Source organism: Macrosteles quadrilineatus, unplaced genomic scaffold (genome assembly GCF_028750875.1).
Source record: "Macrosteles quadrilineatus isolate MER2022 unplaced genomic scaffold, UCM_ALF_1.0 Scaffold_5__1_contigs__length_97177068, whole genome shotgun sequence".
NCBI lineage: Eukaryota > Metazoa > Arthropoda > Insecta > Hemiptera > Cicadellidae > Macrosteles > Macrosteles quadrilineatus.
In genome coordinates, this window is record NW_026542598.1 from 77167491 (window position 1) to 77239579 (window position 72089).

Genomic DNA, 72089 nt, shown 5'->3' on the forward strand with positions numbered 1-72089 from the left:
TAAAAAAGTACAAAAAAAACTACATATACTTAAATTAAATAATCCTTAACTCCTCGGCCTTTGGTATTTTATGGTAGGGTACAGACTCAAAAGATGACAATTTGTTATAATAATAATAAAAAAATATACGATTTAGCCGGAACCATGACAATACTCAATACCTTTAGATATATATTTTATCTTTATAAAAATTCAATTTTCAGATTATCAGTCCTGTTGTAAAAGGGTCTGAAGGATATAGAGTGAAATATTTACTAACAACAATGATTGAAATCTAAAAGTTCTTGTGTTTTATGAATGTATTGTACTTTTTAACGCGTTAGAAAAGTATAATTTTATTTTAATACCCTTGAATGAGCGGAATTTGTCAAATGGTTTGTAGGAAGAATATCTTGATGAGTAGCTTCATCGTACATTATGCAAACAAACTAAAGTTAAAATAGAAGAGTACAGTAAAATTTAGCGATATACTAGGATTTTATATCTTTAAAAAATAATGATGAACAACTTCCCCGGTGTTGATTTGAAAGTAATTCTTACATAGACCTAAAAGCGACAAAAAAAAAATAAAACAATAACAATATTACTATCTCACTAGTTTTAAGTATGCTGTACTTTTCTTTGTGTGAAAAAAGAACAGCTGATCGACCAGGCTCTCGAGTTGACGTTCAATACAGAGCAACAAACCTTGAGAAAGACTATCAATCATGAACCGAGCTGTGACGTCATCCTACATTTGTAACAAACTTTCAGTATCTCTTTAATTTTTTCAAAAGATTTGGACGTTTGTCAATTTGATTGTTTTGGTGCCGAGTCCTCTGTATATAGACTGCACCGATTTTTCAACATAGGGTAAGTTTATATGTATTGGACGGTTTGCTTTTAATTTGATTGTTTACACAATATCAAAAGCATGACTGAAAACTCTTTAGTTCCTAGGGATTCCATCACCATTTTAAATTTGTAGCCAGCTTTTTTTATCGTCGTATTTGATGAGAGCCACCTACTGGCTGATCTTAATTACTAAATTCTGCCAAATACCGTACACAATCTTTTTAACCAAGTCAAGCATGGGAAATGACTTATGATGACTTATAGCAACTGTTATGACCCATCAATCTGGTCAGCAAAAAATAAAAGGTATATAAAAGAGTTTTAGACACTAGTGCATTATGTGACTTACTCCCACAACTACATTCTTTTTTAATAAGAAATTGGCCACCGCTGGTCCATATGGATGGGAAGTCTACTTCAGTATCCAATAGTCAATGGTTTTACCATAGAAACAAATAATTATTGTCGGGACCACGTAAGTTTGCAGTTGAGGGAGGAGCCTATTTACCATATGGTTTTGAATGAACCAATGAGAACCGTGCGGTGTTGCCAAATCTAATAATACCAGCTGATTTGAACATATTACTTAGTATGTTTTAATTATAATTATTAGTGTTGTCAACCAGTGATGTGGCAACGTCGCACTAGCCTTGTCTTGTGATTGGCTGCCACCAACTGCAAACTTACGTGGTCTCGACTCTAAATATAGACTGTCAGCTGTGCTGCGGTTACCATAGGTTCTGGCGCATACCGCTGTGAGGGCCGTGTACTTACGTAGCGCGTTTGCCGAAACTGCATGGCGCACCCAGCGGTGTGGTTTTACTTAAAATAATCCTAAGGTCAAAGCGTTATTTTTACCAAGATTCAAATTGATTTCCCGTAGCAATTTACGAAAATAAATTGTTTGTACAATTTCTGTGGATGGTATTTGTCAGTTTAGAAAGCTAAAAAGTTTCTATTTGAATTTCTTTTTTTTAGTTTCTCGGAGATATATTTCTAAATAGTCATGTGTGAAGAATATGAGTGTAAAAATCCCTAAGAGCCCCAAAGGGGTATCCTGCTTCTCACGTAAGGGTAAAAACTCTTTAAGTACTTTTATAACATTTCAATATTTAAAATAATTTAGATGTATAATTAAATGTTGTTAAAATGATTTAAGTAAGTAGGCTTTTAAGTAATGAGGTGACGAAGGACTTGAGAGGAATGGGAGCAGACTTGGAGCTGGCAGAGGATAGAAGAGCTTGGAGGTACATGGTTGGCGAGGCCAAAAACCACCTAGGTTTCCAATGGCCACAGGAGTAAGAGTAAGTAAGTAGGCTTTTACTCTATCTTAGTAAAGTGGCTGGAATAAATTGACTCAAAGCGCTTATGAAAGTTACTTAAATAGGTTTATGTAACATTGTTATGTGCTTTAATGCCTTTCATCAGTGACAGGTAATGTTTCGTAGCTTTTAGGCAAGTGTAGTTTGGTCTTTTATGTTTCCAATTTAGTTATTTGATTTACAGATGATTTTAATTTAGACCAGAGCATTTTGCTCTTTTTAAAAAACACTATCAGTAGAGTCATAACCGATGATTTATGTTCTAAAAGTACTTAAAGAGTATGAACGATATAAATAAAAAATAAAGCTATGATCAATGTTAGTCTTAGATATTAATTGCCACTTCCCTGCAGGTGGTTCGAAATAGTGAATAATTTATTATACTGTCCATATTATTTTTTCCTGCTAACCAAATAATATAAGCCAATCTGAATAATATAGGTAATAAATACAATTGTTTCGTATTTTATTCGTTTAATATCATACTGACGTAGAGAAAAATCTGAATATAGAACAGTAATAAAATATTTACAGTACATTACTTGTACGAATTTCAAGATTGATTCTTAGTAGTTTGATTATTAATTTTACAAATTATTTAGATAACATGTAGAAATGGTAGTTTGGAAGAGGCAATTCCCGCAACAGCGATCACAGTGATATCATGCAGGCCTCCGATAACATCTTAATGCCTATGCTTTATGCCTACCTGCTTAGAATATACACTGGGTCATATATTTAAGTTTGAAACTAGAATTATATTAGAAAATCAAAGTAGGTAACTCAATGTTTCAAAAGAAAAGTGGCATGTTTTTAACTATTTTTAGTAATAACTAAACAATATACCAATAAAACATATAAGTTTGTTTCATATTCTTATATAAATATGCAATCTATCAATAGGCAAAAAAAAGTTTACACATTTTTCTCAGATTGTGTACATAGCAGGGAAAATCTACGGAAATTGGTAGAAGGATATTTTCCTGTAGATGTGTAGAATCCTTTTATAAATTAAAATACGCTCAAAAATAAGCACAAACAAAATTCCATCACATTTATTTTATTTACAGTGTGAGGTTAAAATAGAGAAGTTTGTACGTTACATATTTTTGGCGAGTTTTCGAGCACTTTACGACCTCTAGTTGTAATAAATTTGGACTAGGTATTTTATGAGACTTATGGTTTAACTAAGTAAAATTAGTCTTTAACAAAGTCCTTAGCTTCAACAAAATATTTGATGTGAAATCTGCTAAGGGGTAGGCTTGAAATATTTTAATCCTTGTTTTCTATATATATATATATATATATATATATATATATATATATATAAAATAATATCACCACATTTAATTTCTACCTACATACAGTATTTATTTTATTTATAGGTACTATAGGTTGCTTCTAAAAAATAGAAAATTGTATCAGTTTGTGAAATTCAGATTAAAATTTTTTAACCATTTCACATATAAAGAGTTTTAAGAGTTTAAAAGCGAGAGTGGAATGTTCCACAAGCACCGAGTAATTGGACATACGATTCGTGAAGGCAGTGTCACCTTAAATCCAAAGGTCACTGATTCAATCCAAGCAAGATCGTTACTAGAACCAGATGCCATTTGTCATTGGGCTGTCTAACGTGATAGAACGATATGCCACCCAACAAACAGATCGATGTTAGTAACACGACCAGGGTTTGGAGCAATTTTATACAAAAACTTAAAAAATTCCACCAGCGTTGGAACGCAAATTGTAAAATAAAAAAAAATTCAATTGACATGGCTTTCATTATTATGACATTCAATATCGGAAATTTGTAAATGCGTAAAATAAAATACAGTGAATTGGCCAATATAAAACAACTGCGTAAAAATGCAAACAAGAAAGGCGATTGAGTTTGCGGAAAACGATATCATAACTGAACAAACATTGGCTATAGCTGACCTGATCTCTTTGTTAGCTCAGACTCAAATTGTCCTCCTACAATATATCCAATAACATTCTTTTTACGACAGTTCTTTAAACAAAAATATAGATAGGTCTGCATTTGTTGTGCCTTATCGAAAGTATATCATATGTATTTCTTCCTCTACCACAATATTATATATTTATAACAGGTTTGTAAAATTTATGTTCCAAAAATATCCATTGTAAGATAGGATAGAAATATGTTATTCTATTTAGTTTCAATTTTGTAAATTTTGATGGCTTGTAAGACAAGTAGTCTCATAATAAGGACGAAATCAATAGCGTTGCTTTTTCCAAACTGTTTTCCTGAAGAATTTTACCTGTACCAATAGACAATAGTATGATGTTAATTGCTTTCTTACATCTCGTAATATTTATGACGATTTACAAAAAATTTACAAAAGAAAGAAAAATCTATATTCTCCGTTTTATTCTGTAATAGATAATTATTCTAAATCATTAAGGAATTGGATAACTGATCTAGTTTCATTATCTCCCTCGCCACTTTGCCAATCGAGGAGAGATGACAAATAGTTGACTTGTCTGTAAGTCACGTCTTGGGTCCATTCATCTCTATGACGAATCTCTCTTTTTCACATAGTGACTCTCCCGGTAACAAGTTTTTTGTTATTGGAGTTATATTTTCAAAGAAACGCATTGTTTACCTTACGTATTCATCTATCCTACATTGAAATATTCGTATTCTTTAATTAAGAGACTAAGGAAACAAAAAACACCATATTTCTCGTGCAACTATTATCAGGAATGAAACGAAAAAAATTTTATACATCTTTTACAGTGGTAAATGTTGCTTGATCCTCCTATTCTATACATAAGTAAACTGTTTTTTTCCTATTTAAGGTTATTTATATTGCATATCATGATCTGGGTGTGTAAAACTAAATGTTGAGTGATATGTGTTGTAGAATACATAGTCCTTTAGTAGGTGTATTGGTCGTTTTGCTTTTTAAAACGACTATTTGGTTATCATAAACAAAACAAAAACTCATTGTTCACTCGAATTGTTCCTAAGATAATAGCGTTGTTTTGGTAACATCCAAATTTATTTCCAGGGATAATCGGGAGTGGCAAAAAGATCTGACGGTTTTAAAATGTAAACAACTACAACAATATTTAATACGATTTCATCCTATCCGAAAAATTTTATCTTCATGTCATATGTGCGAACAGATTGGTTGGCTGTGAATAGTATCGCAGTGTTATGATATCATGGGTCATTAACGTTTAAAGGTCTACATTTAATTGATGTGAACCGAGTGAGATACAATGATCGTTATGAAAATTCAGAACATTAAATCAAATTTGATTGCTCATTGAAATGAAATTGAGCAGTTTTTAGTTCAAATGGAACATTTAAAGTCCTGTCCATAGCGTGCACAATTAGTTCTTTATCTGAAGCCACCTTGTGTAGAATACTCAAATGAAACAAAAGTTTTAGAATCAAAGCCACCATACGAAATGGTTACTGTCATAGGTAAGACTCATCATTTTGTATAAATATTTTTTGTGCTTTTCTAATAATACTTTTGCATCGGGGTTTTTAATTGTTTTGATTTTACATCAAAGAAACGTTCAGTGACTTTAGTACATCCAATGGTAGCAAGGTAGTTCATTAAAAACATTCGGTTAGTCAAGTCAAACCTATAAAAAAACTTAGTCCAGAACGCTTTAATGTGTTTGGACTACCAGACTCAAAGATCTTGTGATTTTAAACAAATTGCATTTAATGAACGTTAAGTTACACATGGTTACAGTTATCTTAGAAATGTCTAGTTTAATACAAACACATTCTTTTATATTTGTATAGTTAGTTTTAGAAATATATGTACATATGTATTACGGGGAAATCATATAATCATGCATTCAATAATTATCAATTTTTAGAGATTGAAACGCCAGCTAGGTGCGTATTTTAACTTGTGTCTTGTGTGTGTAGAATGGTGTGAGATGATCTGTTGTTACTGACTAAGTTCAGCTGTTTCATCAATCAAATAATGATGATCAGGAACAGCTGGGCCGGTTTCGAACCATCAAAAAGCTACTGACTTTTTTCAGGATCGAACCGGTGACCTTGTTATTGTTAGGTGAGCATTATATTTACTGAACTACGTGTCCCCTATTTTGTAACAGTCTAGTTCAGTCTAGTAATCCTACATTGTATAGGATTACTAGTCTAAAATACACTGGGCAAAGTATAAGGTAATTTTTAATACTTTCATATCTCTCTATATGACGCACCTTAGAACTACAGGTAAAGTCCTAAATACGCTGCTGAAAGACGCGTTTAGACTGTTTTTTCATCTTTGGAGTTAAGTATTTAAATAAAAACAAACTAACTTAACCTTCTCATGTAGAAAAAAAAGAAATAAAATAAACATATTTATTTCATAAATTACTTACATTCACTATAGCATTTAACATACTTATAATACTGGCAGGACTATTAATTTTATAGTAGCACATCTATATACATAAAAGGCAAAGCCCTCACTGACTGACTGACTGACTGACTGACTGACTCACTCACTCACTCATCACTAATTCTCCCACTTCTCACTTACCTAAGAGGCTGAAATTTGGTACACTGATTCTTTAGGCATTAAATAGGAAAACTGAGTGGTTTTTATTCTGATCGGACTCTCGGGCTCCGCCCCAGTGGCTCTGGAGTTTCCCATGGTAACTTAATGAGTACTCATATTTAAATGGAATTAATGAATTATAACAGCTGTTTCAATTAAACAAGTTGGTTCTGTTCTATGATGTTCAATAGCATTAAAGTTACAAGGATTACCAACAGAGTGCAGCACTATTATTTTTAAACGAACTTCAACCTGGAGGCGAGGTAGCGTAGCGAACGAGCTAACCTGAAGGCAATTTAGCGCAGCGAACGAGCTCCAACCGTAAAGGTGAGTGAGCGTAGCGAACGAACTTCAACCAGGACGTGTGAGCGCAGCGAACGAGCTCCAACCTAAAGGTGAGTGAGCGTAGCGAACGAACTTCAACCAGGACGTGATTGAGCAATGCGAACGAGCTCACATATGAAGTTAAACGGGGCAAAGCCCTCGGGTACAGCTAGTAATTGATAAATGATAACTTTATTTACTAAACAATCAGACATTTAAATAACAGTATTAATTAAAATTTACTTTGTCCCACCTTAGTCGTCTACAACAAGCTTTTGCCTTATGGGAAAAGAAGTCAGCAGTGACGAAGGTAGAATTTCTCACACTCAAAATACTCCTGTCTTAGTTGCAGTTGCATACTGTCTGCTCCATTGCTCCTTCACCGTGTTGGCTGAGGATCATGGTGGTGCATGGTGGTGGATGGGAGGTCGCAAGCCCGTCCCTGGAAAGTGGAAAATGAAATGGATCAACCCTTGCGGACTCAAACATAAATACATGTACCAGTCCATCTGGTATGAGGACAGTTATAGGCCGACCGGGGAGCAGTGGAGAACAATGCTTCATGTCACTCAAATGTGGTTAGGAAAAGCTAAACAAAGCTTTGAAGAGTTTAGAGAGAGATATGTAAGTATCTTCTTAGTTCATCCCTTAATGTACGGTGTTCACTAAGAGATGTAGTATATATTTCTAAATAAAAAAAAGTAATTGCTGTATTGTATTTACAGTTAAGGCTAACTGTGTATTCTTTTTGTTCATGTACAGTAATCCATGTTTTGGAAGCTTATAACAAAGCAGGCCCTCTTCTATGTACGGGATCTTGTCAGCTGAAACCTTTATGTATGGCAATTTGTATTCATATAAAGTTTGCATTTTTCCATGCAGATCATTATAAACATAACTCTTGTAAACAAAAATCTGTAGATCAGTTTTAACAAAGGGTTTTGCAAATACATTTAATTCGGCTATCTATTTGTTGATAGTTGCTTTCTGCACTAGTTGAAAATAGTTGAATGCCCCACCGTAGCACACTACACGGGTTAGGAATTTCATTAGGAACGGTGCTATTGTCTTCCTAAAGAACCGCTGATAAATAAAGGTTCTCACAAGTTTAAAAGGTGGTTTACAATAAATCAGAAATATTGTACCAAAAATTTGAAAATCTTTTTGGTTAATTTAAGTTTGAAGTTTTTAGTATTTGTTTTGAATCCTACCATAAACATAAAAATCCGTAATGTGCAGGTACAAGAGACCTTTCAAGTCAATTTCTTCCAACATAATCGCGAATGGGCGAACCACGACTACGAATGGCTTCCAAAATTACCCAAGAAACTTGGAGAGAAAACTCCAAAGGAACACCTCAAAACTCTATATGTAAGGCCAGCAAATTAAAATTGTACTAAGAGATAAACATTTTGTAACCATACCATAAGTTTTTTGGACATTTCAATTTTCGTTTAACTTGGATGTTTCATGCATAACTCATGATTGTTCCACTCTTTCAGGTTTAGTATGGTAAAGAGGTACGCAAATTTCGTAAATTTATGTCATAAAAAATCAAGAGTAAGGAATAATTAAATTAACTTTTCCTACAGTTTACCTGGCAAAGCAGGTTTCCTTGCACAGATTATAGTACAAAAAGCCCTACTTTGGCACACCGATTTTACTTTGGTACACACCAATATTCCAACCAAACAACATAAAACAGCGTGCTTTTATTATACATCTGTGTTTGTTTAAAAATAAGTTGGCAGCTTAAATATATTACAACTACGATCAGCTGGTGCAGCTTTTCCCATTTTGTTCAACGTTGGGATTTAACCTAACCTAAAACCGTGCTGTACAGTGTTTAAAATACTGATATAGTAACTGTAGGAAAAATGTGTAACACGAGTGCAAAGTGACTTTGCTGCACTCGACGGACTTTCAACACTCGCCTGCGGCTCGTGCGAAAATATTTCTCTCATGTGTAGCAAAGTGCCACTTCGCACACTAGATGCACAAATAACTATTGACTTTCCGAATATTAATATTTTGTTGAGTATTATAAAAAAACCATGTTACAGCTTGACCGATGGGCGGGGCAGTGTACATATTGGTTACAAATAGTCGATGTTGCTTTAGAACAAGTTCTGTGGGACTGGCATCTAGAGGCAGACCAAGGCCATCCTAAATACAAAGAAGCGTTTGAGGATATATGGGACACAAATAATCTAGTAAGTACTATTCATTTATCTATTTTTATAACTTTCGAGACATTTAGAACAACAAAGACAATGGGGTAATATAAAGTAGCTCAAGGGACATAACCAAGCGTAATTAAAGATTTGTCGGGAAGAAGAACTGGGATTAACTTAAATTAAGTCGTATCATACTGAACGTGACTAAAGATTGGGGTTTCAGCTAACGATGCTAACTAACAGTTAAAACCAAATGTATTTTACTTTTATTTCATTAAATTGCCACCATACGAATGTGGGTATTTTAAGCTAAGTATGAACGGAGATGAGTGTAGGATGAGTGGCGCGATCTTGTAGTCTTGCTAGTGACTAAGGCCGAATTATTCCTTAGACACAGCTGTTAATTTTGAGCCCATACAGTCAATGGCAAATAAGGGATCTACAGTTTATACCACATTTTTCCATTGTAATTACGAATTTGTCTAATTATCAGTATAGTACTGAGGTTAGTTGTAGGATTAAAATTAAACGTGAAAACAAAAAGTTTTCGTCCGTCAAGTTGCAGCCGCTCTCACCAAGGTATCGTACAAAATTACGAAAGAAACCTTACATTTACAAAATGAAATATTTGTAACACGAATTGTTTTTTTTCTCGATAGACCAAAACTCTAAACCTTTCAAATTTGACCCACCAATTATTAAGTGTACTGCTGTATCGGATTTCAGGTATTGTGTGATGTCTGGAACTATGTGAGATACCTCGGTCTGCAGCCAATGCCCGACGTGGGTAGAGAAGTCATGCCTAACGAGTTCCGTGACATTCAAGACGAGACAACCAGAAATATCAGGGACTGGATAATATTTAGGTGCTACATGAACATCCTTGAATATATGTATGACGTTTTGAACTACTGGTTAGACTTTGGTTATATAGGTCCTTGGTTCTCTTCACTCCATACAGAACACTGGAAAACATTCAAGAAAAAATCGTAAGAATTTATAATTGCAAGAAGTTAACGTTACTTTTATCAAATTTCATTGTTTGTTTTCTTATTTTCAAATATGTTTGGTAAAAGCTATCTCAATCATTACATTGGTTTTCATTTATATTTATTTATTTACTTATTCCTACGGAAAATGCCATTAAACAATACATATCAAAACAAGATGGTTTGCAAAAAAATACAAGGGCAGTTACACATGACACAATATACATACAAAAGACTAGAAAAGGTTTCAGATTGCATTGAATGATCTGAATCATTACAAAATAATACGTGCATGAACAAGCAGAATAAATAGTTACGGACCAACATTACAAGAGACATCATACCATAAACCAGATTAATGTTTTATCAAGACACAAAATCGACAAATATGAATTGCATAGTGACTAAAGCCTCGCGCGCACTGGGTCGGGGCGGCACGGACGGACGGTACGGACGTTCCGCACTTTTTTAGAGGTGCTGCGCGCACTGGATCGGTCGGTACGTTACGGACGTTCGGCAGTTTTGGTAGTTACCAACACAGTCACTTCATAGCTTTTGTGATGCATGTGTAGTGAAGAGAACGCTATGTTAAGTGAAGAAGAGATCGTTGTTAGGCTAATGGTGGTGGCAGAAGAATAAAAGAAGTCAAGAAGTGTAACAAAACGCAGATTTTGGGTTCACAACATAAATCGCAAGAGATTAGAACTTGGAGGGTTTCACGCTCTATTTTCAGACTTAAAAAAAGATGACTGCAAGTTCTTTCAATACTTTCGGATGACACATCAAAAGTTTGAAGAATTGCTACATGTAGTGAGTCCTAAGGAGAGACTAGCAGCATTGACTTTATCAGTCTGTTTAAGTTAATGTCGGAACGTCCGTACCGACCGTACCGAACGTGCTCTGCAGACGGCGGATGCGTCATCAATACGGGACGTCGGGATGTCCTAGAAATCTTTCCTTCGGAATTTTGGCCGACTGCGGAAGGTGCGGTACCGACCGTGACGACCCAGTGCGCAAACCAATCAGTATGTAGCACAACGGCTTCTACCCAGGATCTACTGTATTATCCTTATATATGGGGATACAAATGGTATGACGGGTTACATAAACGTCGTTTTATAAACTTGCATTGTCTACAAAACTCCTTAACATTACCTGATTTGAAATTAATTTTTTCAGGAAATCATTAATTCATTGCTTCAGATTTTTGTCGAAATACCAAACAAAAATTTACAATTTGACAACCGCAAGTGTAACAATAAAAAAAAAATAACGATTGAATGCTTAAAAAAAAAATACTAATTAGGAATAGGAAATGATTTTAATTTCGAAAATAATTTTATAGTTAACACAAAAAATTTTAAGAAAAGACTAACCTCTTTAAGTTAACAATTTTCGTTTTAAAATGTGTAACTGTTGACTACATTTTATTATCACTGAATATATAAACCTTAGTGAGTCAAAATCATTCTGGGTCTTATCTGAATAACAATAGTTTTTTGCGAGGATTCGGTGATAAACCCATATCAGGAGACGTTTGTTCAGTGCCACTACCAAGTAACCTCAAGTTTAATCAACTAATATGTTAAGTGCAGGAATTTCAATACGTCAGTGGGTAGGTGGGTGGCCCAAAGATCTTGCTAGTGAACCATGCCCTCGCGCCTGCACCCAGACTAACGAAAAGGAAGCGTGAACCATGCGCAGGCCCGAGGAGCGGCTCACAAAACTTTACATAACAAAATGAGAACCATGGATGGAGGCTCAAGAACAACACGCCATTTGAGAGAAACGAGCTGTAATTAACCATTTTAAAAAAAATAACACAACAATAACATCAACAACAATAATTAACAATAATACATGAATTAAATACTCTCAATTAAACTTTAAACAATTTTGATACCCGTTTACCCTACTAACTTACAATTATTTCATTAATCATTTTCAAATAGGCTAAATTTCAAAAAATAAATCTTACTAGCTTTTACCTTTCAAAAAACTTTAAATTAACAAATTACAACATGATATATATAATGACTCTTTTAATAAATTCATTTCATCTGGTAACTATAGAAACTTTAGGGGCCCCAAATTAGAATTCAATAGAATATTTAATAAAATTATAAAATTTAAAAAAAAAGATCAACAAGTAGCCTAGGCTAAAGAATTTAAAATTTAAAAAGAAAAACAATTAATAAATCTCTGTGCACAAATTAACAAATAGGTAACGAAATCTCCAAGTCCAGGACGGTGGTTAGCAATAATTAATTAGGCCTAAAACTTGCGGAATTTGCGGTACTAGTTCATGTTTCTGGGCGAGCAGCACCGGAGGGGAAGCAGGCATGACGGAAGAGGGGGGCCAAGATCCAGGGGTGGCCAAGAGTTGTAATTCCCACTCCGCCAAGGCTGATGCAGACTACCGGTACTCCATGTTCCTCCTCACGGGCCCTGAGTGACAAAACCCAGGAAACACAGTAGTAAGAGTAATAGACTGAGTCCATATCCGCAAGGTTCACTGTCACATCTTTCACCATTTACATTTAGTTCCAATATTTCACTGCTTTAGGCCTAACATATCATTTTCAAGTTTCTAAATTTTTTAAAAGGTTTGTCTCTCTATCACAGCTCTCTATCAATATAAAACATTTCAAACAATAACAATATTTTAAACATAACAATTAACAGGTTAAACAGTACAAGAACGGTAACATTAATATTTGCGGTAAAGGTGTCAGCAGGCTAGACGGGTATGTGACAGTGATAAATTTCACCAATAGAGAGAAAATATTTAAATTGCCTGGTCCAAAGTGGCCAGAAGAACAAGTTAACAGAGAACAATTGACACTTAAACACAGAAAAATACTTTAAAATTGTCAAAAAACGTTCCATACAAAAATTTAGGCCTAACGCAACGACTCATGTATTTTTGCTAATTTCTCCAAAAGTTGTGATCCGAATTTGTTCGGAATGGTCTTAAAAGCTGGGGGAAATGTTCCAGCAGCTTCTCCAGACCATCCCAAACCTTAACTCAAAGGCTGAAACCAGTAGGCCCTTTGGTTACCCAGTTCAAACCTGAATGGAGAATTGCCAAACTAAAAATTACTGTAACTTTCTTAAAACTTGAGTAAAATGACTCAAACTTTCTGGGGAGCTTTAAGAGCAGTTAATTCAACTTAATTTAACTAGTTTGGCAAGGACAAAGCAAAATAAAAGACTTTAACCTTACTTGACTGGGTAACACAAACTGAACATTTTACAAGACAAAACAACACTAAAAATTGTACGGGACACAGAAACAAAAGACTACCAGAGTAGTAGCCTAAGACAATTACATTTACTGAGCAAAAATTGTAAGCCTAGGCCTACCACAAAACAGTCAGAAGGACCCAAAACTGACTTGGCAGTTTCTCTCAAATAGCGGCTTTCCAACAAACATTTCTCAGTCAATTCTAGGCCTAGCATTTCGGGCAAGGCCCTGAATTATACAAAACAACAGAGAAAAGGGAAACTAACTATCAAAAGTCTTCCACGACCCCAAGACTAGGTTCCAGACCTAGTGCAACATGTGCACTAACCTAAGTATCAGAAAATAGTCCAAACTTACCCATCAAGCGCGCTGGGCGCTCTTAATTTACTGCATAGTAGAGAATACCTTCACACAAGTAAGGAAAAGGCAAAAATACAACGCAAACATACTACAAAATTAAGATGAAAGACGATGCAAAATTTATGCCGATGCAGCGCTAACGAAAGTCTCGGAGCCTCTGAATCGTCGGCGGTGGGAGTAATAAGAACAAAACCCACAGCCTTGTTCGGGGTCGTGGAGTGAGAAACACTGAACTAGCCTACTATAAAAAAAACACTTGAACCATTGATCATGAGTCGTGACATTCGCCCGGTGGAAATAGTCACGGCTCAACCTCCCTCCCCAAAAGAGGACACTCCTCTCCAAAAGGGACAAACAAACAAGCCTCTCCCCCACTTCCTGAAAAGAGAATGACCTGAAAGACAACTCAAGTGTCTGTGGTGGGGAACGCCAAGGGACTTCCAAACTGAGGGGAAAACTCACCCCCAGGGTTTGCTCTGGCCAGAGCTGGAAAATTTTGTGAGGGAAATTCCTTCGCAGAACACAGGGGACAGGAGAAGTGATCAGGTTCTCTGGCCCAGTGCACTTCCCACCCAGACACAAGAGGAAAGAAAATTGCCTACGGAAGAGTTCCGCGGAAGGGCTTGAGATGAGAAATGTGCGCCCTCCGGAAAACTTTTCCAGTCCGCGGATCTCCAAGCTCCGCCGTGACAGGCGTCAAAAACCTCAGGATGCGGTGGGGACCTGACCACCGATGACACAACTTTGCAGCTCTCTTGTCCACAGCCGAACTGGCTGGATGAGCTTTACAAAACACCAAATCCCCCACCTGGAAAGGGTTGTCTACTCTACCACGATTGTGCTTCCTCCGGACCAATTCCCTAGCTCTGATCAAGTTTCTCCTGGCCGCTTGCCAAGTTGCCTTGACATCAGCCGCACCAGGAGGTGGCAGAAGGTCGCCAATTCCCCACACATTCGCTAACGGGTTGTTAGGCGGATAGCCTAGAAACAGCTCGAAAGGGACCGCCTTGTGACTCTCATGGTGAGCAGTATTGAAAGCAAACTGAAGCCAAGGGAGTTCCTGATCCCAGGTGGTCTGCTTGTCAGCATGGAAAGCTATGAGAGCGGAGCGAAGATTGCGATTGAACCTTTCAGCATGAGAAGGCTGTGGATAGTAAGGGGAAGTAGTCACATGGCGGATTCCGTGCCCAAAGCACATTCTTTTGAACAGATGGGAAACAAACTGTGTTCCGTTGTCGGAAACAATGGTGGCGGGTATTCCAAAATGTTGGAAAAGGTGAGTTCGAAGTACCTGCACGGTGAGCTGTGCAGTGGCATTCCTTAAGGGGAAAAGCCAACAAAACTTGGAGAAGGCATCCACACAAACAAGTAGGAACTTATTTCCTGACTTGCTACGCGGGAGAGGCCCTACATAGTCAATGAAAACCTTCTCCAAAGGTCTTTCCGCCACCTCAGATGACAACAAACCAAACTTAGAGTTTTGAGCGGGCTTGCTCAGTGAGCACGTTTGACAAGAACGCACCCTAGCAGCAAGATCCCGATCCATACCCTTCCAGATGAACATTTCCCTAACCTTCGCAATGGTCTTGTGGATACCTAGATGCCCACCCACAGGAGACGAATGAAAATACTCAAAGACCATAGGGATTAGAAGACTAGGCAGCACAACTTTAGGTTTACCTCGCTGCCGAGCGCGACAGCAAAGGGCACCCTGGGACAGAAAATATGGGGGGTGGGCTCCCCCATTTTGAAGCTCACCAATGATCTTTGCCAGCTCAGGATCCTTCAGCTGATGGGGAATGAAATCAGAAAAGGCGAGTGGAAACTCCAAGAGCACGGCACAACCCGGTTGCTCTTGGTCAGAAGGATGATCGTCGGGTGAATGGTACATCCTAGATAGTGTGTCAGCAATCACATTCTGAGTGCCTCGAACGTGTTGCACTTGGAACTTAAGGGACGATATTTGGACAACCCAACGACCAATTTTCCCAAGCTGGCGTGGATGTGCAAGAAGCCACGAGAGTGCCTGGTTGTCGGTTTCCAATAAAAACTCCTTGTGCTCCAAAAAGCGTCTGAATTTATTGACTCCAAACACGACAGCCAAACACTCGAGTTCATACACCGAAGAGCTTTTCTTTTCGCAGGGACTCAAAGTGTGTGAGGCGTACGCAATTGGCTGCCTAACACCATCCACCTCTTGTGACAACACAGCCGCAATTGCGATGGAGGAAGCATCTGTTTGCAAGACAAAGTTTTGATTGAAATCCGGCATCGCCAAAACAGGGGGCTGCATGATAGCCTCCTTGAGAAGATCAAAAGACGTCTGCTGCGCTTCACCCCAGACAAACTTGGCGCCCTTCTTCCGAAGCTCATTGAGAGGAGCCGCCAATTCAGCAACACTGGGTATGAAGCGTCGGTAAAAACCTACCATGCCGATGAACCTAGCAATACCCTTGACATCTCTGGGAGGAGGAAACTCCCTGATAGCCTGGGTTCTAGCGGGGTCGATGCAGACGCCTCTATGGGAGATAAGATGACCAAGGAACGAAATTTCCGGCTTTGCAAAACTAACCTTGTCAGGATTCACGGTAAGGCCAGCCCTATTCAATCTACTCATGACTTCTTCAAGATGAATCAGGTGATCTTCGAAGCTCTCACTGTACACCAAGAGATCGTCGAGGTAATTGAACACAAACTTGAACTTGACATCATGAAAGATGGAATCAAGGAGTCTGGTGAGAGTCTGGGCCCCCACAGCAAGACCCATCGGAACTCTTGTGAACTGATACAAATTCCACGGAACGCAGAAAGCAGTGAGAGGTCGAGACTCAGGTTTCAAAGGAATCTGATGATAGGCCTGATTCAGATCAAAAACAGAAAAATACTTGGCCTTACCGAACCAATCAAACGCAGAATGCAAATCGGGGAGAGGCACAGAGTCGATTTCAATTTGCGCATTCAATTTGCGATAGTCCAAAACCATTCGGGACTTGCCATTGGGTTTTGGGACGAGAAAGGCTGGACTAGCGTAGCTCGAACGGGAAGGTTCAATGACACCATTTTCCAGAAGTTCGTCAATGATTTTTCTGAGAGTTTCCATTTTGGGTGGAGCTAATTTGTATGGGTGAGAGCGAACGGGACGGGTATCTGTTAGACGAATCTCGTACTCCAACAGGTTAGTGACTCCAAGCTTTGGCGTCAGCACATCTGGGAAACGAGAACACAAGGTTCTGATGGCTTCAGCCTCGCAAGTAGTCAGATGCCCTAACGGATCAATTGTTGGCTTGCTGGGTATCTCAGGCTCGACTACCGCAGCACCACCACCAATTTCATCAGCAAAAGATATTAATACCCGTCTCGCAAATCGGAAAAAACACTGACCTCTGCCTAAATCCAAAATTAGGCCAGTGTGCTTGATAAAATCCGCTCCTAAAATGACAGGGAAACAAAGGTCCTTAGCCACCCAAAAACTCCAAACCCAAGAAAAATGTTCAATTTTGAACTTGAAACGGGCTTCATAGATGATGGGAAGGGGTGAATTTGACGCAGTCCAGCAGATAGGGGTTTTTCGCTCAACTTGCTTGATAAGCCCAGACGATTCAAGGTTTTCAAAAAGGGACAAGGAAATGAGGCAACGGGCTGACCCAGAATCCACTAGGGCCTTCTGCACCGTGGAACCTATGAAGATGTTGAGACGTGGGCAAGTTGAGCGCGCCGCTTTCACGCCCATGGTAGCAAGGCCCGCAATCCCCCGCAGCAGAGGCTCGGTCACAGGCACAACACTCCCAGAAGGGGAGGCAACAGAAACATTAACTGACTTTAACTTAGACTTTGACTTACTTGAAAAAACATTCAAATTATTGCCCTTTACATTATCATCAACAACCTCACAGGAAGGATTGGGCAAATTTTCCTCCTGTGAGCAAACTAGTTTTTTGGACCACGTCCAAAATTTCCACCTTGACGGCAATGCCGCCGAATGTGACCTGGTTGCCCACAACCAAAACAAACAACAGGTTGCCTCTGCCACTGCGGCGGTTCAGGACCCAACACTCCCACGGGTGCTACGACAGCATGATGACCAGCTAGGGGAAGATGCCCCGCCGCTTGGTCTCTCTGAAAATCAGCGTCCTGGACAGATCTCGAAAGGATGGAAAGTCTGTCCAGATCCGCAAAAGAAGAAGGCCGTGGTGCAAAAACCAGACGGGAGCGTTCCTCAGGCTTCAACCCCTGAAGCACAATGTCAATGAGCTCAAGCTCACTGATCCCCAAACGCAAGACCCTTTCCACCGTGCGAATGTCCCCCACGTACTGGCTGAGAGACTCGGCTGGCTGCTGAGGACGAAAAACTCTCTCAACTTTCAGCTTCTCCATGACCCGACGGGGCATGAAAAGCTCCAAAACTTCTTTATGGAAAACATCAAAGGTGACGCCTCTGCGCAAACAATCAAGCAATCTGTCCCCCAACGGTTTCAGACAGTATGGAGCAATGAGTTCCATCAAAGTTGCGTCTGACATGCCAGGGTATTCACGCATGCGCAAAACACTCTCCAGAAAAAAACAAAGACCATTCACATCTAACCCGTCCACCGGCCGGAAACCACTCAGGACAGAGGCAAGGGGATGGGGAAGTTTGCCAAAGGAGTTAGAGATGGAAGGGGAACTATGAACTTGAGAAGGAAAGGGAGATGGGGACTGGACATTCAGCGTAGCCGCAGCCAAGGTGGACGTGTGAGAGGGGGACGGTGTGACATTTGCATTTGACATTTGAACATTTGCAGGCAACTGGAGCAGTGTACTTGGCGTAGGCGGAGCCTGGGGGGTACCCACTGGAGCCACAACTTCAACAACAGACTTTGGCACTTCGTTTGAAGTTTCCGAAGAACGGTTGTCTTCAAAAATTTCAACTTTCTCCTTGACAGACTTTCCTGCCTTAATACTCTCCAAAATTCCTTCCAGCTCAAGAATTCTGGCTTCCACCCAGCTCTTGTCCTCATCTTGGATTTCAGGTTGCCCTGAAACCAAGAGCAGACGCTTACGCCAGTGCGTCAGCTGTGTGATAGCCGAACTCTTAGCTGAGCCCATAGGCAAACTACTCCAACTATCAATTTCCCCACTTAGCTCTTCCATCCTCTCTTTACATGCCTCCAGTTCCTCATCCAAACTGAGCGACTCAACCCAAGCTTGAGGCATGCTAGCAATTTGTCTGAACTGTGTACGCAAAGTGCGTACATCAGTTCCAGGAGTCTCCCCCCGGGACCGCACCTCGTACACCAGCTCCGGCTTCCTCAAATATTCCGGCACAATTGACGCCATACCGAGTCTCAACCAGCACTTGACTCAAAAATGACAACAAAATTTTTTCACAAAACAAACACAGAAATTTAATTCCTAAGGCTTCTGGACGTTGATGCCTACGCACCTGATGGGGCCCAAAAGAAGAACCTGCCCATTCATACCGCAAGTACCGCAAGAAAAAACAACAACAAATGACCCACGAACGTACACACACACAAACATACACCGATACATACACTAGACAACACCTAACACTTGTGTGATGGGGGGTACACACAAACCTTTTTTTTTTTTTTTTTTTTTTTTTTTTTTTGACACATGACCATGCTTTTGACACTCTTGCTCCCGAAGGATGCAAGTCATTACCACCGATTCCACCCGGTGCCTCGGCCAAAGGGCGAGCTCCTAATAAAATGTGTTTACGCCCCACCACAACAACAACAAGACCTTTTTCCAAAACTGCCAGGCCAGAACATTTCCAAGAAACCAATCCATCCACGGCTCTTCAAAACAAAACAAAAAACAGAACGCGGACAGTGATCGCATCTCTAAGTATCCGAGTCGTGAAACCAAGTTTCACGACAAGGCACCCAGGACGCAACCCACTAACCACGCTCTGCTACCAGATGAACCATGCCCTCGCGCCTGCACCCAGACTAACGAAAAGGAAGCGTGAACCATGCGCAGGCCCGAGGAGCGGCTCACAAAACTTTACATAACAAAATGAGAACCATGGATGGAGGCTCAAGAACAACACGCCATTTGAGAGAAACGAGCTGTAATTAACCATTTTAAAAAAAATAACACAACAATAACATCAACAACAATAATTAACAATAATACATGAATTAAATACTCTCAATTAAACTTTAAAAAATTTTGATACCCGTTTACCCTACTAACTTACAATTATTTCATTAATCATTTTCAAATAGGCTAAATTTCAAAAAATAAATCTTACTAGCTTTTACCTTTCAAAAAACTTTAAATTAACAAATTACAACATGATATATATAATGACTCTTTTAATAAATTCATTTCATCTGGTAACTATAGAAACTTTAGGGGCCCCAAATTAGAATTCAATAGAATATTTAATAAAATTATAAAATTTAAAAAAAAGATCAACAAGTAGCCTAGGCTAAAGAATTTAAAATTTAAAAAGAAAAACAATTAATAAATCTCTGTGCACAAATTAACAAATAGGTAACGAAATCTCCAAGTCCAGGACGGTGGTTAGCAATAATTAATTAGGCCTAAAACTTGCGGAATTTGCGGTACTAGTTCATGTTTCTGGGCGAGCAGCACCGGAGGGGAAGCAGGCATGACGGAAGAGGGGGGCCAAGATCCAGGGGTGGCCAAGAGTTGTAATTCCCACTCCGCCAAGGCTGATGCAGACTACCGGTACTCCATGTTCCTCCTCACGGGCCCTGAGTGACAAAACCCAGGAAACACAGTAGTAAGAGTAATAGACTGAGTCCATATCCGCAAGGTTCACTGTCACATCTTTCACCATTTACATTTAGTTCCAATATTTCACTGCTTTAGGCCTAACATATCATTTTCAAGTTTCTAAATTTTTTAAAAGGTTTGTCTCTCTATCACAGCTCTCTATCAATATAAAACATTTCAAACAATAACAATATTTTAAACATAACAATTAACAGGTTAAACAGTACAAGAACGGTAACATTAATATTTGCGGTAAAGGTGTCAGCAGGCTAGACGGGTATGTGACAGTGATAAATTTCACCAATAGAGAGAAAATATTTAAATTGCCTGGTCCAAAGTGGCCAGAAGAACAAGTTAACAGAGAACAATTGACACTTAAACACAGAAAAATACTTTAAAATTGTCAAAAAACGTTCCATACAAAAATTTAGGCCTAACGCAACGACTCATGTATTTTTGCTAATTTCTCCAAAAGTTGTGATCCGAATTTGTTCGGAATGGTCTTAAAAGCTGGGGGAAATGTTCCAGCAGCTTCTCCAGACCATCCCAAACCTTAACTCAAAGGCTGAAACCAGTAGGCCCTTTGGTTACCCAGTTCAAACCTGAATGGAGAATTGCCAAACTAAAAATTACTGTAACTTTCTTAAAACTTGAGTAAAATGACTCAAACTTTCTGGGGAGCTTTAAGAGCAGTTAATTCAACTTAATTTAACTAGTTTGGCAAGGACAAAGCAAAATAAAAGACTTTAACCTTACTTGACTGGGTAACACAAACTGAACATTTTACAAGACAAAACAACACTAAAAATTGTACGGGACACAGAAACAAAAGACTACCAGAGTAGTAGCCTAAGACAATTACATTTACTGAGCAAAAATTGTAAGCCTAGGCCTACCACAAAACAGTCAGAAGGACCCAAAACTGACTTGGCAGTTTCTCTCAAATAGCGGCTTTCCAACAAACATTTCTCAGTCAATTCTAGGCCTAGCATTTCGGGCAAGGCCCTGAATTATACAAAACAACAGAGAAAAGGGAAACTAACTATCAAAAGTCTTCCACGACCCCAAGACTAGGTTCCAGACCTAGTGCAACATGTGCACTAACCTAAGTATCAGAAAATAGTCCAAACTTACCCATCAAGCGCGCTGGGCGCTCTTAATTTACTGCATAGTAGAGAATACCTTCACACAAGTAAGGAAAAGGCAAAAATACAACGCAAACATACTACAAAATTAAGATGAAAGACGATGCAAAATTTATGCCGATGCAGCGCTAACGAAAGTCTCGGAGCCTCTGAATCGTCGGCGGTGGGAGTAATAAGAACAAAACCCACAGCCTTGTTCGGGGTCGTGGAGTGAGAAACACTGAACTAGCCTACTATAAAAAAAAACACTTGAACCATTGATCATGAGTCGTGACATTCGCCCGGTGGAAATAGTCACGGCTCACTAGTGGTTGAATAATATATCACCAAGTTAATTCTAACCTAAAATATATTGGTTGAGACACGGTACCTTGGACCGTTTCTCTTTTAATGATAAATTATGTTAAAATATATATTTTACTCAAAAAGCTATCATAGAAAGCAAACAATAGTAGATATTGGAAAAAGGCAAGGTAAAGAAAAGATCTAGTATGTTTGTTCTTGTGTGCCTAAGTTGTTTATCTGAAAAAGTAAAAGAAAAACTACATATTTTGTTATAATAATAATAAAAAAATATATGATTTAGCCGGAACCATGACACCACTCAATAATTTATGTAGGCCTATATATTTTTATCTTTATAACAATTTTATCTTCAGATTAACAGTCCTGTCGTCAATGAAGGACGTAGAGTGAAATATTCACTAACAACAATGATTGAAAACTAAAAGTTTTTGTGTTTTATGAATGTATTGTCCTTTTTCACGCATTAGAAAAGTATAATTTTATTTTAATACCCTTGAATGAGCGGAATTTTTCGTATGGTTTGTAGGAAGAATATCTTGACGTGTTGCTTCATCGTAAATTATGTAAACAAACTAAAGCTATAAAAGAAGAGTACGGTAAAATTTAGCGATATACTAGGATTTTATATATAAAAAAAAATAATAAAAAAAACTGCCCCGGTGTTGATTTGAGAGTAGTTTTTTTACATAGACGTAAAAGCGGCGACAAAAAAAACAAAACAAAAATTATTTTCTTTAAAAAGGTTGCTTGTTGTATTATTCTTCAGTATTTTGTACTTTTCTTTGTGTGAAAATAGAGCAGCTGATCGACCAGGCTCTCAAGTTGACGTTCAATACAGAGCAACAAACCTTGAGAAAGACTATCAATCATGAACCAAGCTGTGACGTCATCCTACATTTGTAACAAACTTTCAGTATCTCTTTTGGTTTATCTTGCGTTGGACGTTCATCAACTTGATTGTTTTGGTGCCGAGTTCTCTATATATAGACTACACCGATTTTCAACATAGGGTTAGTTTAGATGTATTGGACGATTTGCTTTTTAAATTGATTGTTTACACAATATCAAAAGCATGACTGAAAACTCTTTAGTTCCTAGAGTTTCCATCCCCATGTTAAATTTGTAGCCAGCTTTTTTTTATCGTCGTATTCGATGTGAGCCACCTACAGGCTGATCTAAATTACTAAATTCTGCCAAATACCGTACACAATCTTTTTAACCAAGTCAAACATAGGAAATGACTTATGATGAGTTATTCAACCGTTATGACCCATCAACCTGGTCAGCAAAAAATAAAAGGTATATAAAAGAATTTTAGACACTAGTGCATTATGTGACTGACTCACACAACTACATACTTTTTTAAAAAGAAATTGGCCACCGCTGGTCCATATGGATGGGAAGTCTACTTCAGTATCCAATAGTCAATGGTTTTACCATAAAAAAATTAAATATAGACTGTCTTAGATGTTTAATTTTGTTAAAGTAATGTAAGTAAGTAGGCTTTTACTTCATCTCAATAAAGTGGATGGAATAAATTGACTCGAAGCGCTTATGAAAGTTACTTAAATAGGTTCATGTAACATTGTTATGGGTTTTTATGTCTTTCATCAGTGACATGTAATGTTTTGTAGCTCTTAGGCAAGTGTAGTTTGGTCTTTAATGTCTCCAATTCAGTTATTTGATTTACAGATGATTTTAATTTAGACCAGAGCATTTTACTCTCTTAAAACACTATCAGTAGAGTCATGACTGATGATTTATGTTCTAAAAGTAGTTAAAGAGTATGAACGATATAAATAAAAAAATAATGCCATTTTCAATGTTGACCTTAGATATTAATTTCTACTTCCCTGCTGGTGGCTCAATATAGTGAATTATTTATTATACTGTCTATATTATTTTTCTCCTGCTACACCAAATAATATAAGCCAATCTGAATAATATGGGTAATAAATACAATTGTTTCGTAATTTATTCATTCAATATCATACCGACGTAGAAAAAAACCTGAATAGTGAACCACAAAAAAATATTTGCAGTTCATTACTTGTATGAGTTTCAAGATTGATTCTTAGTAGTTTGATTATTAATTTTACAAATTATTTGGCTACTTAATATGTAGAAATGGTAGTTTGGAAGAGGCAATTCCCACAACTGCGATCGCAGTGATATCATGCAGGCCTCCGATATCATCTTAATGCCTATGCATTATGCCTGCCTGCCTTGAATATACACAGGGTCATATATTTAGGTCTGAAACTAATTTTGCAAAATCAAAGTAACTTAACTTTTCTAGAGAAAAGTGGCGAGTTTTAACTGTTTTGTTTTTAGTATATCTAAACAATATACCGATACTAAGCTTATCTTGAATTCAGCTTGTTTCATATGCTTGTATACGAAATATGCAATTATAATAGATGTGGTTTAGGTATTTTATGAGGTTTAACTGAGTAAAATTAGTATTTAACAAAGTCGTTCACCAATATATTTGATGTAAAATCTGAAGGGGTATAATACCTAAACACACAAGCTTTTAATTTCTACCTACATATTAATTTTATTTATACATTAAGTTTTTTAACTAAGGAAATAAAAAATGATTACAGTGCGCAGCATTTTGATCATCGGTTTTAAACATTTTACATTTTATGAAAAACAAGTTGAAAAGCCACAATAAAATATTCAAAAAGCGCCGAGTGACTGGATATACGACTGGTGAGGGCTGCGTTGGCCTCAAATCCAAAGGTCACTGGTTCAATCCAAGCAAGATCGTTACTAGAACCAGATGCCATTTGTCATTGGGCTGTCTAGCGTGATAGAACGATATGCCACCCAACAAAAAAATCGATGTTAGATAGTAACACGACCAGGGTTTGGATACAAAAACGTCAAAAACACTAGCGTTGGAACGCAAACTGTAAGATAAAAAAAATTCAATTCACAAGCCAGTAAAATATCGGAGATTTGTGGATGCTTAAAATAAAATACAGTGAATTGACCAATACAAAACAACTGCGTAAAAATGCAAACAAGAAAGGCGATTGAGTTTGCGGAAAACGATATCATAACTGAACAAACATTGGCTATAGCTGACCTGATCTCTTTGTTAGCTCAGACTCAAATTGTCCTACCTACAAAATATCCCATAACATTCTTTTTACGACAGTTCTTTGAACAAAAATATAGATAGGCCTGCATTTTTTGTGCCTTATCGAAAGTATATCATATAAAATTCTTCCTCTGCTACAATATGATATATTTATAACAGGTTTGTAAAATTGATGTTTCAAAAATATCCATTGTGAAATATAATTGAAATATTTTATTATTTTGTTTTGATTTTAGCAAATTGTGGTGGCTTGTGAAACAAATAATCCCATAATAAGGACCAGCGTTTTACCAATAGTGTTGCATTTCCAACTGCTTTCCTAAAGAATTTTACCTTAGTAAACTTAGTAAACTCTTTACAATAGACAATAGTAGGATCTTAATGGCGTTCTTATAAAATAAAATTTTTATGACGATTTAATAAAGATTACTTTAGTATTTACAAAAGAAAGAAAAAGCGATATTCTCGGTTTTATTCTGTAATAGATAATTATTCTAAATCATTGAGGAATTTGATAACTGATCTAGTTTCATTATCTCCCTCGCCATTTTGCCAATCGAGGAGAGATGACAAATAGTTGACTTGTCTGTAAGTCACGTCTTGGGTCCATTCATCTCTATGAAGAATCTCTCTTTTTCACATCTTAGTGACTCTCTCGGTAAACATTTTATGTTATTGGAGTTAGATTTTCAAAGAAATGTATTGTTTACTCTACTTATTCATTAAGCCTACATTGCAATAATCATTTTCTTATTTACATACAGTACTGGTATCTTTTAATTAATAAACGAATTGTGTTGTCGAGGAAACAAAAGAAACGCTCCCTTCCTCGTACAACTATTATCAGGAATGAAACTAAAACAAGATGTTATAAATCTTTTACCGTGGTATATTTTGCTAGCTCCTATTCTATACATAATTAAACTGCTTATCTTCCTATGTACAGTTAATGAATGCTTGTTATGATCTAGAGGTGCAAAAAATAAATTTTGAGTGATATATGTTGTAGAATACATAGTCCTTAGTTAGTTTAGGTGTATTGGATGTTTTGCTTTTTAAAACGATTATTTGGTTATCATAAACATAACAAAACTCCTTGTTCAGTCGAAGTATAATAGCGTTGTTTTGCTAACATCCAAATTTATTTCCAGGGATAATAGGGCGTGGCAAACAGATCTAACGGTTTTAAAATGTAAACAACTTCAACAATATTTAATACGATTTCATCCTATCCGAAACATTTTATCTTCATGTCATATATACGAACAGATCCTTATTAGTGATGAAAGAAATTCGAATTTTTATTACACATTTTTTACATAAATTATTATACATACGGTACACAGCAAAAAAGGGAAACGTTTGCATTTTTTTTACTTTCAGATTTATATAATGTCGTGAACAATAATGTTTGCTAAAAGTGTGTTAAATAAAATAAGGTTTTTACATCCAATCTAAAGGAAAACATTTGTTCAATATTTTACGCTCAGCTTCACAGCCATCAACGTACAACGAATGACATGAAGGTTTTGTGAATCTGTCAATAGATATAACATCTGGAACCTATTTCTCCACTTTATAAAGCGTTTTCAATATCGCGCTGTTCAATATCACTTTATTTCTACATCTCCAGTTGAGCATGGCCCTTCTACAGTAGGTTCCTGTAGGTTGTTAATTATCTTTTTTTATTTTTTCATTATTCATATAAGAGTAAATGCTAGCTGACCTTTATTGGCTGAAAGATATTTCCTAATGATACTTGGAAACTGCTTACAATAATATTTACAGTGATTTCTTTGATAAATAAATCAAACATAATTCAAACGTTACCCATCCATATGTTTAGTTACATCATATACTAACCAACTCAAGCAGACTTTTCACCCCAATGTAATATTTGAAGCTTGTTTTTCGTGTCTAGTTCATGTTGGTGGCACTGATCATTAGTGTCGACAAAATTTTTCAATCTTTTTTAGAGGTTGGCGACCTCTTTTAACCTTGCATTTGCCCGTCCACATAGACTACAAATCTGTGCATGGGACGTATCCAGCAAAGCAAGGGGCAAGCCGGTACAGTACAAAGGTGAACTGTACTGATAAATTTTAGTGGCAGTGACCAGGATCCGAACCCATGACATCGCTGCCTTGGACCCGAAGTCCGTGACGCTACGAACTGAGCCACCGACCAACCTATTTATTTGAAGGGTCGAACTTTACTGTTCGGTTATATAACTAGGGCACGAGTTGTTGTTTATGATTTAATAGTTTTATTTGGTTAAAGAGTTTTCAAATAACCGAAATAACAAGAAACAAATTGTAGACAAGACACGATACAGTGCACCGGACGATACTAATAATTAAATTCTTGGAAGTATCGTCTTCAGCTCCTAGTCTGATCCATAAGGATGAGAAATCTGCTAAGGGTGTATGTTTTGGGTGTATGCTTTTTTTTGGCCAAACCGATTTGTTATTTCACATATTTTACTTTTTCAATAATCACATAAGGAAGGAAAATGTAACAGAATTGTGGACGAGTTTTAAATTTACGTTTTATGCAACAAAGTATTGCATAAACAAAGTATTGCATAGAGGGCTATGCAATCGAGTGTGTTATCGTTTGAATGAAGGTGATATTACAATGTTCTATTACATTTTTGTGTTACAATAATAAAATGTCATGGCAAATATGTGTATAAATAACGAGTAACAAGTTTCAACCTTAAAAGGGAGGTCCTAGAGAGTGCTGCTGGCAGCAAATATTAAACACGTAGAAACGCACACCTGGCTCATATTAATGAGAGTTCTACCAAGAAAATAACTAAATTAATATTACTTTGGCATTGTAAAATGTAATTATAGTTTGAAAATTACAGCCGGTAACCAAAGTCTATCTAGTGTGCGGACAATCTACAATCAGGCTCAAACAATTACAACTTTGTTTTGGAATCTGGCTTCTACAACGGAGATGAATTATAGTCCTAATTATAACCACGCCACTAAGACTGTTGTTCTTCATCAATTAAGATTACACTTAGTGGCTTGGACAAGTACTCTGGATTGTTATAACTGCTACTGATATAAGTAAGCTGTAGTTCCGATGTTTCATCTTTATCAGTGTAAATATTCTTAATAATAAGGACGTTTTGTAAAAGGTTACTGTCTTTATTGTGTATGCAATATTTTTATGCAAAAAATTTTTATTGCAGTTCACTTTTATAGAATTATATTTTCATTAGTAATAGAGTTTGATTATGGTTTGAGTGTCATTAAATATTGATACCCTTTTCTTGCTTTAGCAATAGTTAAAAACAGACGAAAATGATGATTTTTTTATACTAGTCCATCAATTTTGAGACAATTAATTTTAACATAAATGATCGTAGCCCTTGGAATGTATTAAGGATACTGTTGTGAGCTATTTTTCTAAATAGTTATGACTTACCGTAAACAATTTTTGACTCAAAGTAAGTAGCTTATATTTGTAAAATTTAAAATTTACCATGTTATTTATAATCTAGTTAAAGTAACATTTATTATGACGCCTTTACAATAAACAAAACCATTCTGAGGCCACGCAGGCCTTTCTAAGTATTTTACTGTCCTAATGAACAAAAAATGAACAAAGTTAAGTTGCCTAAGTTAGTTTTAGAACATTGATTTTAGGTTCTGGCTACATAAAAAAAAATTATAAAAACACTATTTGTACAAAACAAATATTCTATTCCTAGTGTAATGCAAATATCATAAAACATATATTTTCATGAATTTAACATCTTATAGTCAAACATTCTTGTTATACTTATTTGTGATAAAATAAATGTAAAAATTGTCAATCTGAAATGTTTGTGAAGTGATAATTCTGCAATGTAGCTTTAGATACGACTAGATGGAAACCAGGAACGTGAAATTTATGGAGTTTTGCGGCGTGTTCTACATCCTGTACGACGATGAATGTGGAAACTCGACGGGATATCATGCGCTTTTTTACTTCCCTAAAACCTGCAATAAAACTTTGTCTCTTCGTATAGCCTACAACACTTTATCTATGCTGCAGCTGTTTACTTAACGTTAGTTTTTTTCATGTTTTTTTTAAGTTACTTTCCTAAAAAGACAAGTAAAACTCTATAGGTAAATTAACTGTATTTTGAACAAATATATCACAAAACAATTTTACTTGCATTTGGGTTCATTGAATACTTAAAATTTACGATTAATAAAATTAAACTTGCACACAATGCAGACATCTAATTTTTCGAGTGTTATTACTAACATATTACTAACATACACTAACGTATTACTGGTGTAAAAAGTCACAATAAAATATTCAAAAAGCGCCGAGTGGTTGCATATACGACTGGTGAGGGCTGTGTTGGTCTCAAATCCAAAGGCTGCTGGTTCAATTCCAAGCGAAATCGTCACTAGAACCAGATGCCATTTCTCATTGGGCTGTCTAACGTGATAGAACGATATGCCACCCAACAAAAAAGATCGATGTTAGATAGTAACACGACCAGGGTTTGGTTTAAGTCTATACACAAACGTAAAAAAGACTAGCGTTTGAACACAAACTGTAAAATAAAAAAAAATCAATTCACAAGCCGGTATTGGAGATTTTCGAATGCATAAAATAAAATACAGTGAATTGACCAATATAAAACAACTGCGTAAAAATGCAAACAAGAAAGGCGATTGAGTTTGCGGAAAACGATATCATAACTGAACAAACATTGGCTATAGCTGACCTGATCTCTTTGTTAGCTCAGACTCAAATTGTCCTCCATACAATATATCCAATAACATTCTTTTTACGACAGTTCTTTGAACAAAAATATAGATAGACCTGCATTTTTTGTGCCTTATCGAAAGTATATCATATAAAATTCTTCCTCTGCTACAATATTATATATTTATAACAGGTATGTAAAATTGATGTTTAAAAAATATCCATTTTGAGATAAGATAGAAATATGTGATTCTATTTAGTTTTAATTTTGGGAATTTTGGTGGCTTATGAGACAAGTAGTCTCATAAAAAGGACCAAAGTTTTATCAATAAATCTGATTTTTCCTAACTTTTTCCTGCAGAATTTTACTGTTACCAATAGACAATAGGATGATGTTAATTGCGTTCTTACATCATGTAATTTTTATGAAGATTTACTAAAGATTACTCTAGGATTTACAAAAGAAAGTAAAAGCGATATTCTTGGTATTATTCTGTAATGAATAATTGTTCTAAATCATTAATAAATTGGATAACTGATCTAATTTCATTATCTCCCTCGCCATTTTTGCCAATCGAAGAGAGATGAAAAATAGTTGACTTGTCTGTAAGTCACGTCTTGGGTCCATTCATCTCTATGAAGAATCTCTCTTTTTCACATCTTAGTGACTTTCCCGGTAAACATTTTATGTTATTGGAGTTATATTTTCAAAGAAATGTATTGTTTACTCTACTTATTCATTAAGCCTACATTGCAATAATCATTTTCTTATTTACATACAGTACTGGTATCTTTTAATTAATAAACGAATTGTGTTGTCGAGGAAACAAAAGAAACGCTTTCTTTCTCGTACAACTATTATCAGGAATGAAACTAAAACAAGATGTTATAAATCTTTTACCGTGGTATATTTTGCTAGCTCCTATTCTATAGGTACATAATTAAACTGCTTATCTTCCTATGTACAGTTAATGAATGCTTGTTATGATCTAGAGGTGCAAAAAATAAATGTTGAGTGATATATGTTGTAGAATACATAGTCCTTAGTTAGTTTAGGTGTATTGGATGTTTTGCTTTTTAAAACGATTATTTGGTTATCATAAACATAACAAAACTCCTTGTTCAGTCGAAGTATAATAGCGTTGTTTTGCTAACATCCAAATTTATTTCCAGGGATAATAGGGTGTTGCAAATAGATCTGACGGTTTTAAAATAAAAACAACTACAACAATATTTAATACGATTTTATCCTATCCGAAAAATTATATCTTTATGTCATATGTGCGAACAGATTGGTTGGCTGTGAATAGTATCGCTGTGTTATCATATCATGTGTCATTAAATACGTTTAAAGGTCTACATTTAATTGATGTGAACCGACTGAGATACGATGATTGTTATGAAAATTCAGAACATTAAATCAAATTTGATTGCTCATTGAAAATAAATTGAGCAGTTTTTAGTTCAAATAGAACATTTAAAGTCCTGCATAGCGTGCACAGTTAGTTCTTTATCTGAATGCACCTTGTGTAGGATACTCAAATGAAACAAAATTTGTAGAATTAAAGCCACCATACGAAATGGTTACTGTCATAGGTAAGACTCACCATTTTGTATAAATATATTTTATGCTTTTCGAATAATACTATTGCATTAGGGTTTTTAATTGTTTTGATTTTACATCAAAGAAACGTTCAGTGACTTTAATATATCCAATGGTAGCAAGGTAATTCATTAAAAACATTCGGTTAGTCAAGTCAAACCTAGAAACAAACTTAGTTCAGAACGCTTTAAAGTGTTTGGACTACCAGACTCAAAAATCTTGTGATTTTAAACAAATTGCATTGAACGGTAAGTTACACCATGGTTTCAGTTATCTTAGAAATGTCTAGTTTAATACAAACACATTCTTTTATATTTGTATGGTTAGTTTTAGAAATATATGTACATATGTATTACGGGGAAATCATATAATCATGCATTCAATCATTACCAATTTTTAGAGATTGGAACGCCAGCTAGGTGCGTAATTAACTAGTGAGTGTAGATGGTGTGAGATGATCTGTTGTTACTGACCAAGTTCAGCTGTTTCATCAATCAGGAGCATTTATTTAATGATCAGGAACAGCTGGGCCGGTGACCATTTTATTGTTAGGTGAGCATTATATTTACTCAGCTATTTTGTAACAGTCTAGTACAGTCTAGTAATCCTTCATTCTATAGGTTTACTAGTCTAAAATACACCGGTCAAAATATAAGGTTAATTTTCATACTTTCATATCTCTCTACATGACGCTCCTTACAACTATAGTTGTTTCCAAACTTTCTATTTATTGCATTGTTATTTATTTTTGTTAATATAGTCTATCCTGTTGTTATTGTTATATCTTGTTCTTGTACAGAGTTTATTATATTGTTATTTTTCTGAATGTTTTATCTGTTTTCTTGAAGTTTGTTCTGCCTCTTTACTGAAATTTCACTCGGCTACTGCATTGCATCATTGTATTGTTCCTATACTAGTTTTGTTTTTTGAATCTCTCGTTTTGTCAACTTGCTCAGATAGTTTTTTATTTATAGTTGTTACTTATAGTTTGTTATTCATAGTTATTTATTTATAGTTTGTTATTTATAGTTGTTATTTATCTTTTTATGTCTTGTTATGGAAGTTTTGTTTTCCAGTTTTTTTCACTACTTTTGTACTGACCTGTGATTTTTTTTCTGCTTCTGTATGTAAGATTATTGTATTTTTCATGTAAAAATGGTGCATCCGTTAACAAATAAATAAATAAATAAATAAATAAATAAATATAGGTAAAGTACTAAATACGACGCTGTAAGACGTTTTTAGACTGTTTTCCTTCTTTGGAGTTAAGTATTCACATAAAAACAAACTAACCTAACCATCTCGTGTAGAAAAAATTAAATAAAATAAACATATTTATTTCTTAAATTAAATACATCCACTACAGCATTTAACGTACGCATAATACTGGCAGGACTATTAATTTTATTTAGTATCACATAATTGATGAATGGTAACTGTATTTATTAAACAATCAGACATTTAAATAACAGTATTCATTAAAATTTACTTTGTCCCACCTTAGTCGTCTACAACAAGCTTTTGCCTTATGGGAAAAGAAGTCAGCAGAATTTCTCACACTCAAAATACTTCTGTCTTAGTTGCAGTTGCATACTGTCTGCTCCTTTGCTCCGTCACCGTGTTGGCCGAGGATCATGGTGGGGCATGGTGGTGGATGGGAGGACGCAAGCCCGTCCCTGGAAAGTGGAAAATGAAATGGATCAACCCTTGCGGACTCAAACATAAATACATGTACCAGTCCATCTGGTATGAGGACAGTTATAGGCCGACCGGGGAGCAGTGGAGAACAATGCTTCATGTCACTCAAATGTGGTTAGGAAAAGCTAAACAAAGCTTTGAAGAGTTTAGAGAGAGATATGTAAGTATCTTCTTGGTTTATCCCTTAATGTACGGTGTTTACTAAAAGATATAGTATATATTTCTAAATTAAAAAAAATAATTGCTGTATTGTATTTACAGTTAAGGCTAACTCTGTATTCTACTTTTTCATGTACAGTAATCCATGTTTTGGAAGCTTATAACAAAGCAGGCCCTCTCTATGTACGGGGATCTTGTCAACCTTTATGTATGGCAGTTTGTATTCATATAAAGTTTGCATTTTTCCATGCAGATCATTATACACATAACTCTTGTAAACAAAAATCTGTAGATCAGTTTTAACAAAGGGCTTTGCAAATACATTTAATTCGGCTATCTATTTGTTGAGAGTTGCTTTCTGCACTAGTTGAAAATAGTTGAATGCCTCACCGTAGCACACTACACGGGTTAAGAATTTCACTAGGAACGGTGCTATTGTCTTCCTAAAGAACCGTTGATAAATAAAGGTTCTCATAAGTTTAAAAGGAGGTTTACAATAAATCAGAAATATTGTACCAAATATTTGAAAATCTTTTTGGTTAATTTAAGTTTGAAGTTTGTAGTATTTGTTTTGAATCCTACCATAAACATAAAAATCCGTAATGTGCAGGTACAAGAGACCTTTCAAGTCAATTTCTTCCAACATAATCGCGAATGGGCGAACCACGACTACGAATGGCTTCCAAAATTACCCAAGAAACTTGGAGAGAAAACTCCAAAGGAACACCTCAAAACTCTATATGTAAGGCCAGCAAATTAAAATTGTACTAAGAGATAAACATTTTGTAACCATACCATAAGGTTTTTGGACATTTCAATTTTCGTTTAACTTGGATGTTTCATGCATAACTCATGATTGTTCCACTCTTTCAGGTTTAGTATGGTAAAGAGGTACGCAAATTTCGTAAATTTATGTCATAAAAAAATCAAGAGTAAGGAATAATTAAATTAACTTTTCCTACAGTTTACCTGGCAAAGCGGGTTTCCTTGCACAGATTATAGTACAAAAAGCCCTACTTTGGCACACTGATTTAACTTTGGTACACACCAATATTCCAACCAAACAACATAAAACAGCGTGCTTTTATTATACATCTGTGTTTGTTTAAAAATAAGTTTGCCGCTTAAATATATTACAACTACGATCAGCTGGTGCAGCCTTTCCCATTTTGTTCAACGTTGGGATTTAACCTAACCTAAAACCGTGTTGTACAGTGTTTAAAATACTGATATAGTAACTGTAGGAAAAATGTGTAACGCGAGTGCAAAGTGACTTTGCTGCACTCGACGAACTTTCCACACTCGCCTGCGGCTCGTGCGAAAATATTTCTCTCATGTATAGCAAAGTGCCACTTCGCACACTAGATGCACAAATAACTATTGACTTTCCGAATATTAATATTTTGTTGAGTATTATAAAAAAAAACCATGTTACAGCTTGACCGATGGGCGGGGCAGTGTACATATTGGTTACAAATAGTCGATGTTGCTTTAGAACAAGTTCTGTGGGACTGGCATCTAGAGGCAGACCAAGGCAATCCTAAATACAAAGAAGCGTTTGAGGATATATGGTACACAAATAATCTAGTAAGTACTATTCATTTATCTATTTTTATAACTTTCGAGACATTTAGAACAACAAAGACAATGGGGTAATATAAAGTAGCTCAAGGGACATAACCAAGCGTAATTAAAGATTTGTCGGGAAGAAGAACTGGGATTAACTTAAATTAAGTCGTATCATACTGAACGTGACTAAAGATTGGGGTTTCAGCTAACGATGCTAACTAACAGTTAAAACCAAATGTATTTTACTTTTATTTCATTAAATTGCCACCATATGAATGTGGGTATTTTAAGCTAAGTATGAACGGATATGAGTGTAGGATGAGTGGCACGATCTTGTAGTCTTGCTAGTGACTAAGGCCGAATTATTCCTTAGACACAGCTGTTAATTTTGAGCCCATACAGTCAATGGCAAATAAGGGATCTACAGTTTATACCACATTTTTCCATTGTAATTAACGAATTTGTCTAATTATCAGTATAGTACTGAGGTTAGTTGTAGGATTAAAATTAAACGTGAAAACAAAAAGTTTTCGTCCGTCAAGTTGCAGCCGCTCTCACCAAGGTATCGTACAAAATTACGAAAGAAACCTTACATTTACAAAATGAAATATTTGTAACACGAATTGTTTTTTTTCTCGATAGATCAAAACTCTAAACCTTTCAAATTTGACCCACCAATTATTAAGTGTACTGCTGTATTGGATTTCAGGTATTGTGTGATGTCTGGAACTATGTGAGATACCTCGGTCTGCAGCCAATGCCCGACGTGGGTAGAGAAGTCATGCCTAACGAGTTCCGTGACATTCAAGACGAGACAACCAGAAATATCAGGGACTGGATAATATTTAGGTGCTACATGAACATCCTTGAATATATGTATGACGTTTTGAACTACTGGTTAGACTTTGGTTATATAGGTCCTTGGTTCTCTTCACTCCATACAGGACACTGGAAAACATTCAAGAAAAAATCGTAAGAATTTATAATTGCAAGAAGTTAACGTTACTTTTATCAAATTTCATTGTTTGTTTTCTTATTTTCAAATATGTTTGGTAAAAGCTATCTCAATCATTACATTGGTTTTCATTTATATTTATTTATTTACTTATTCCTACGGCAAATGCCATTAAACAATACATATCAAAACAAGATGGTTTGCAAAAAAATACAAGGGCAATTACACATGGCACAATATACATACAAAAGACTAGAAAAGGTTTCAGATTGCATTGAATGATCCAACTCATTACAAAATAATACGTGCATGAACAAGCAGAATAAATAGTTACGGACCAACATTACAAGAGACATCATACCATAAACCAGATTAATGTTTTATCAAGACACAAAATCGACAAATATGAATTGCATAGTGACTAAAGCGTCGCGCGCACTGGGTCGGGGCGGCACGGACGGACGGTACGGACGTTCCGCACTTTTTTAGAGGTGCTGCGCGCACTGGATCGGTCGGTACGTTACGGACGTTCGGCAGTTTTGGTAGTTACCAACACAGTCACTTCATAGCTTTTGTGATGCATGTGTAGTGAAGAGAACGCTATGTTAAGTGAAGAAGAGATCGTTGTTAGGCTAATGGTGGTGGCAGAAGAATAAAAGAAGTCAAGAAGTGTAACAAAACGCAGATTTTGGGTTCACAACATAAATCGCAAGAGATTAGAACTTGGAGGGTATCACGCTCTATTTTCAGACTTAAAAAAAGATGACTGCAAGTTCTTTCAATACTTTCGGATGACACATCAAAAGTTTGAAGAATTGCTACATGCAGTGAGTCCTAAGGAGAGACTAGCAGCATTGACTTTATCAGTCTGTTTAAGTTAATGTCGGAACGTCCGTACCGACCGTGCCGAACGTGCTCTTCAGACGGCGGATGCGTCATCAATACGGGACGTCGGGATGTCCTAGAAATCTTTCCTTCGGAATTTTGGCCGACTGCGGAAGGTGCGGTACCGACCGTGACGACGCAGTGCGCAAACCAAGCAGTATGTAGCACAACGGCTTCTACCCAGGATCTGCTGTATTATCCTTATATATGGGGATACAAATGGTATGACGGGTTACATAAACGTCGTTTTATAAACTTGCATTGTCTACAAAACTCCTTAACATTACCTGATTTGAAATTAATTTTTTCAGGAAATCATTAATTCATTGCTTCAGATTTTTATCGAAATACCAAAAAAATTTACAATTTGACAACCGCAAGTGTAACAATAAAAAAAAATAAATAACGATTGATTGCTTAAAAAAAAAATACTAATTAGGAATAGGAAATGATTTTAATTTCGAAAATAAATTTATAGTTAACACACAAAATTTTAAGAAAAGACTAACCTCTTTAAGTTAACAATTTTCGTTTTAAAATGTGTAACTATTGACTATACAATTTGTTATCGCGGAATATATAAACCTTAGTGAGTCAGAATCATTCTGGGTATTATCTGAATAACAATAGTTTTTTGCGAGGATTCGGTGACAAACCCACCTATATCAGGAAACGTTTGTTCAGTGCCACTATCAAGTAACCTCAAGTTTAATCAACTAATTAAATGCAGGAATTTCAATACGTCAGTGGATTGGTGGGTGGCCCAAAGATCTTGCTAGTGGTTGAATAATATATTACCAAGTTAATTCTAACCTAAAATATATTGGTTTAGACACGGTACCTTGGACCGTTTCTCTTTTAATGATAAATTATATTAAAATGTGTATTTTACTCAAAATGTTATCTCAGAAAGTAAACAATAGTAGATAGCAGAAAAGGGAAGGTTAAGAACAAAGGTCTAGTTTGTTCTTGTGTGCCTAAGTTGTTTATCTGAATAAGTACAAAAAAAACTACATATACTTAAATTAAATAATCCTAAACTCCTCGGCCTTTGGTATGTTATGGTAGGGTACTGACACAAAATATGACAATTTGTTATAATAATCAAAAAGTATATGATTTAGCCGGAACCATGACAATACTCAATACCTTTAGGTATATATTTTTATCTTTATAAAAATTATATTTTCAGATTAACAGTCCTGTCTTAAAAGGGTCTGAAGGATATAGAGTGAAATATTTACTAACAGCAATACTGTACTTTTTCACGCATTAGAAAAGTAAAATTCTATTTTAATACCCTTGAATGAGCGGAATTTGCTGAATGGTTTGTAGAAAGAATATCTTGATGTGTAGCTTCATCGTACATTATGCAAACAAACTAAAGTTAAAATAGAAGAGTACGGTAAAAATTAGCGATATACTAGGATTTTATACCTAAAAAAATAATGAAAACAATTGCCCCGGTGTTGATTTGAGAGTAATTCTTACCTAGACCTAAAAGTGGTAAAAAAACCAAAACAAAAACGATTTTCTTAAAAGGTTTGCTTATAATTCTATTCTTCAGTATGTTGTACTTTTCTTTGTGTGAAAATAGAACAGCTGATCGACCAGGCTCTTGAGTTGACGTTCAATACAGAGCAACAAACCTTGAGAAAGACTATCAATCACGAACCCAGCTGTGACGTCATCCTACATTTGTAACAAACTTTCAGTATCTCTTTTGGTTTATCTTGCGTTGGACGTTCATCAACTTGATTGTTATTGGTGCTGAGTTCATTGTATATGGACTGCACTGATTTTTCAACATAGGGTTGGTTCTTTTAGGTGTATTGGACATTTTGATTTTTAATTTTATTGTTTACACATCAACACCATAACTGAAAACTCTTTGGGTTTACTTAAAACATTCCTAAAGTTAAGGCATTATTTTTACAAAGATTCAAATTGATTTCCTGTACCAATTTACAAAAAAATAATGGTTTGTTTGTAAAATTTCTGTGGATGGGTTTTGTCAGTTGGGAAAGTTAAACAGTTTCTATTTGAATAAACAATATTTTTTTATTTGAATATTTTAAATATTATTAAACTGGAGATATATTTCTAAAAAGTCAAGTGTGAACGACATGAGTGTAAACCCCAAAGGGGTATCCTGCTTCTCACGTAAGGGTAAAAACTCTTTAAGTACTTTTATAACATTTCAATATTTAATGAATTTTTGGTCCAGAAAGGTCCAGGACTATATTTAGTAACATATATTTAGATGTTTAATTAAATGTTGTTAAAATAATGTAAGTAAGTAGGCTTTTACTCTTATCTTAGTAAAGTGGCTGGAATAAATTGACTCAAAGCGCTTATGAAAGTTACTTAAATAGGTTCATGTAACATTGTTATGGGCTTTTATGCCTTTCATCAGTGACAGGTAATGTTTCGTAGCTCTTAGGCACGTGTAGTTTGGTCTTTTATGTTTCAATTTAGTTATTTGATTTTCAGATGATTTTAATTTAGACCAGAGCATTTTGCTCTCTTTAAAACACTATCAGTAGAGTCATGACCGATGATTTATGTTATAAAAGTACTTAAAGAGTATGAACGATATAAATAAAAAATAAAGCTATTTTCAATGTTAGTCATAGATATTAATTGCCACTTCCCTGCAGGTGGTTTCTAAATAGTGAATAATACAGGGTTAGTAAAAAGTGTGGAGACCCCCTGTTATTTTTTTAACGGCCCATACTAGAAAAACTAAACTCGGCACACCATTATGGCATTATGAAGTACTTTCTGGGCATAACCACCACTTGGTGTTCATTCCCAAAATGGGGGACTTTGGGGGAAACTCGAAAATTTCAAATACAAAGACCCATCGAGTGACCCCTCATTTTGAAGGTCATAATAAAAGAAAACCAACAACGGAAATTAGATGTCTCTATCTCAGTTCAGTAAAAAATGGCAGCCAATTGAAATTCTCATAACTTCCCAAACCCAAAATGGGGGATTTTGGGGGAAACTCAAAAATTTTAAACGATAAGCCCCATCGAGTGACCCCTCATTTTGAAGGTCATAATAAAAGAAAACTAACAACGCAAACTATAGGTCTCTATCTTAACACATTACAATATGACAGCCAATTGAATATAAAATTGCAAGTTATTACCGATTTCTAAAGATTTCAATCAGCTTCCATTTTTTACTGGATTGAGATAGAAACCTCTAGTTTGCGTTGTTAGTTTTTTTTTACCAGGACCTTCAAAATGAGGGGTCACTTGATAGGGCTTATTATTTAAAACTTTTGAGTTTTCCCCAAAACCCCCCATTTTGGGTTTTGTAAGCAAGTGGCTATTAGGCTTAAAAAGTACTTCATAACATGCCAAAAAGGTGTGTAGAGTTTATTTTTCCTAGTGTGAGCCGCTAGAAAATTTACAGGGGGTCTTCAGACTTGGAAAGCTGTAAGTTAAATTTAACTTCTGAGAATTTCAATTGGCTGCCATTTTTTACTGGATTGAGATAAAGACCTCTAGTTTGCGTTGTTGGTCTTCTTTTACCAGGACCTTCAAAATGAGGGGTCACTCGATGGGTCTTTGTATTAAAAATTTTTAAGTTTTCCCCAAAATCCCCCATTTTGGGGATGTACACCAAGTGACGGTTATGCTTATAAAGTACTTCATAAGATGTCATAAAGGTGTGCCGAGTTTAGTTTTTCTAGTATGGGCCATTAAAAAAATAACAGGGGGTCTCCACACTTTTTACTAACCCTGTATATTATACTGTCTATATAATTTTTTCATGCTAACCAAATAATATAAGCCAATCTGAATAATATAAGTAATAAATACAATTGTTTCGTATTTTATACATTTAATATCATACCGACGTAGAGAAAAATCTGAATATAGAACATTAATAAAATATTTACAGTACATTACTTGTATGAGATTCAAGATTGATTCTTAGTAGTTAGATGATTAATATTACAATTATTATTTGGCTACACTATATGTAGAAATGGTAGTTTGGAAGAGACAATTCCCACAACTGCGATCACAGTGATATCATGCAGGCCTCCGATATCACCTTAATGCCTATGTAATGCCTTCCTGCCTTGAATATACACTGGGTCATATATTTAAGTCTAAAACTAATATTATATTAGAAAATCAAAGTAGGTAACTCAATGTTTTAAAAGAAAAGTGGAATGTTTTTAACTATTTTTAGTAATAACTAAACAATATGTCAATAAAACATATAAGTTTTTTCATATTCTTATATAAATATGCAATCTATATTCATATCAATAGGCAAAAAAAAGTTTACACATTTTTCTCAGCTCGTGTACATCGCAGGGAAAATCTACGGAAATTGGTAGAAGGATATTTTCCTGTAGATGTGTGGAATCCCTTTATAAATTAAAATACGCTCAAAAATAAGCACAAACAAAATTCCAATCGCTTTTATTATATTTACATAGTGGGGTGAAAATAGAGAAGTTTGTACGTTACATATTTTTTTTGCGAGTTTTCGAGCACTTGACGACCTCTAGTTGTAATAAATGTGGACTAGGTATTTTATGAGACTTATGGTTTAACTAACTAAAATTAGTCTTTAACAAAGTCCTTAGCTTCACCAAAATATTTTATGTGAAATCTGCTAAGGGGTTGGCTTGAAATATTTTAATCCTTATTTTCTATATATATAAAAAAATAATATCACCACATTTAATTTCTACCTACATACAGTATTTATTTTATTTATAGGTACTATAGGTTGCTTCTAAAAAATAGAAAATTTTATCAGTGTGTGAAATTCAGATTAAAAATGTTAACCATTTCACATATAAAGAGTTTTAAGAGTTTAAAAGCGTGAGTGGAATGTTCCATAAGCACCGAGTGATTGGATATACGATTCGTGAAGGCGGTGTCACCTTAAATATAAAGGTCACTGGTTCAATCCAAGCAAGATCGTTACTAGAACCAGATGCCATTTGTCATTGGGCTGTCTAACGTGATAGAACGATATGCCACCCAACAAAAAGATCGATGTTGGATAGTAACACGACCAGGGTTTGGATTAACTATACAAAAACGTAAAAAACACTAGCGTTGGAACACAAATTGTAAAATAAAAACCTCGAAAAATTCAATTCGCAAGCCAATATTGGAGATTTTTGAATGCGTAAAATAAAATACAGTGAATTGACCAATATAAAACAACTGCATAAAAATGCAAACAAGAAAGGCGATTGAGTTTGCGGAAAACGATATCATAACCGAACAAACATTGGCTATAGCTGACCTGATCTCTTTGTTAGCTCAGACTCAAATTGTCCTCCCAAAACATTCTTTTTACGACAGTTCTTTGAACATAAATAGAGATGGACCTGAATTTTTTGTGCCTAATCGAAAGTATATCATATGTATTTCTTCCTCTACCACAATATTATATATTTATGACAGGTTTGTAAAATTGATTTTTCAAAAATATCCATTGTGAAATAGAATTGAAATATTTGATTATTTTGTTTCAATTTTAGCAAATTGTGGTGGTTTGTGAAACAAATAGTCCCATAATAAGGACCAGCGTTTTACCAATAGTGTTGCTTTTTCCAAACTGTTTTCCTGAAGAATTTTGCCTGTACCAATAGACAATAGTATGATGTTAATTGCGTTCTAACATCATGTAAATGTTTATGACGATTAACTAAAGATTACTCAAGTATTTATAAAAGAAAGAACAAGGGATATTCTCAGTTTCATTCTGTAATAGAGAATTATTCTACATTATTGAGGGATTGGATAACTGATCTAGTTTCATTATTTATCTCGCCATTTTGCCAATCGAGGACAGATGACAAATAGTTGACTTGTCTGTAAGTCACGTTTGGGTCCATTCATCTCTATGAAGAATCTGTCTTTTTCACATCTTAGTGACTTTCCCGGTAAACATATTTTTGTTATTGGAGTTATATTTTCAAAGAAACGCATTGTTTACCTTACGTATTCATCTATCCTACATTGAAATATTCGTATTCTTTAATTAAGAGACCAAGGAAACAAAAAACACCCTATTTCTCGTGCAACTATTATCAGGAATGAAACGAAAAAAATTTTATAAATCTTTTACAGCGGTAAATGTTGCTTGATCCTCCTATTCTATACATAAGTAAACTGTTTTTTTCCCTATGTAAAGTTATTTATATTGCATATCATGATCTGGGTGTGTAAAACTAAATGTTGAGTGATATATGTTGTAGGATACATAGTCCTTTAATAGGTGTATTGGTCGTTTTGCTTTTTAAAACGACTATTTGGTTATCATAAACAAAACAAAAAACTCATTGTTCACTCGAATTGTTCCTAATATAAAAGCGTTGTTTTGATAACATCCAAATTTATTTCCAGGGATAATCGGGTGTGGCAAATAGGTCTGACGGTTTTAAAATGTAAACAACTACAACAATATTTAATACGATTTCATCCTATCCGAAAAATTTTATCTTCATGTCATATGTGCGAACAGATTGGTTGGCTGTGAATAGTATCGCAGTGTTATGATATCATGTGTCATTAACGTTTAAAGGTCTACATTTAATTGATGTGAACCGAGTGAGATACAATGATCGTTATGAAAATTCAGAACATTAAATCAAATTTTATTGCTCATTGAAATTAAATTGAGCAGTTTTCAGTTCAAATGGAACATTTAAAGTCCTGCATAGCGTGCACAATTAGTTCTTAATCTGAAGCCAACTTGTGAAGGATACTCAAATGAAACAAAAGTTTTAGAATCAACGCCACCATACGAAATGGTTACTGTCATAGGTAAGACTCACCATTTTGTATAAATATTTTTTGTGCTTTTCTAATAATACTTTTGCATCGGGGGTTTTAATTGTTTTGATTTTACATCAAAGAAACGTTCATACTGTCATAGGTAAGACTCATCATATTATATTTTGTGCTTTTCGAATAATACTTTTGCATTAGGGTTTTTAATTGTTTTGATTTCGCGTCAAAAAAACGTTCAGTGACTTTAATACATCCAATGGTAGCAAGGTAGTTCATTAAAAACATTCGGTTAGTCAAGTCAAACCTAGAAAAAAACTTAGTTCAGAACGCTTTAAAGTGTTTGGACTACCAGACTCAAAAATCTTGTGATTTTAAACAAATTGCATTTAATGAACGTTAAGTTACACATGGTTACAGTTATCTTAGAAATGTCTAGTTTAATGCAAACACATTCTTTTATATTTGTATAGTTAGTTTTAGAAATATATGTACATATGTATTACGGGGAAATCATATAATCATGCATTCAATAATTATCAATTTTTAGAGATTGAAACGCCAGCTAGGTGCGTATTTTTTAGCGAATTTCCCATATAGGGAATAGGCTATTACCGTAGTACTCATGGTAAGACCTGGACGCGGGACCGATTTTTTTTTTTCGTTTTGAGGTACCTAGAGGCCAAAAACACCATCCGTTCAAATTCATATATATATATATATATATATATATATATATATATATTTATATTTATATATGTATATATATATATATATCTAATATATAAAATTCTTGTGTCACAGTGTTTGTCTGCAAACTCCTCCGGAACGACTTCACCGATCGTTATGAAATTTGGTGTGTAAATTCTGTAGGTATGCGAATCGGACGTAAACTATTTCCCGTTTCGAAATTCTTAAAAGGGCTCCGCCCCAGTGGCTCTGGAGTTTCCCATGTTAACCTTATGAGAAATGGAACTAATGAATCTTAACAGCTGTTTCAATTAAACAAGTTGGTTCTGTTCTATGATGTTCAATAGCATTAAAGTTACAAGGATTACCAACAGGGTGCAGCACTATTATTTCTTTTACATTTATGACAACAGCTAATTTGCAACCAAAAGGTGAGTGAGCGTAGCGAACGAACTTCAACCTGGAGGTGAGTGAGCGTAGCGAACGAGCTAACCTGAAGGCAAGTGAGCGCAGCGAACGAGCTCCAACCTAAAGGTGAGTGAGCGTAGCGAACGAGCTCCAACCCAAAGGTGAGTGAGCGTAGCGAACGAACTTCAACCAGGACGTGATTGAGCGATGCGAACGAGATCATCTTGAAAATTAAACGTAACGGTACTTTCTTTCCATCGGTCTGTCTTAGGGGAAACCTATAACTTAGGCGATACGAAGTTCGCCCGGTCAGCTAGTATATATATATATATATATGTGTGTCCGTCAGCACGATAACTCGAGCAAAAATGATCCGATTTTGATGAAATTTGGTACAAACGTGTAAACGTACGTTTATTCGAACGAGTTCGCGATCCAGCATGATCGGACCATGGGAACGGGGGTTTACGGGGGGTTTTATGGGGTAAAAATAGGTTTTTCCCATTTTTGACCCAAAAAACATAAAATTTCGCAATTTCTTTCCAAACCATTTTGTAGAGCTTAAAAAAACAAATAATTTAGTATATTGAAGCGTTATTATGCGCCTAATGGTTACGGAGAAAATACCAAAAAATTGTACATTTAAAATTCCCATGTTATTCTTATGGAGAATAAGTAAACTGTTGTAGTTTGCTTGTTTGTGAACATATTTTGATCAAATTTGGAAAATGTTTTTATTTCTTACTAACTATTTACATTTTACAAAAAAAAAAAAAACAGTTTTACCCTCCCTGATGCAGCAGACCTAAGTACTTGTTAAACTAATTCTATTTAAATCAAGAATAAATGTTATATTTTTAAGTAGACATTTCAGTGTAAATCCAATCAGTACTTGTTAAACTAATTCTATTTAAATCAAGAATAAATGTTATATTTTTAAGTAGACATTTCAGTGTAAATCCAATCAGTCAAATGGAAATTCGCTTAGTCTGCAGGTTTGCTGCGGCGGGGGTATTAACTTGTGTCTTGTGTGTGTAGAATGGTGTGAGATGATCTGTTGTTACTGACTAAGTTCAGCTGTTTCATCAATCAAATAATGATGATCAGGAACAGCTGGGCCGGTTTCGAACCATCAAAAAGCTACTGACTTTTTTCAGGATCGAACCGGTGACCTTTTTATTGTTAGATGAGCATTATATTTACTGAACTACGTGTCCCCTATTTTGTAACAGTCTAGTTCAGTCTAGTAATCCTACATTGTATAGGATTACTAGTCTAAAATACACTGGGCAAAGTATAAGGTAATTTTTAATACTTTCATATCTCTCTATATGACGCACCTTAGAACTACAGGTAAAGTCCTAAATACGCTGCTGAAAGACGCGTTTAGACTGTTTTTTCATCTTTGGAGTTAAGTATTTAAATAAAAACAAACTAACTTAACCTTCTCATGTAGAAAAAAAGAAATAAAATAAACATATTTATTTCATTATTACTTACATTCACTATAGCATTTAACATACTTATAATACTGGCAGGACTATTAATTTTATAGCAGCACATCTATATACATAAAAGGCAAAGCCCTCACTGACTGACTGACTGACTGACTGACTCACTCACTCACTCATCACTAATTCTCCCACTTCTCACTTACCTAAGAGGCTGAAATTTGGTACACTGCTTCCTTAGGCATTAAATAGGAAAACTAAGTGGTTTTTATTCTGATCGGACTCTCGGGCTCCGCCCCAGTGGCTCTGGAGTTTCCCATGGTAACTTAATGAGTACTCATATTTAAATGGAATTAATGAATCATAACAGCTGTTTCAATTAATTAAGTTGGTTCTGTTCTATGATGTTCAATAGCATTAAAGTTACAAGGATTACCAACAGAGTGCAGCACTATTATTTTTTTTAATATTTGACAACAGCTTATTTGAAACCAAAAGGTGAGTGAGCGTAGCGAACGAACTTCAACCTGGAGGCGAGGTAGCGTAGCGAACGAGCTAACCTGAAGGCAATTGAGCGCAGCGAACGAGCTCCAACCGTAAAGGTGAGTGAGCGTAGCGAACGAACTTCAACCAGGACTCACATACGCAGTTAAACGGGGCAAAGCCTCGGGTACAGCTAGTAATTGATAAATGATAACTTTATTTACTAAACAATCAGACATTAAATAACAGTATTCATTAAAATTTACTTTGTCCCACCTTAGTCGTCTACAACAAGCTTTTGCCTTATGGGAAAAGAAGTCAGCAGAATTTCTCACACTCAAAATACTCCTGTCTTAGTTGCAGTTGCATACTGTCTGCTCCTTTGCTCCGTCACCGTGTTGGCTGAGGATCATGGTGGGGCATGGTGGTGGATGGGAGGTCGCAAGCCCGTCCCTGGAAAGTGGAAAATGAAATGGATCAACCCTTGCGGACTCAAACATAAATACATGTACCAGTCCATCTGGTATGAGGACAGTTATAGGCCGACCGGGGAGCAGTGGAGAACAATGCTTCAAGTCACTCAAATGTGGTTAGGAAAAGCTAAACAAAGCTTTGAAGAGTTTAGAGAGAGATATGTAAGTATCTTCTTAGTTCATCCCTTAATGTACGGTGTTCACTAAGAGATGTAGTATATATTTCTAAATAAAAAAAAGTAATTGCTGTATTGTATTTACAGTTAAGGCTAACTGTGTATTCTTTTTGTTCATGTACAGTAATCCATGTTTTGGAAGCTTATAACAAAGCAGGCCCTCTTCTATGTACGGGATCTTGTCAGCTGAAACCTTTATGTATGGCAATTTGTATTCATATAAAGTTTGCATTTTTCCATGCAGATCATTATAAACATAACTCTTGTAAACAAAAATCTGTAGATCAGTTTTAACAAAGGGCTTTGCAAATACATTTAATTCGGCTATTTATTTGTTGATAGTTGCTTTCTGCACTAGTTGAAAATAGTTGAATGCCCCACCGTAGCACACTACACGGGTTAAGAATTTCATTAGGAACGGTGCTATTGTCTTCCTAAAGAACCGCTGATAAATAAAGGTTCTCACAAGTTTAAAAGGTGGTTTACAATAAATCAGAAATATTGTACCAAAAATTTGAAAATCTTTTTGGTTTATTTAAGTTTGAAGTTTGTAGTATTTGTTTTGAATCCTACCATAAACATAAAAATCTGTAATGTGCAGGTACAAGAGACCTTTCAAGTCAATTTCTTCCAACATAATCGCGAATGGGCGAACCACGACTACGAATGGCTTCCAAAATTACCCAAGAAACTTGGAGAGAAAACTCCAAAGGAACACCTCAAAACTCTATATGTAAGGCCAGCAAATTAAAATTGTACTAAGAGATAAACATTTTGTAACCATACCATAAGGTTTTTGGACATTTCAATTTTCGTTTAACTTGGATGTTTCATGCATAACTCATGATTGTTCCACTCTTTCAGGTTTAGTATGGTAAAGAGGTACGCAAATTTCGTAAATTTATGTCATAAAAATTCAAGAGTAAGGAATAATTAAATTAACTTTTCCTACAGTTTACCTGGCAAAGCGGGTTTCATGCACAGATTATAGTACAAAAAGCCCTACTTTGGCACACCGATTTAACTTTGGTACACACCAATATTCCAACCAAACAACATAAAACAGCGTGCTTTTATTATACATCTGTGTTTGTTTAAAAATAAGTTGGCAGCTTAAATATATTACAACTACGATCAGCTGGTGCAGCTTTTCCCATTTTGTTCAACGTTGGGATTTAACCTAACCTAAAACCGTGTTGTACAGTGTTTAAAATACTGATATAGTAACTGTAGGAAAAATGTGTACCGCGAGTGCAAAGTGACTTTGCTGCACTCGACGAACTTTCCACACTCGCCTGCGGCTCGTGCGAAAATATTTCTCTCATGTGTAGCAAAGTGCCACTTCGCACACTAGATGCACAAATAACTATTGACTTTCCGAATATTAATATTTTGTTGAGTATTATAAAAAAAACCATGTTACAGCTTGACCGATGGGCGGGGCAGTGTACATATTGGTTACAAATAGTCGATGTTGCTTTAGAACAAGTTCTGTGGGACTGGCATCTAGAGGCAGACCAAGGCAATCCTAAATACAAAGAAGCGTTTGAGGATATATGGTACACAAATAATCTAGTAAGTACTATTCATTTATCTATTTTTATAACTTTCGAGACTTTAGAACAACAAAGACAATGGGGTAATATAACCAAGCGTACGGTAATTAAAGATTTGTCGGGAAGAAGAACTGGGATTAACTTTAATTAAGTCGTATCATACTGAACGTGACTAAAGATTGGGGTTTCAGCTAACGATGCTAACTAACAGTTAAAACCAAATGTATTTTACTTTTATTTCATTAAATTGCCACCATACGAATGTGGGTATTTTAAGCTAAGTATGAACGGAGATGAGTGTAGGATGAGTGGCGCGATCTTGTAGTCTTGCTAGTGACTAAGGCCGAATTATTCCTTGGACACAGCTGTTAATTTTGAGCCCATACAGTCAATGGCAAATAAGGGATCTACAGTTTATACCACATTTTTCCATTGTAATTAACGAATTTGTCTAATTATCAGTATAGTACTGAGGTTAGTTGTAGGATTAAAATTAAACGTGAAAACAAAAAGTTTTCGTCCGTCAAGTTGCAGCCGCTCTCACCAAGGTATCGTACAAAATTACGAAAGAAACCTTACATTTACAAAATGAAATATTTGTAACACGAATCGTTTTTTTTCTCGATAGATCAAAACTCTAAACCTTTCAAATTTGACCCACCAGTTATTAAGTGTACTGCTGTATTGGATTTCAGGTATTGTGTGATGTCTGGAACTATGTGAGATACCTAGGTCTGCAGCCAATGCCCGACGTGGGTAGAGAAGTCATGCCTAACGAGTTCCGCGACATTCAAGACGAGACAACCAGAAACATCAGGGACTGGATAATATTTAGGTGCTACATGAACATCCTTGAATATATGTATGACGTTTTGAACTACTGGTTAGACTTTGGTTATATAGGTCCTTGGTTCTCTTCACTCCATACAGGACACTGGAAAACATTCAAGAAAAAATCGTAAGAATTTATAATTGCAAGAAGTTAACGTTACTTTTATCAAATTTCATTGTTTGTTTTCTTATTTTCAAATATGTTTGGTAAAAGCTATCTCAATCATTACATTGATTTTCATTTATATTTATTTATTTACTTATTCCTACGGCAAATGCCATAAAAAATACATATGAAAACAAGATGGTTTGCAAAAAAAATTACAAGAATGGCAATTACACATGGCGCAATATACATACAACAGACTAGAAAATTTTTTCAGATTGCATTGAATGATCCGACTCATTACAAAATAATACGTGCATGAACAAGCAGAATAAATAGTTACAGACTAACATTAAAAGAGACATCATACCATAAACCAGATTAATGTTTAATCAAGACACAAGTTCAACAAATATGAATTACATTAACTAGTGAAAATTTAAATTAAAAACCAAGCAGTTTATTTATTCTCCATTACAATAACATAGGAATTTTCATTTTACAGATTTTTAGAATTTTCTCCGTGACCATTAGGCGCGTAATAACGCTTCAATATACTAAATTATTTGTTTTTTTAAGCTCTACAAAATGGTTTAGAAAGAAATTGCTAAATTTTAAGTTTTTTTGGGTAAAAAATGGGAAAACCAATTTTCCCCCCATAAAGCCCCCTGTTATAAACCCCTGTTCCCATAATCCGATCATGCTGGTTCGCGAATTCGTTCGAATAGGTTTACACGTTTGTACCAAATTTCATCAAAATCGGATGATTTTTGCTCGAGTTATCGCACTAACGGACACACACACACACACACACGCACACACACACACACATATACATATATGAATTTGAATGGATGGTGTTTTTGGTCTCTAGGGACCTCAAAATGAAAAAAGTAAATCGGTCCCGAGTCCAGGTCTTACCCTCAGTACTGCGGTAATAGCTTGTTCCCTATAGGGGAAATTCGCTAAAAGAAGAGTACTGTAAAATTTAGCGATATACTAGGATTGTATGATAACAACTGCCCCAGTGTTGATTTGAGAGTAATTCTTACATAGACCTAAAAGCGGCAATAAAAAAACAAAACAAAAATAATTTTCTTTAAAAAGGTTGCTTGTTATATTATTCTTCAGTGTGTTGTACTTTTCTTTGTGTGAAAATGGAACAGCTGATCGACCAGGCTCTCAAGTTGACGTTCAATACAGAGCAACAAACCTTGAGAAAGACTATCAATCATGAACCGAGCTGTGACGTCATCCTACATTTGTAACAAACTTTCAGTATCTCTTTTGGTTTATCTTGCTTTGGACGTTCATCAACTTGATTGTTTTGGTGCCGAGTTTTTTGTATATAGACTACACCGATTTTTCAACATAGGGTTATTTTAGATGTATTGGACGGTTTGCTTTTAATTTGATTGTTTACACAATATCAAAAGCATGACTGAAAACTCTTTAGTTCCTAGAGATTCCATCACCATTTTAAATTTGTAGCCAGCTTTTTTTATCGTCGTATTTGATGTGAGCCACCTACAAAACAGGCTGATCTAAATTACTAAATTCTGCCAAATACCGTACACAATCTTTTTAACCAAGTCAAGCATGGGAAATGACTTATGATGACTTATAGCAACTATTATGACCCATCAATCTGGTCAGCAAAAAAAGTAAGGTATATAAACGAATTTTAGACACTAGTGCATTATGTGACTGACTCACACAACTACATTCTTTTTTAATAAGAAATTGGCTACAGCTGGTCCATATGGATGGGAAGTCAACTTCAGTATCTAATAATAAATGGTTTTACCATTGAAATAAGAATTAAATATAGACTGTCAACTGTGCTGCGGTTGCCATAGGTTCTGGCGCATACCGCTGTGAGGGCCGTGTACTTACGTAGCGCGTATGTCGTAACTGCATGGCGCACCCAGCGGTGTGGTTTTACTTAAAATAATCCTAAGGTCAAAGCGTTATTTTTACCAAGATTCAAATTGATTTCCTAAGGCAATTTACAAAAATAAATTGTGTGTATTTCTGTGGATGGTTTTTGTCAGTTTAGAAAGCTAATAAGTTTAAATTTTTTTTTTTAGTTTCTTGGAGATATATTTCTAAAAAATCATGTGTGAAGGATATGAGTGTAAAAACCACTAAGAGCCCCAAAGGGGTATCCTGCCCCTCACGTAAGAGTAAAAATTTTAAAATACTTTTATAACATTTCAATATTTAAGATAATTTAGATGTTTAATTTTGTTAAAGTAATATAAGTAAGTAGGCTTTTACTCTATCTTAGTAAAGTGGCTGGAATAAATTGACTCAAAGCGCTTATGAAAGTTACTTAAATAGGTTCATGTAACATTGTTATGCGCTTTAATGCCTTTCATCAGTGACAGGTAATGTTTCGTAGCTCTTAGGCACGTGTAGTTTGGTCTTTTATGTTTCCAATTTAGTTATTTGATTTACAGATGATTTTAATTAAGATCAGAGCATTTTACTCTCTTTAAGACACTGTCAGTAGAGTCATGACCATTTATGTTCTAAAAGTACTTAAAGAGTATGAACGATGTAAATAAAAAAATGAAGCTATTTTCAATGTTGACCTTAGATATTAATTTCTACTTCCCTGCTGGTGGCTCAAAATAGTGAATTATTTATTTTACTGTCTATATTATTTTTTTCCTGCTAACCAAATAATATAAGCCAATCTGAATAATATAGTTAATAAATACAATTGTTTCGTATTTTATTCATTTGATATTATACCGACGTAGAGAAAAATCTGAATATAGAACAGTAATAAAATATTTACAGTACATTACATGTATGAATTTCAAGATTGATTCTTAGTAGTTTGATGATTAATTTCACAATTATTATTTGGTTACATTATATGTAGAAATGGTAGTTTGGAAGAGGCAATTCCCGCAACTGCGATCACAGTGATATCATGCAGGCCTCCGATAACATCTTAATGCCTATGCATTATGCCTGCCTGCCTTGAATATACACTGGGTCATTTAAGTCTGAAACTAATATTAGAAAATCAAAGTAACTTAATGTTTCTAAAGAAAAGTGGCATGTTTTTAACTATTTTTAGTAATAACTACCATAGTAATGCCAAACAATATACTGATAAAACATATAAGCTGGTTTCATATTCTTATATGAATATACAATATATAATTATGTCAATAGGCAAACATTTTTCTTTAAATACTTTTTTTCTCAGCTCGTGTACATCGCAGGGAAAATCTACGGAAATTGTTAGAAGGATATTTTCTTGTAGATGTGTCAAATCCCTTTATAAATTAAAATATGCTCAAAAATAAGCACAAACGAAATTCCAATCACATTTATTTTATTTACAGGGTGGGGTTAAAATAGAGAAGTTTGTACATTACATATTTTTTTGTGAGCTTTCGAGTACTTGACGACCTCTAGTTGTAATAAATGTGGACTAGGTATTTTATGAGACATGGTTTAACTAAGTAAAATTATTCTTTAACAAAGTCCTTAGCTTCACCAATATGTTTGATGTGAAATCTGCTAAGGGGTAGGCTTGAAATATTTTAATCCTTGTTTTCGAAAAAAAATTAATATCTCAACATTTAATATCTACCTACACACAGTATTTATTTTATTTATAGGTACTATAGGTTGCTCAAAAAAATTGTATCTGTGTTTGAAATTCAGATTAAAAATTTTAACCATTTTACATATAAAGAGTTTTAAGAGTTTAAAAGTGAGTGTGGGATGTTCCACAAGCACCGAGTGATTGGATATACAATTCGAGATGGTGGTGTCACCTTAAATCCAAAGGTCTCTGGTTCAATCCAAGCAAGCTCGTTACTAGAACCAGATGTCATTTGTCATTGGGCTGTCTAACGTGCTAGAACGATATGCTACCCAACAAAAAGATCGATGTTAGTAACACAACCAGGGTTTGGACCAATTCCATACAAAAACGTAAAAAATTCCACTGGCGTTGGAACGCAAATTGTAAAATAAAAACCCAAAAGATTCGATTCACAAGCCAGTACAATATCGGAGATTTGTGAATGCGTAAAATAAAATACAGTGAATTGACCAATTTAAAACAACTGCGTAAAAATGCAAACAAGAAAGGCGATTGAGTTTGCGGAAAACGATATCATAACTGAACAAACATTGGCTATAGCTGACCTGATCTCTTTGTTAGCTCAGACTCAAATTGTCCTCCCTACAATATATCCCATAACATTCTTTTTACGATAGTTCTTTGAACAAAAATATAGATAGGCCTGCATTTTTGGTGCCTTATCGAAAGTATATCATATGTATTTCTTCCTCTACCACAATATATTTATATATATGTATTATATATTTATAAATATACATATAATTTATATATATATATAAATTATAATTATGTATAATATATATTATTATATTATTTTATTTATATATATGTATATAATATATTTATATATATTATATATATTTATGACAGGTTTGTAAAAATTGATGTTTCAAAAATATCCATTGTGAAATAGAATTGAAATATTTGATTATTTTGTTTCAATTTTAGCAAATTGTGGTGGCTTGTGAAACAAATTGTCTCACAATAAGGACCAGCGTTTTACCAATAGTGTTGCATTTCCATCTGCTTTCCTGAAGAATTTTACCTTTACCAATAGACAATAGTAGGATGTTAATGGCGTTCTTACATCATGTAATTTTTATGACGATTAACTAAGGATTACTCTAGTATTTATAAAAGAAAGAAAAAACGATATCCTCGGTTTTATTCTGTAATAGATAATTATTCTAAATCATTGAGGCATTGGATAACTGATCTAGTTTCATTATCTCCCTCGCCATTTTGCCAATCTAGAAGAGATGACAAATAGTTGACTTGTCTGTAAGTCACGTCTTGGGTCCATTCATCTCTATGAAGAATCTCTCTTTTCCACATCTTAGTGACTTTCTCGGTAAACATTTTTTGTTATTTGAGTTTTTTTTTTCAAAAAACACATTGTTAACATTACGTATTCATTTAGCATACATTGCAATAATCATTTTCTTATTTACATAAAGTATTCGTATTCTTTAATTAAGAGACTAAGGAAAAAAAACACCCCATTTCTCGTGCAACTATTATCAGGAATGAAACGAAAAAAAAAATTATAGATCTTTTACAGTAGTAAAGGTTGCTTGATCCTCCTATTCTATTCATAAGTAAACTGCTTTTTTTCCCATGTTAAGTTATTTATATTGCATATCATGATCTGGGTGTGTAAAACTAAATGTTGAGTGATGTATGTTGCAGAATACATAGTCCTTTAATAGGTGTATTGGTCGTTTTTCTCTTTAAAACGACTATTTGGTTATCATAAACAAAACAAAAAACTCATCGTTCACTCGAATTGTTCCTAAGATAATAGCGTTGTTTGCTAACATCCAAATTTATTTCCAGGGATAATCGGGCGTAGCAAAAAGATCTGACGGTTTTAAAATGTAAACAACTACAACAATACTTTAATACGAAATAATCCTATCCAAAAAATTATATCTTCATGTCATATACACAAACAGATCCTTCTTAGTGATGAACAAATTCAAATTTTTATTACATATATTACTATACATACACGGCTAAAAAAGGAAACATTTGCAATTTTTTTACTTTTAGATTTATATAATGTTGTAAACAATTAGGTTTGCTAAACGTGTGTTAAATAAAATACGGTTTTTACATCCAATCTAAAGGAAAACATTTGTTCAATATTTACGCTCAGCTTCACAGCCATCAACGTACAACGAATGACATGAAGGTTCTGTGAATCTGTCAATAGATATAACATCTGGAACCTATTTCTCCACTTTATAAAGCGTTCTCAATATCGTGCTGTTCAATATCACTTTATTTCTACATCTCCAGTTGAGCATGGACCCTTCTACAGTAGGTTCCTGTAGGTGGTAAATTATCTTTTTTTATTTTTTCATTATTCATATAAGAGTAAATGGTAGCTGACCTTTATTGGCTGAAAGATATTTCCAAATGATACTTGGAACCTGCTTACAATGATATTTACAGCGATTTCTTTGATAAATAAATCAAACATGATTCAAACATTACCCCATCCATATGTTTAGTTACATCATATACTAACCAACACAAGCAGACTTTTCATCCCAATGTAATATTTGAAGCTCGTTTTTCGTGTCTAGTTCATGTTGGTGACACTGATCATTAGTGTCGACAATTTTTTTCAATTTTTTTTAGAGGTTGGTGACCTATTTTAACCCCACATAGACTCTCATTTGCCCGTCCACATAGACTACAGATCCTGTGCGTGGAACGTATTCAGCAAAGCAAGGGGTGAGCCGTTAAGTACAAAGGTGAACTGTAGTGATAAATGTTAGTGGCAGAGTGACCAGGATCCGAACCCACGACATCGCTGCCTTGGGCCCTCTGATCCATAAAAGGATGAGAAATCTGCTAAGGGTGTATGTTTTGGGTGTATGTTTTTTATCTATGGCCAAACAGATTTGTTATCTCACATATTTTACTTTTTTAATAATAACATAAGGAAGGAACATGCAACAGAATTGTGGGCGAGCTTTAAATTTACGTTTTAGTTTTTATGCAACAAAGTATTACATAGAGGGTTATAGAATCGATAGTGTTATCGTTTGAATGAAGGTTATATTACAATGTTCTGTTGAATATTTGTGTTACAATAATAAAATGAGGCAAATATTTTTATAAATAACAAGTAACAAGTTTCAACCTTAAAAGGGAGGTCCTAGAGAGTGCCTGCCGGCAGCAAATATTAAACACGTAGAAACGCACACCTGGCTCATATTAATGAAAGTTCTACCAAGAAAATAATTAAATTAATATTACTTTGGCATTGTAAACTTTAATTTTAGTTTGAGAATTACGGCCGGTAACCAAAGTCTATCTAGTGTGTGGACAATCTACAAACAAGCTCAAACAATTACAACTTTGTTTTGGAATCTGGCTTCTACAACGGAGATGAATTATAGTCCTAATTATAACCACGCCACTAAGACTGTTGTTCTTCATCAATTAAGATTACACTTAGTGGCTTGGACAGTTACTCTGAAATTATTATAACTGCTACTGATATAAGAAGCTGTAGTTCCGATGTTTCATCTTTATCAGTGTAAATATTCTAAATAAAAAGGGCGTTTTACAAAACGTTCGTGTTAGTGGTTAGTGTCTTTATTGTTTATGCAATATTTTTATCCAAAAAACTGTTATTGCAGTTTACTTTTATATCATTATTTTTTTATTAACAATAGAGTTTGATTATTGTTTGAGTGTCATTAAATATTGATTACCTTTTTTTAACTTAGCAATAGTTGAAAACAGACGAAAATTATGATTTTCTTTACCAGTATCTATACCATTTTCTATACCAGTGAGACAATTTTAACATAAATTATCGCTACCCTTGAAATGTATTAAGGATACTGTTGAGAGCTATTTTTCTTATGATAGTCACCATAAAAAAATCGAATCAAAGTAAGCAGCTTATATTTGTAAAATTTAAAATTTACCATGTTATTTATAATCTAGTTAAAGTAACATTTATTATGACGCCTTTACAATAAACAAAACCATTCTGAGGCCACGCAGGACTTTCTAAGTATTTTACTGTCCTACTGAACAAAACAAAGTGGAGATGTCTGTTAGTTTTTAAACAATTATTTTAGTTTCTGGCGATAAAAAAATAAAAATGCTATTTGTACAAAATAAATATTCTATTCCTAGTGTAATGCAAATAAAACATATATTTTCATGAATTTAACATCTTAGTGTCTAACATTCTTGTTATACTTAGTCACGATAACCGAAATGTAAAAATTGTCAATCTGAAATGTTTGTGAAGTGATAATTCTGCAATGTAGCTTTAGATACGACTAGATGGAAACCAGGAACGTGGAATTTATGGAGTTTTGCGGCGTGTTCTACATCCTGTACTACGATGAATGTGAAAACTCGACGGGATATCATGCGCTTTTTTACTTCCCTAAAACCTGCAATAAAACTTTGTCTCTTCATATAGACTACAACACTTTATCTATGCTGCAACTGTTTACTTAACGTTAGTTTTTTTAATGTTTTTTTTAAGTTACTTTCCTAAAAAGACTAGTAAAACTCTACAGGTAAATTAACTGTATTTTAAACAAATATATCATTTGAAAAAAAAATGCTTGCATTTGGGTTTATCGATTACTTAAAAATTAACAATTAACGAAATTAAACTTACACACAATGCAGACATCTAATTTTTCGAGTGGTTAGTATTACTGGTGTAAGCAAGGGTATCATTCGATATAACTATTTTAATACTAAGTGGTGACAGTGTTAGTTTATTTCTGTAATATCAACTTTATTAACAAGTTTTACTGTATGTTCAACTGCCCCTGAAACTCCAGTAGGTTACACATCAGACAATTTATTCCGTTGTAGCCGATGTTGTCACCATTAAAAAAATAATTTTCCAAATGAGGTGTACTCCAGCAAAATTTAAAGCTACATGTATTTTAAAAAGATTTATACATGAATCCTTAACATAAATATGTAAACCTAATGAAAAATGCGAAAATCTACACACACACATTAGTGTACAATAGATCCTGTACAACTACATTTGTTACTACAAGATATACACGGACACACGTTTGTAGGAGGCAAGGACAAAGAATTTCATTCATCTCGTGTAATCCTGAATCCTTGCTGCATCGTTTGTCAAACTCATCTGTAATTTTTCTCTCGGCTTTTCCAGTTCCAACCGAAGCTATGAAGTCATTGTGTTGTCACCAAACACAAATGCTTATGGATATACTCTGTATTTCCCGGTAATGTTTAAACACTCATAACAGACATGATAACGACTATCTACGATTAGTAAAATGATCAACAACGACAGGCGTTGACGTAATAGAAGCTGGTAAAGACGAAAAATGAGGTATAAGCTGAAATAGAATAAAACGACAGCACACGTAATAAGATGAATGTAATAAGGCGATAAAAATAAAGGCGTGATAAGATAAAGCTATAACAAATAATGTCTCCGCAATAGGACCAGGTGAAAACGGGTATAGAGGGGTAGTAGGACTGAATCACAAATAGTGACGGTGTGATAGAGTGATAACTAATAACGATTGTGGGATAGGCCCGAACGAAAACGTTTATAGAGCGCTTGCAGGATAAAATGGTAACCAATAATGACGGTGGGATAGGGTCAATTGATAACAAATAAAGTGTATGTTAAAGGACCGGTAACGATAATGATAACGAATAATGATTGTGTAATAGGACCAAGTGATAACGAATAATGACTGCGTGATAGGACCAAGTGATAACGAATAATGACTGTGTTATAGGACCAAGTGAAAACGAATAATGACTGTGTGATAGGACCAAGTGATAACGAATAATGACTGTGTGATAGGGCCAAGTGATAACGAATAATGACTGCATGATAGGACCAAGTGATAACGAATAAAGACTGAGTGATTGGACCAAGTGATAACGAATAATGACTGTGTGATAGGACCAAGTGATAACGAATAAAGACTGAGTGATTGGACCAAGTGATGCGAATAATGACTGTGTGATAGGACCAAGTGATAACGAATAAAGACTGAGTGATTGGACCAAGTGATGCGAATAATGACTGTGTGATAGGACCAAGTGAAAACGAATAATGACTGTGTGATAGGACCAAGTGATAACGAATAATGACTGTGTGATAGGGCCAAGTGATAACGAATAATGACTGCATGATAGGACCAAGTGATAACGAATAAAGACTGAGTGATTGGACCAAGTGATAACGAATAATGACTGTGTGATAGGACCAAGTGATAACGAATAAAGACTGAGTGATTGGACCAAGTGATGCGAATAATGACTGTGTGATAGGACCAAGTGATAACGAATAAAGACTGAGTGATTGGACCAAGTGATGCGAATAATGACTGTGTGATAGGACCAAGTGATAAAGAATAATAACTGCGTGATAGGACCAAGTGATAACGAATAATGACTGTGTGATTGGACCAAGTGATAACGAATAATGACTGTGTGATAGGACCAAGTGATAAAGAATAATAACTGCGTGATAGGACCAAGTGATAACGAATAATGACTGTGTGATTGGACCAAGTGATAACGAATAATGACTGTGTGATAGGGCCAAGTGATAACGAATAATGACTGTGTGATAAGACCAAGTGATAACGAATAATGCCTGCGTGATAGGGCCAAGTGATAACGAACAATGACTGTGTGATAGGGCCAAGTGATAACGAATAATGACTGCGTGATAAGACCAAGTGATAACGACTTTGTAATTAAGGGATGTGATTGTATCACACGCTGTTTGTCGTCATCTCAAGGAAGCTGAAGATCTTGATCGAGTCTCATTAACACAGTGTTTAGTGCTCAAATATTTATAATTATTAACAAAATCGTATTTTAATCAAATTAGCTAATGTTCTTTTTGAATATGATAATACATTTAAAAATTTGAATTTTATTTTATCTTAACGATTCGTAGACAAATTAATTAATTGTCATTTGGGTTAGTTTAATTCAACCTTTAAAAATGTATTCATTTTTTTAAAAAAATTATGTATTTTTGGAATGTTATAACATTTATCAGTACTTTATTAGTTTAAAATAAGGCAAACTTTTAATAAAGACCAACTAACGATGGTAAAAAACGTATAAGTATAATAAAGTAATTGATTTGAAATAATCAAAATATTTCACAGTAAATAAACCTTTTTGAACCATTATGCATTTCACAATAAATAAAGTGATCAATAGATGGATATTATAAATATTCTAATCTTTTTCAAATAATGTATTTTAAGGTTCTTTGGATATTTTGGTTATGTACGGTTTCAGTAGCATTTAACTATACTTTATCAGCTGTAGTGAATAGCTTAAATTTAATCTTCTCCCATATAAAGACATTTTTCTTTTCAATCGGCATCCTGACTCGCATTGTCGATAGTTTATTGCATATTTACAATGAATTAGCGATTCAAAATATTATTTACGTTTGGCATTGTCAATATCCTTTAAAGTGATATATGTATGTTTTTGTAAAATTCAGTAAATATTTTGGATACATTTATAACGTAAATTTTAAATGCCTACTCAGAAGTAAAACGACTAAAAACGTGATGCGTGGAACAAGGACACGAACTACCGAGGGTGTAACTATGTTAAAATACAAGGCTACGGCTAATCTGTCAAAGGAAAAGGGCAAATTATGATGTGGTAAATTTTCGGGACATAATATTGACCCACAAAAACTTTCTTATCAGGTTTTTTATTATTTAAAACACATGTAAACAAGTTAAATAGTTTGAGTACCATTGACTATTGGATGCTAAAGACACATTTTAAAGATTATAGTCAAAGGTAGAACACTGCTATTTAGAAATGTTATCGGATTTATAAAAAAATCTTACCTAATCTAATTAGTTTCTTTATTATTTAATTTTTTGTATTTTAAGCATTTCCTGAATTATAATGAAAAAATATAACTTATTCAGCGAGTGTAAAATTCAATATTGTTTTGTGGATGCTGCAGAAATCTCTAAAAAATTAAAATCTATGTGACGTTTTTGTTCAAGTAAGACTTCTATAGTTAAAGTTAATTAAATCGGCTAGCAGGTCTGTGACAGTCCTTAAGGAGTTCCATTTATCTTGAAGGACGCGGTAATCCTGTGTCCTGGATGGTAGTTTGTCAAACCCAACTGTAATTGAGGTCTTGTGAGACTTGGCAGCTAAATTAAAAACACTCCTAACCTCAGATTAAGCAAGTGAAATATCTCAACGTTCCACAAGTAACCAGGCTTTGTCTCAAAAGGCATAAAATATCTCACAGGATATAAATTAAAATATACTAAAATACACAGCTCCTGAAGGTTTAAACGTGATGAATCAAAAGTCACATGTTTTAATACAATAGTGTTAGGTCAAAAGGATTTATAAATATTTGTGAAACGTTGAGTAGTCCATTAAATAGGTTCTAAAACTAATGTCAGCGCAGATTTTCGATAAAGGTTTTCATCTGTTTATTAATTCTATTACCAATGGTAACAACCATGGTGCAAATACAATGATGGTGTCCATAGTAAGGATTTCACTACAATAAATAATATATGTTTTGAATAAAGATAAACACCCAAGGTATATGGTAAAACAATCTCATTTAGAACAAGTCAATCTTAGAAAAAGAAAAAAAGGTTAGACTTAGGGTACATTCAAAGACAATTTAGCTAACACGACCTTTTAATATTACTAATAAAAAGAAATTGTTAAATAACATGATATAAATACGAAACCTAAATTATTAGAACAAAATTATTAAACTTAAGTGCTCACAACCTATAAAATAAAACTTAATGTAAAAAGACTGACCAATACAATACAATAACTTTCAGCATATTTGGCAAAAACACAATAAACAATTAAACTGAAGATGACCTATTAACAGCATGTATCAACGAAAAAAGATAATATAGTAAATGATAAAAATATACATGACTTACCAACTTATGGCTATTCTTCGTATGATTTAAAATTATTGTAATTACACATTTAGTTAAGTAGACAGACAAGTCGGTAAAAAAACAACACAGTATTTGAAAAGTGATATGAATATTCAATAATCACTCTTTTAAATTAAATCATGGCAAAATAATTCAGATTAAAAAAATGATGTTGTAAATCTATAAGGATAATCTGTTTATCATTGTTTAGATATAATATTTGCGTAAAATTAGCTCAACACATAAACAAGGATTATAAATCAAATCAAATCCCTAAAATATTTTAAAATGAGATTGTAAATGATGGATAAATGTGTTTAATCCAATACATTTACAGGTAATGAATTAGTTGGATTATATGCTTGTCAGGCAGAGACCATATTTAGTAACAAAGAGAGAGTATATTCAATAAAAAACACTTTCTTAGTTATTCATTTTTAAATTTCCATTAATCAAAGTAGTACACAAAATGTTTAATGTTAACAGTGCATAGCATAAATAAAGGTAAATGTTTTCCAGCATTTTAATCTTTACAAGCTGACATTTTGATCCTGTCAAAACATCGGTGGTGATGAGACTGACAAAGAGTTCTATTGTATTATCTTGACAAGCCATTTTATTCGCTTAACTTTTTTAAGATCTTAGTAAAAAAAATAAAAATGTTCTGAAAAAAAAACAGTATCTTTATATAATGTTTATTAAGTAAGAACATAGCTCTATGGTTCTATGGGAAGTTTTTTTTTTAAATTTCACATGCATTAGCTCTTACTGTAGAAGTATTATACGAATGTATATCTAGTGGGAGTCTTCAAATATAAAATCGCGTTATTGTATTTTGTTAAAATAATAAATTATTGTATTTTAGACATAAATAAAAAAATAAGCAATCAACTATACAATGCTTGATACTATAATTTTAATGTTCAGTCAGGTTTAATTTGTTGTTTAAATGTCATTGAAATATATTTATTAGTACTAGTGGTCGTCCCGTGCTCGAAAAGTCGACCAAAAAATATGTAATGCACAGGCTTCTCTATTTTCACCCCACGCGCTGTAAATCAAACATGTGATTGTAATTTCTTCCATTTGTGTTGAATTTCTGTTTATATATTTTTGTTATTTCGTCACCAGCATGGCAACCTATAAGGACAATGTTATTTTTTTAATTTTCAAATTAATTTTCTGCTTATCTTTGAGCCTATTTTGATTTATAAAGGAATCCTGCACATCTACAGGAAAATATCTTTCTAACAGTATACGTAGATTTTCCCTGCGATGCAAATGAACTGAGAAAAAAAGGTTTTAAAGAAACATGCTTGCCTATTAATATATAGATTCGAGATTGTTATGTTTTTATAATAAAACTAAGCGTTTTAAGTATCAATTAATTAGCCAATGTAATTATTATGAGCATATAAACATAAATTTTATGACCCTGTTGTAGGTAAATAATCAGCAGACCTATTCAAGAATAATAATTGGTGAAAATCGTAAAATCCTAAACGGTTCCATCTTTTAATAGGTAAGTAAATCACCATCTCACATGGTGTTTATAATTACCATCTAGAGGTGTTTATAACAAAAATGAAACAATAGTAGTTAATTATTGAAGAATTTTGAAATTGTTTTGTTTCTGATCCGTTGCCACAGGTACAAGGTTGACTTTCATGTTCCAATATCTTGGGCACAATTTTCAGATGCAGTGTCTGGCCTATGCATTTTTATAGATGTAGTGATTACCCAAGACGCATACATCATCAATTTCCTCAGTTAAAATTTACACTTTTTATCTTTTTGTGCGGATTTTCTCTGACAAATTAGGTATTTTTCACAATAGTCTTTGATTACAGAATTATAATAACCCATCTAATCATATTACATTTTTAGTAATTGTTTGATCATTTATATCTGGAAATTCTCTAGCACCAAAACGTTGAAAACAAAATCTAAAAAAGTTTGTAAACTATATCAAATTTCGACATCAAACTCTTAATTTCAGGCTGAAGAAGTAGAGTTAAAAAAGGTTGTAGGCACTAATATAGAAAAATCAAACCAAGATAATCATAAAATGCTACTAAATAATATAGCAACACAAAATATCGTAAGGTATCTACACATCTACTAACAATGTATTCTTATTAAATAAATGGGCAACCCTCAACGATTCAAAGAACATGATTTTTTATATATAGCGCTACCTACAGGTAAAGTAGTAGAGATCCTAATAAAGTTTCATCAAAAAACAGTAGATTGTCAAAACTCATTGACTGTGTTATCCGTTTTCAGATACGACCTACCATCATCCCATTATGGCCTATAAAAAAGTGTTAAATCGTTTTCATATGTCCGCCATTTTAAATTTTAGAGGAGGTAAAAATGTCAAATTTGAGGATTGAAAATTGTTTTATTGATCTATGATCATGTTCTATATTATCTCCAAATTTAAAGTATCTTGCAAGTTCCGAAAGAGTTTGGATCTGCACACCAAATTCAATAACAATATAGCTTATTCCTCATAATAACAATGTAGGAAGAAACTAAAAAAACTGAGGGGGGGGGGTAATATTGGAAAGAGTCACTTTCCCGGGGTTTCAAGCCCAAGCATGCCAAATTGAAATGTGGTCCAAAACTCGTATTCCCTGTCAGTTACACATGCCGGTGTAAGGTGTTTAAAAGAAACAACATGTTATCATGATGTTATTTTCTCAACTGGTTTTGTCATTCATTAGTCTTCCTATTATTGTCTTCCTATTATCTGTTTTGGCATGAGTATTAAAACCCTTTTCAATAATGAGATTTTATCAAAGTAAATCATCTCAAAGGTATTTACTTTAGATGTATCATGGGGTATCAGACTGACTTAAGAGAAGAATCTCTTTGTTTGATCTTTTTGTCCTCACCAAAGCTCCTTTGATCAATGGCAATTCCAGGAAAATGTGAAGGCTTTTGTATTAGGTGTAAGTAGTGTTTAAGTTAGGGTTATATTTAAATACAAACAAGGAAAATCATAGGAGAATTAGTTGCATTGATGATTTCTGTTACTATAAACATGGTGAAGAAAATGTGAAGTATTTTGTATTTGTAATATTAGCCCTGTTACTATAAACACTGTACTATTTAAGATGATCCAAACCTTTCCAAAAAGGATTGAGTAAAATCGCACTGTCGAATCATTATGATTCAAGCTCAATTAAAAGGAAACAAAAAGAGTTGTAAAACAGGGCAATTTTTTAGATTCAATGATGTTTTAATTAAAATGGACAATCTTGAGCTTAAGGATAGAAAGAAGCAAAGAACATTATGCATTATAAATTTAAGAATGCATTTGAATAGCTAACAAAATGGCTTTATATATTTTATTGCTTTAATTGCAATTTTATTTTTGCAGTAGATTCCAACTATTTCTTTTACACTAAATAATTCACGGTTGTATCATCATATGTGTTTCTTTGTCGTTGAGATGAGAAATATGTTGTAGAATAAGTGGTTGTGTAAAAAACAAAGAGCTGCAACCACAACATTATTAACGGTAATTGGCTTTTGAACATTATTGATGACCCAGATTTGCGATATATAAATCTGGGTCATAAATTCTGTTTAAATTACCAACTAATACTATCAAAGTGGCTTTGACCTTGGCCAAAAGGGGCTAACAAAGCCTGCTTCAAACACGGAGGTAAAAAACTTACGAGATGGCGAACGAAGCAATTTCATCATGTAGCAAAACAACGTTAACGAGTCCTTGATCGTAAGCCATTACGTTTTTTACAAGAGAGCTTGAATTAGCCATTATTGTCTTTGTAGGAATAGTTGTCTACGTTTACCCGGCGTAATTGTAAACTATATGCAGTGTTTGATATAACTGGATGTACGTAATGCTCTACGGTTAGAAAATTCCATTTTCTGTTGAAAATAAGTAGAGCTAATTGTCGTTTTTATTTTAAAGTTCAAGTGGGATGGGTTATGGTTTGTAATTTTTTTGTTATCAAATATATATTTGTAGTCTCTTATTTCCGGCATATTTGAAAAACCAAAACAAACAAAAATCGTAATTAAATAATTTAAGAATATTGAAATTATACGTTATTATATAGGTTTTAATGGATTGGTAATATGTGTGTAGAAAATTTAGACAAAAATTTAAACAACAATAAAATATAGGCTAAGATAATGGTTGTTTTAATACATATAATTAAATTTAGTATGATAATATTATGCCAAACGTTTTCAGCATACAGCTGTTCGGAACAGCTGAGAATAATAGCTTTCATATAAATACTGTATGCATCTGACAGAAAATGCATTTAAATTGAAAACTGTGTCATACGTTTTGTCATGTCTGTGCTAGGCTTGCACCCACTTCAACTAGTTTGAGTTTCATACGTAATCTATATATTATTTTATCCCATGAATTATATTTGGATTTTGATAAAAAAAATGTTTAAACTGTACCGAAATGTTTAGTTTGCAAATTCCCTTGCCTATTGTAATGTGGTATTGTATAATATTGGTAGCAATTTCATTGATATGGCGATAGGCTCGCTAATTGTATTATTGACTATTATACATTTATACACCTTCACAAAAAAAACTGGCATCATTTGAACTTCAAAGTTTTTCATAAATAACCTTAATTTATGTGTTTAAGAAATTATTAGATAAACAAAGAAACAATGCAAGTAAATTATTAATTTTTTAAGGGTGATAACATTACTTTATAGAAATAGGCCTAGGCCTATTATGGTTTAGTATTTTTAATTTTACTTTGGGAAGTCAATAATTTCTGTTTGTTTTCTTATAAGCATTTTCGTAAAAATACCTTAATAGTTTGTAAAGATTCTACATTTTTATACCAAACTATCAAAACCAGTAATCTGGCAGTATTAAAAAGTATAAACATTAACAAATTTTTAGATTAGTAGTTAAACTTTATATTAGGCATTGCACGAATATTGAATAACATTTTAAGTTAGACTTATAGATGTACTAAAAGCCTAAAGAAACAGAAACAGCTTTGACAAGATGACACAATAGAACGCTTTGTCAGGCTTTTCACAGCCGATGTTTTGACAAGATCAAACACCGGTGAGTAAAGAATAAAACACTGGAAACATTTACCTCTCAATATTGTCACAACGCCACTGCCAATGTGAATCTGTAATTCAGTCTGTCATTTTGTAACTGATGAGTTGCTAGTGTGATTTGTTATAGAACACATCCGTTCTCAATGGGCATACTTTATAACTGGATGTATACAACTTACAATTGATGATAACTGGTGTTATTAACTTATATGATAAGGGATTATTAAACTTTAAGTATTTTGACTGGAAAGAATACTGAAAACGTGATGTAAATCTGTTTATTTTAAGCAAAAAAAGTGGCTTGTGCCTTTTATAATGATCAATGGATTTACTTTTGGATTGTTATGTTTTCCAAATTTAACTAAAATTGTATTTTAATTTGAACAACTGTTAGAGAACGTTGTGTACAAATATTTTACTGTGATACTATCATTTTACAAGCGATTTAAATAGACCAGATCTACAAAACGTAAAAAAATCACAGCTTAATTATTTTATAAATTTAATTTAATAGCTGTTTGACTTTAATGAAAGTAGTTAGCAACAAATACTTCTATTAAACTGTATGTCAGGGTTTCAATTCAACATTACGTGTTCTTTAAACTATATCCATGGGTATTATTGTATTGTCAATATTTTATTAGCGTGAGTTTTTTAAATTTATAATTTGAGAAAGATTAAAACATTTACACACTGAATGACTATTGGAGTCTTAACGTTCGAGATTATAAAACCATTAATCTTTTGCAAATCTGCTAATCAATCTCCAAAGAGTGATGGTGGTTAGGTGTGCAGATTATTAAGACAAAATACCAGGATTATTTAAGTGAACAAAGTTATTTCTATAAAACCAAAAATTATATAACGCTACTGTGCAACTGTCCCATTGGTATAGTTGAAGTACCACGACAAAATAATTTGTGAAATACCATAGAAACCTTTAGTTCTCAGTCGTTTAACGTTTGTTCAGCAGATTCGATAGATCGTTTGTGTAAATATGATAATTCCGTAAGTATTATAATAAAAGAATTTATGCTGTGATTTTTACTATTTTTCTCAGTTAGTCATATACACACTTTAGCAGTATAATACGTTTACTAAAAACTGCTTGTAATATTTTACCTGCTGACCTAGCAAGCGTAAATCGTTTAAACCATCAAAATATTTACTTTAAAATGTAATATGCTCACCCAATGCCAAAATAAGAACTTCTAGAGATGAACCATGAATATACAAGTATTTTGGAAAATCCATGTGTTAACAAACTGACAAGCTTGCGAAGGCAGAATAAAAAAATTACAATAAAGATAAACTAAAAACAATGTTTTAATTTATCAAATATGTAAAATAAAACAATACTAATCAGACTTTAGGCTATATTACTTGACGTCACAAAATATAGTTAGTTTAATTATAAAGTTGGTAATTATTGTAAATACATGAGCACTAAACTCGATTTTAATGAGAATCTATCAAGATCCTCTTCTCGACATGCACACAATGTGATACAATCACATCCCTTAATTACAAAGTCGTTATCACTTTGGCTTACCACGTAGTCGTTAGTTGTTATCACTTGGTTTTACTATGAAGTCGTCAGTCGTAAACATATGGTTTTATTATTTTGTCATAATCATTTGTTTTATTATGTCATAGTAATTCATAAACACATGGTCTTTTTACGAAGTCGTTATCACTTAGTGTCATGTCATCGTCAGTCGTGAACATTCCTTTTTGATAATATATTGTCGTTTTACTTTACCTTTTAATGTGGTCGTCAGTTGTTTAGAGGTTGTCTTACTATGTAATTGCCAGTATAACCACATGGTATTGTTGTCGTCATCAGTTATTTTCACCACATGCTTATACATTTCTGTTATTGTAAACACTATTTGTGGTACTTGGTTAAACCATACTTTGGTCAAAAGTAGTTTTCTCTTGTTTCCTTGAATAGTTTTAACTGGCAATTTTCCGATAATTGCTTCGAAAAACTATGGAAAAACTTTCTTAATTTTCTAATTGTTACTAATGATCAATAACTTAAAAATACTATATTTATTTATCCCTATCATGCATGGGTGATTTTAGACTATTTTGATCTTTTTTTCACTCTATCTAGTTTATAATGTTATCTTCAAAATAATATGAAAAAAATCATATAATAAATTTCAATTTCCCTTACCATGGCCTGGTTGAAACATTTAAACAAATTTGACCGGAACACACTGGTACAGGAATTGGATTTTCAATATTTCGCGAATGACGAGAACGATACAATAATATTGAGAATTCAATTGAAACAAACGTTCACGTATTGAATTGTTTAACAGTTTTAAAACATCAGGTCAAGTTTTATTCAGCCGTACCACAAGGTAATGTGTTATAAAAAAAAACACATGTTCAAAAGTGTAAGATTATAAAAATATTATACTTTGTACAGCTACATGTTTTCATCGTTTTAAATTTTCACAGTGGATGTGTTTAAATGGCAAATGAAAAGGCAGAGAGAGAAATTACAGAGTTATTTGACAAACGAGACAGCAAGGATTCAGTATTGCATGAGATGGATGGAAGTCGTCATCCTGGTCTTACGCGAACTTATGTCTTGGCAGTCATTCTGATATGTAGAAAAAAAGTGTATATGTTGTATACCTGCCTAAGATAAATTTGCTCAAGCTGGTACTTTGGAGTGAAAATTAGTTTTAAAGAAGTAAAATTCTGGTTGAGCTATACATTTTAATAGTAAAACCTGGTGTGCATTTTAAGTTGTTCTAAGAGAAAAAAAAAACAAATTAAAATTGCAGGATTTGCACTAAATGAACATAGCTTGTTAGTGCATTTACCTAAATATATATGGTAATTTAATTGTTATTACTCTTGTAACTTCTTGAATTCCGTCCATATGTCAACATCCAGCGAAACGCTTTTTCTTCCAGTTGGTGTATACACTAATGATAATTTTCGTTTCTAATTTTTCATTTATGAATTGAATTTTAATATCGTTTCTTATAAAAAAAACTCTATTGATCCTCCATAATTTTCTTTTATTCTTATTCAAAACTTAATGTAGAACACAAATATGGCACCATCTTCTCAAATCCATTTACTGGTAATTGAGAAATTGCTGTATTAAGTTTAAAAATATGGTTATTTTTTAAAAACATAAAATAATTCTCCGGGAGATTATTTTTTGACTCAGGAACCTCCCATGTTCATCATCATTTACTTCGTACTTACACCAAAAAGGTTTTGTAAGACTCATCACCAACCACCCTGTATTTAGAACCATGTAAATCTTTTAAATGTATTTTGAACAAGGCACATGAAATAAGCCTCTTGTTCACCACCCAGTACACAAGTACACCTCAAGGGAAATCACATATGGATGATGGCAACATTGCAACAATGATGTCATTTAATCAAACTTGCAGCATACATGTTTCTGAGACAGCTATTAAACACAACAAACATTATATTATTTGACACTAAGTTTCACTTTATTGACACATGAGAACGAATAACTAGATAAGATCTGAATCGAGTATTGTCTGTTAACTTTATTCCATTATCTTCTTTAATCTACAGACGATTTGGAATTTTGAATAGCATTAATCGTAAAGGTTTGTCAAAGTCTAGTGAATTTAAAAATGTTATTACTTTAAAATTGAAAATGATTGTATGAAAAATTAAACAACTCTGACTTAAAAAATGTTGTATTCGTCAAAGGCCCAAACATAAAGAGAAAACATAGATAAAGAAAATAAAAAAAAAAAACAAAGTTAGAAGAAGAAGAGAAATGAGCCCTATATGTTTTAACTGACCCTGACACTTTTGTTCAAAAGTAGTAATTTTATTCAAATAATAAACTAGTTATAAATTGAACAATACGTGTTTTACATCACAAAACAGTGTTGGACTTGTCTAACTTTACTATTTACTAGGTATAACAACATAGTTATCACTATTACATAAACTAGTTTAATATTTATAGAGTGGATCTAGTATTTGTATGAGAACAACATAACAATTGTTGTGAAAGATTGTGACAAATTATAACAAAACACATTTTGTCATTTTATATATTAAATTTCATCACTGTTAGGTGATTGTTCAACCTGAGCTCAAGTTTCACGACATACTATGATTAACTAAAAACTAACTATAATACATGATTTACTTATTCATTTTACGTTTCATAACACTTAGTTTGGAGTTTTGGTGAAAATCTGTATTTCCACTACTCTTTCCATTAATTTGACTCAAATGAAACATTGTACAGACTAAATTGCACCAGTCAACAATAAAATTGGCCTGAACAGCTGATTAGTTGAAGTTCGAATCATTAAAATTGTACTTCCTTTCTCTCAATCCTTGAACCTTATTGGTCCATACGTGTTGTTAAGTAAAAATTTGCTGTTATGTAAGTAAGCAACGCTTTTATGTAAAACATTTAAATGCATTAAACATTTGAATTTTTAACGGAAATTCAACTTGTTTGGTGTGTAGTGAGTTATAAGTGAGTTATAAATGTGGTTTCTATAAAAATGCATTTTTTAGAATAATCTATATGTAAAGTGTTGTTTTAGAGACAATATTTTGGAGTAGGGATTAAATAAATAAAACAACGCATGATATCCCACTGAGTTTCCACATTCATCGTCGTACAGGATGTAGAACACGCCGCAAAACTCCATAAATTTTACGTTCCTGGTTTTCATCTAGTCGTATCTACTGTAAAGCTA

At 34.0% G+C, this 72089-nt stretch overlaps 3 protein-coding genes across 4 annotated transcripts; all 3 read left to right on the forward strand.

Annotated features, from left to right (window-relative positions):
- The first annotated feature begins 7324 nt into the window (after positions 1 to 7324).
- Positions 7325 to 10847, forward strand: LOC128995703 (uncharacterized). Its single transcript, XM_054420721.1, has 5 exons — positions 7325 to 7666; positions 8282 to 8413; positions 9106 to 9255; positions 9946 to 10133; positions 10781 to 10847. Exons 1-5 carry the CDS (start codon positions 7325 to 7327, stop codon positions 10845 to 10847), a joined length of 879 nt encoding a protein of 292 aa, XP_054276696.1.
- A 20515-nt stretch (positions 10848 to 31362) lies between these two features.
- Positions 31363 to 35969, forward strand: LOC128993770 (uncharacterized). 2 transcript variants are annotated; one of them, XM_054417754.1, is made up of 5 exons: positions 31363 to 31446; positions 33034 to 33311; positions 33921 to 34052; positions 34748 to 34897; positions 35589 to 35969. In XM_054417754.1, the coding sequence occupies exons 1-5, from the start codon at positions 31431 to 31433 to the stop codon at positions 35853 to 35855; spliced, it is 843 nt and encodes a 280-aa protein (XP_054273729.1). In that variant the 5' UTR covers positions 31363 to 31430; the 3' UTR covers positions 35856 to 35969. The 2 variants fall into 2 exon arrangements, with proteins under 2 accessions (XP_054273729.1, XP_054273730.1); XM_054417755.1 differs by lacking the exon at positions 33921 to 34052.
- Positions 35970 to 43478: 7509 nt separating this feature from the next.
- Positions 43479 to 49778, forward strand: LOC128995064 (uncharacterized). Its single transcript, XM_054419942.1, has 5 exons — positions 43479 to 43537; positions 46891 to 47168; positions 47784 to 47915; positions 48608 to 48757; positions 49434 to 49778. The coding sequence occupies exons 1-5, from the start codon at positions 43522 to 43524 to the stop codon at positions 49698 to 49700; spliced, it is 843 nt and encodes a 280-aa protein (XP_054275917.1). The 5' UTR covers positions 43479 to 43521; the 3' UTR covers positions 49701 to 49778.
- The last annotated feature ends 22311 nt before the right edge of the window (positions 49779 to 72089 follow it).

Coding starts and splice junctions, on each gene's coding strand:
- LOC128995703 (XM_054420721.1), top strand. CDS start 7,325: ATGGGAAAAGAAGTCAGCAGTGACGAAGGTAGAATTTCTCACACTCAA. Junction 8,414..9,105: donor AACACCTCAAAACTCTATAT/GTAAGGCCAGCA, acceptor ACCATGTTACAG/CTTGACCGATGGGCGGGGCA. Junction 10,134..10,780: donor TATGACGTTTTGAACTACTG/GTTAGACTTTGG, acceptor ATGCATGTGTAG/TGAAGAGAACGCTATGTTAA.
- LOC128993770 (XM_054417754.1), top strand. Junction 33,312..33,920: donor AAGAGTTTAGAGAGAGATAT/GTAAGTATCTTC, acceptor CGTAATGTGCAG/GTACAAGAGACCTTTCAAGT. Junction 34,898..35,588: donor TATGGTACACAAATAATCTA/GTAAGTACTATT, acceptor ATTGGATTTCAG/GTATTGTGTGATGTCTGGAA.
- LOC128995064 (XM_054419942.1), top strand. Junction 47,169..47,783: donor AAGAGTTTAGAGAGAGATAT/GTAAGTATCTTC, acceptor TGTAATGTGCAG/GTACAAGAGACCTTTCAAGT. Junction 48,758..49,433: donor TATGGTACACAAATAATCTA/GTAAGTACTATT, acceptor ATTGGATTTCAG/GTATTGTGTGATGTCTGGAA.